The sequence below is a fragment of the Mesocricetus auratus genome, unplaced genomic scaffold (genome assembly GCF_017639785.1).
Source record: "Mesocricetus auratus isolate SY011 unplaced genomic scaffold, BCM_Maur_2.0 Super-Scaffold_100023, whole genome shotgun sequence".
NCBI lineage: Eukaryota > Metazoa > Chordata > Mammalia > Rodentia > Cricetidae > Mesocricetus > Mesocricetus auratus.
The window spans coordinates 3,467,143-3,528,090 of record NW_024429204.1 but is presented as its reverse complement, the minus strand read 5'-3'; the positions used below and the strand labels follow the sequence as shown (position 1 = coordinate 3,528,090).

The 60,948-nt window shown below is 49.4% G+C and overlaps 2 long non-coding RNA genes across 2 annotated transcripts; one reads left to right on the top strand and one right to left on the bottom strand.

Moving 5' to 3' along the window:
* Nucleotides 1-326: 326 nt before the first annotated feature.
* Nucleotides 327-8,489, bottom strand: LOC121133682. The gene is made up of 3 exons (XR_005870639.1): nucleotides 8,251-8,489; nucleotides 6,630-6,687; nucleotides 327-655 (listed from the first exon to the last, which is right to left on the bottom strand). It is a non-coding gene; the product is annotated as an uncharacterized LOC121133682 (long non-coding RNA).
* Nucleotides 8,490-11,762: 3,273 nt separating this feature from the next.
* LOC121133717 lies at nucleotides 11,763-15,310 on the top strand. The gene is made up of 3 exons (XR_005870687.1): nucleotides 11,763-13,579; nucleotides 14,304-14,555; nucleotides 14,812-15,310. It is a non-coding gene; the product is annotated as an uncharacterized LOC121133717 (long non-coding RNA).
* Nucleotides 15,311-60,948: the final 45,638 nt, after the last annotated feature.

Below are 60,948 nucleotides of genomic sequence, written 5' to 3'. Positions count from 1 at the left end.
GGTGCCCTCTTCTGGCCTGCAGGCATGCATGCAGGCAGAAAGAACACTGTATACATAAAAAATGAATAAATCTTTTTTTTTTTTCGTTTTTCGAGACAGGGTTTCTCTGTGGCTTTGGAGGCTGTCCTGGAACTCACTTTGTAGACCAGGCTGGCCTCGAACTCACAGAGATCCGCCTGCCTCTGCCTCCCGAGTGCTGGGATTAAAGGCGTGCGCCACCAACGCCCGGCAAAATGAATAAATCTTAAAACACACACACACACACACACACACACACACAAATATGATCCAGTCAAGAAAATGTCAAGATAAAATTCCTCAATACATTTTCCTTTTATTCTAAACGTCACCAGTGGGTCAATTTAAGCAGCTAATTTGGCTTTGATCGTTACAGCAAGGAAGAGCATGTTTGAGACAAGTGGGCAGTGAGCTTTGACTTAAAATACGAAGACTTAAAATGCTACACCCAGAGTTATTCCCTAATTTGCAACTGTCAAAGTTGCCTCGTTTTGCTAAATGGTGTAGTTCAGTAAGCATGTTTGCTCAGTGGAGAGAGGTTACCTTACCTTTGTAGGTCCACTGTTTGCTTTTGTAGCATGTCTGTACTTGCCATATTTTAACACTCACCGCCCCTGTTCTGAAATGTCATGACACTCTGAAAAAAAGAGAGAAAAAACTTAAATCATTCATTCCAGGCCCAAATCTGACTGGCTGGCTGATTTCATAGATCCTGCATACTAGGAATGGCTTCTCTGGTCTTAAGTAGTTGCCAGGGGAAGGTTTTGTTTTTATTTTTGTTTTTTTTATGCGAGTTGCAAAGTACACGGAACATAAATCTCCATGCCTGCAACTGGGGTTGCGTCAGAGCCCAGCAGCTCTAGATTTGCACGGCCTCTGCATTGCCCTTGGTGCTGCAGCAGCAGTATTGAAGAGCTGACGAACAGCGGGTGGCTTGCAAGCTACGGGGTCCTTTGCAGTGACAGACCGCTGGCCACTGATCTGGTCCAGTTCCTCAATGAACATTCAGAATGAACTGATTTGGCCGAGGTCCAGGTTTACAAAGCAGAGTTACAGCATGAAAGACGCCAACGCCTGTTTATAAGCATCCAAAGCTGGGCACGCAACGTGGAGCAATCGCGTTGGTGCTGACCAGGGAAAGCTTCCTTCGTGCTGGCTGGCTTTCCTAGCGCTGGGAGGTGTAATGCAAGCTGCTTCACGGGTCGGGGTGGGGATAAACACTCCTGCCCAGCTGAGAACACTGGGAGCTACCGTAATGACCACCATGGCAAGATACGCCTTACAGGTGCCATAGTAGCTCCTGCTATACGGGTAACTGGTAGGTTTCTGACGGGATCTGAAGCCAGCTTCGTAGGAGACAACCGACACTTGGTACTGTAAGTCTAGCTAAGAACTAGGAGTTAGACAGCTTGCAGGCTCCAGGGGTGACACTGCTGTTATTATTTTTCTAAACAGATGTAATATTGAATTGCCTCTCCCTGGGGCTCCCTGGCCATGCACAGTAAACATTTCAAGCCCAGGCACAGATTAGACAGAGACCAAACCACTCCAAGATCCAAATCACCGAAGATCTTGTCATGTGCCAAACACTACTCTTTTGGAAAGGTCCTTGTCTTACTTAGGGTTACTTTTGCTCCGATGAAACGCCGTAACTAAAAGAACTTGGGGAAAAAATGGTTCCTTTCACTCAAAGTGCATCATCAAAAAACAGTGAGGACAGGATCTCACACAGGGCAGGATCCTGGAGGCAGGAGCTGATGCAGAGGCCATGGAGGGGAGCTGCTTACTGGCTTGCTCCCCATGGCTTGCTCAGCCTGCTTTATTACAGAACCCAGGACCACCAGCCCAGGACTGGCTCCACTCATAACAGGCTGGGCCCTCCCCCATCAGTCACTAATTAAGGAAATGCCGTACAGGCTTGCCCGATCTTTTTTGTTGGTTTTGTTTTGCTTTGTTGTTGTTTGGAGTCTGTCCTGGAACTCGCTCTGTAGACCAGGATGGCCTCGAACTCACAGAGATCCGCCTGCCTCTGCCTCCTGAGTGCTGGGATTAAAGGTGTGCGCCACCAACGTCCAGCTCGTGCTTGCCTGACATTATGGAAGCACTTTCTTAATTGAGGTTCCCTCCCCTCCGATGACGTCACTTGTGTCAAACTGACAGAAAACTGTCCTTAAGGACTTACAGCATGACACTGATGTTAACACGGGGTTCTGGGTTAAGTGCTTTGCTGGGTCAGAGAGAGGTAGAAAATCTGAGTGTAGCTCAACAGTCATCCGCGGAGCTTGTGCGTCTGACTGCCCACATCGATCCAAAAGATGGATTATTTGAACTCCCGTGTAGCCTTCGACAGGGTATAGAACACAAGACTCTTTGTCTCTTTTTGTAATAATATGGGCACTTAAGAGCTGACTCAGTGGTTGAGAATGCTTGCTAATCTTGCAGAGGACTACAGTTTGGTTCCCAGAGCCCATACTGGGTGGCTCACAACTGTCTACGTCTCTGGCAGGGAATCTGACATCTTTTACCGCCTTACACACACACACACACACACACACACACACACACACACACACACACACACACAATCTTTAAAGCCATAAGAACTGATATTGGGATATTGCAGATAGCTGACATACCTATTACGGTTTTTTTTAATTATTCTTTGTGCGCATACATGACGCATGTGGCCCTGTGGGTCACAGTGCATGTATGAAGATTAGAAGACAACTCTGTGGCATGGGTTCCCTCCTGGGGATCCAACTAGGGTTGCCAGGCTTATACAGCAAGCGACTTTACCCACCAAACCGTCTGACCGTCCCAATAACAGTAATCTGCAGCTGTCAACACTTAGCGACTATTGTTATTACAACTGATACCTTCTGCTTAACTGTGGTTTGAGATGGTTAAGCAGTCACTAACGATCCCATCACCATGGTCTGCAGGCTTAGCTGTTATCATGGATCTGAGCACAAGTCCTCCAAGTAGAGCCCACTTCACTGATGAGCCACAAAACCATGAGCAGATAACTTCAACTCTAGCTTCACGGACAATGCTTCTCTATGTAGCCCTGGCTGTCCTAGAATTCTAGACCAGGCTGGCTTTGAACTCAGAGATCCCCCTGCCTCTGCCTCCTGAGTGCTGGGGTCAAAGATGTGCGCCATCACTGCCCAGCTCATCTGGCAGTTTCCTAATGGCCAGGTACATCTCCAAGATAGCCAGAAGTACAGAAGCTGTCTCTGGTGGTCCCTAACCTGCCCACTGTCCTCCAGGCTGGCTCCTGTCCATGGCCCTCTAGGCTGGTCCCTGAGCTGTCCACCAACATCCAGGCTGGCCTCTGACCTGCCCACGGCCCTCCAGGCTGGCCCCTGACCTGTCCACGACCCTCTAGGCTGGTCTCCAACCTACCCACAGCCCTCCAGGCTGGCGCCTGACCTGCCCATGGCCCTCAGGCTGGTCCCTGGTCTGCCCACTGCCCTCCATGACCCTCCAGGCTGGACCCTGACCTACCCACAGCCCTCCAGGCTGGTTCCTGGGTTTCCTTCAGACTCACTGGCCCTGGCTTCTTGCTCCCTCCCCCCTGTCTGCCATTTCCTGGGGAGTGTTTCCTGGCAGGGTTTCCAGTACTTGGATACAGGCTGCCACCTGGCCCCCGGGTCCTGTCTTCTTCATCAGGGATAAGGAAGAAACAGTGGCCTCAGAGGGGAGAAGGTGATTCAATATCTAGCCCAATCTCTCTTCTCATTTCCCGCCGGCTCTGTTTCCCACCATTAGCAGCTCTATTTGATTACCCGGCATTCCTCAGATTAGACGATCTGACTTGCACAGTAAGGAGGCATGACAAAACCTCTCCCCTGTTGCTTGACCCGCACCCCGCCATCCTTTCCTCTCGGCCTGATCCCTCCCAAAGAAACGCAAGGTAGCTAGCATGTTAGATCAAGGGATCGCCAGACCACATGCTACGGGTATCAGGCGTCTCTGCACTATGGAGACTGAGTCCAGGGCATGGATCCCAGCAGATATCTTAAAAGCTAAGGGTCTCTTTCCCAAGACGAACAAGATGAAAAGGTCTGGCTTTCCGTTCAAACTCCGATGCGTCCACCCCTGTCCACTAATTCCTGGATGCAGTGATGGCTTTATCCAACCTCCTCTCCATACAGACGAGTCAACGCAGAGCATGGAGACACGCTCGGGGGTCTCCCTCTTGGATGCTCGCCATGCCTAGACGGGACTCCAGGTGCGTCAGCCCTGCTTCCCATAACTATAATGAAATACTGCAGGCGGGCTACGTTTTATAAAGAAAGATGTTCTCACAGCTCTGGAGGCACGGCACTGGGGGATGAGCTCAGCTCGGCCCTGCTGAGAACTTCCTGGCAATGGTATGGGTGTATTTGCGAGGAAGAGTACATACCATCGAAGAGGAAGCTGCTGGTGTTTGGATCCACCTATAACAACGGGCTCTCATGAGAACTCACTCCAGGAGACCGGATTTCCCTCCAGTGACCCCCCCCCCCTTGGCCCTGTCTCATCATGGTTTAATCAACTCCATTTATTTACACCAGGGGCCAAGCTGTCAGCACAGAAGCCTTTGGGGGACAAGCCACATGCAAAGGTCTCCTTGTAGCCTGCTTTGCCTTCCACATGGGCGGAAGGACTAGATTCAGCCACACTCACTCAGGGTATGCCTCATCTGTTTGTTGTCGACCCTCAGACTTGCTGTTTGGTCTTCACTGGGCATGGTGCTCTCTTCAGGCCCAAGGTTCCCCACGGCTGGTGTCTAGGATGGATGCAAACCAGACTTCTTGCATGGGTCCACGGTAGAAGGTGGAGTGACTGAGTTCCCTCAGACTGGGGTCAGGCTCAGAACCAAAGTCTCAGTTAGAAAATTGATGTCTCTCTCTCTCTCTCTCTCTCTCTCTCTCTCTCTCTCTCTCTCATCTATCTCTATCTCTATCTCTATCTCTCTCTCTCTCATACACACACATATACATACATACACACACATCAACACACACATACACACACACAGACATACACAGACACACACACTCACAGACACATATACACACAGACACAAAACTAACAACAGAGGAAGGAAAGAAGGAGGGAGGAAGGAAGGAAAGAAGGGAAGGAAGGAGAGGAGGGTACCACACTTAAAGGACTAAAAGACAGCCTAAAGTTACAGCTAGGATGGATGGGGCATGATCGAGCTTTTTGGTGGAGACGCTATTTAAACAATCAGCTGTCGTGACTTCTTGTTAACACCAGCTCAGCGAGCGGCCTCTGGGATGCATTCCCTTTTATCTGGAATTTTCACATTCGCCTCTCCTTTCCAGGGACAACCTCAGGTGTTGTTTGTTGGTAAGCAAGCTAACACCTTGAGGCTGACACCAGCTGAAACAGTCTCAGGACTGCCTGTTATTCGGGCTCTAGAGGATCTGATGCTCTCCTTTGACCTCCTGGAGGCATGGTGCACTTACATGCAAAACACTCATGTGCATAAAAGAAAACAAAACTCTTAAAGTTTTGAAATTGGAAGTAAAATCTTAAATAAAAATCGCTCGACTAAGACAACTAATAAGTTTGTCAGGCTAACATAGGCAGGATACCTCGCACCAAGAGCAGACAGACATTTTGTTTGTTTGTTTGTTTTACGAGACAGGGTTTCTCTGTATTGTTTTGGAGGCTGTCGGTCCAGCCCAGCCTCGAACTCACAGACATCCGCCTGCCTCTGCCTCCCCAGTGCTGGGATTAAAGGCGTGCGCCACCACTGCCCGGCCAGATGGACATTTTTAAAGTACAGTTAGAGTTAAACTGAAAGGGTTCATGTGCTGTCGGAGAGATATGAGACTAAGCATTATCTTCAGTGGAGAACTGCACTACAAATCTTTTTATTTTTAAATGTTAGCTAGAAATCCTATGTATGCGTGAAACTTTAACACACCTGAGTCAGGCCCGAGAAAGAAATCACAACTGAAATCAGGAAATACTTTGAGTGGTACCTGGGCTGGAGAGACGACTCAGAGGTTAACAGCACCGGCTGCTCTTCCAGAGGACCTGAGTTCAATCCCCAGCAACCACGTGGTGGCTCATAACCACCTGTAATGAGCTCTGGCGCCCTCTTCTGGCCTGAAGGCGTGCATGCAGGCAGAACACTGTAAACAAATAAATCTTGAAAAAAGAAAGTGGTACTCACCAAAACTTCCGGATACAGTTAAAGCCATGATTAAAAAGCAGAAGAGGACCTTAGCTACACACATTGGGAATGAAGGAATTTGGATACTACTCTCCTAAGGGTTCGCCTCAGAAAGACAATAACACAATACATTAAAGCTGAAGAAAAGGCAGGTGGATCTCTGTGAGTTCAAGGTCAGCCTGATTGACAAAGCAAGTTCCAGGAACAGCCGGAGCTGTTACACAGAGGAAAATAAAAAGCCCTGTCTCAAAAAACAAAGCAGGAAAAAAAAATTCACCATTGCATTTAAATTTCAAGTCAAATTCCCAACAAGTAGTAAGAACTAGCTCTGACAAATGTCTTTATTCAACAGAGTATTTGCTGTGAAATTCATTTGCACATTGAACTTGACAGGAATTGAGAGGATCAAACTTTTTACCTTCCTGACAGCAGTAACGTCTTTGTTCTGGTGTTTCTTTGCCCGTTTATCATATTTCCTGCAGAGAGAAGACAGACACCTAATGCTCATAAAGGCATGTCATTCACCCAGACAATGCATGCTTATTGAGCTATCTCTGTGCTGGGCCCTGTACCAAAGAATGAGTTGTGCAATAGATTGATCCACTCTGCAGTTGTGATGCTTGAGATCCGGGGTCACTCCCGGCACACCTCACACTGGGCAATCCGTCCTTCAAGCCGGAATGGCCGGCTCCCACTGGAAGCCACACCCAACACCCCAGAGCCCCTTACTGTTGTGAGATTTCTCAACATGAGCTTGTAAGTCGCCCTGTGAAACGGAGACTCTCTTACTGAAAAAGCAAAACAACGTTTTCAAGTACTTCTCAAACTAAAACTTAACTATTCAGAGTCCTGTTTCAACACGGCTATCTTTTTTTTTTTTTTTTTTTTTTTTTTTTTTTTTGAGACAGGGTTTCTCTGTATTGTTTTGGAGGCTGTCCTGGAACTCACTCTGTAGACCAGGCTGGCCTCGAACTCACAGAGATCCACCTGCCTCTGCCTCCCGAGTGCTGGGATTAAAGGCGTGCGCCACCAACGCCCGGCCCCAACACGGCTATCTTTAACAGGCAACAAACGGGCAACACCAAGAACAAATCATGGGTCAGCAATATGGCTCTGGAGCCAAAGTGCCTGCCTCGCCTGTAGACCTTGGTTTGATTCCTCAGAGACGGTGGAAGGAGAACTCACTCCACAAGATGTCTTCAGACCTCAACTCTTGTGTGCTCTCTCTCCCTCCCTCCTTCCTTCCCTCTCTCCTTCTCTCCTCTTTCTCTCTCTCTTCTCTCCTCTCTCTCTGTCTCTCCTCTCTCTCCCCTCGGTCTCTCTCTCCTCTGTCTCTCTCCCTCTCTCTTCCTCCCTCCCTCCCCCCTCTCTCTCTCCTCTGTCTCTCTCCTCTCTCTCTCTCTCTCTCCTCTCTCTCCCTCTCTCTTCCTCCCTCCCTCCCTCCCTCTCTCTCTCTCCTCTGTCTCTCTCCTCTCTGTCCTCTCTCTCTCTCTCTCTCTGTCTCTCCTCTCTCTCCCCTCTGTCTCTCTCTCCTCTGTCTCTCTCCCTCTCTCTTCCTCCCTCCCTCTCTCTCTCTCTCTCTCTCTCCTCTGTCTCTCTCCTCTCTCTCTCCCTCCCTCTCTCTCTCTCTCCTCTCTCTGTCTCCTCTCTCTCCCTCTCCCCCCCCCCACACACCTCCAAACAAATACATGAATGAAACTTAACAGAAACCCTTGCCCTGCAGGATAGGAGGGAGATTCGAGCCAGACAACAGAAAGCATGAAGGCCAGGGAGACGGCTCAGCAATTAAGAGTTCCTACTGCTCTCGACCCCAAATTTCTCCCCCCAGAACCCATGTTTGGCAACTTATAACCGACTGCAACTCCATTGCTAAGGAATAGGAGGCCTCTGGCCTGGGCAGGCAGCTCACTCATGTGCACATGCCCACATGTAAACACACACACACACACACACACACACACACACACACACACACACACACACACGAGAGAGAGGAGAGAGAGAGAGAACTGAGGATGAAACCAATCATATAACCATACCAGGAAGAGTACAAAGAGGTGTGTGGGGGTGTGTGTCTGTGGTCCTGTGGTCCGGCACAAGGTCCAAGGCCGTGGGAAGTCACTTCCCGGTGTAATGACCAGCACGATGACAGCTCCAATCCAGGCCTGGGATGACGGAGGAGTCACTGCGCCCTTGAGCAGCAGACAGGAGCACCATTTCTGCACCCAGTTCTCTTCCGATTCTAACCCAGAGAGTTGAAGTGTCTCTCCGTCCAGAACCTGATAGTCAGGTTTGAGCGAGACTAGATCAACAGATGTTGGTGACAGAGGACAGACACACGGAACCTGAGGCTGTCACAGTACAGATGACCTGACCTGGCCTGGGGTATGCAGATTTTAGTAAAGAAGGGATGAAGGGATTTTTTTAAAGGATGTATTTATTTATTATGTGTACAACATTCTGCCTGCATGTGTGCCTGCAGGCCAGAAGAGGGCACCAAATCTCATTATAGACTGTTGGGAGCCACCATGTGGTTGCTGGGAATTGAACTCTGGAAGAGCAGCCAGTGCTCTTAACCTCTGAGCCAGCTCTCCAGGCCCAGATGAAGTGATTTTTTTGTTTGTTTGTTTGCTTTTTCTCTCGTGATTACACACCACAAAACTTAGCAATTTAAGACAAATGCAATGTGTACTGGTTTGTCATAAATCTGAGGGTTGAGTAGGCTCAGCTGGGAGGTTCCCTTACTGCAGCTAGAAACACATGACTGAGACACCAGGAGTTGGAACTGATACACCAGCATGGCCCCTCTCCAACCCAGGTATCTCCAGCCCCCCCCCTTCTCCTGGAAGCCCCATCACTACGTAGGCATCTATCCATTGCAGATGGCTTCTAGAATGCAAGACTTAATGTTTCCACACGAGGGTGTCTACTACTTGGTCCCATTTTCCTATGGCCAAAGCAAGACACATGGCCAATCCCAGGGGGAGACACCAACCACAGAGCTCTATTTGGAGGGGTATCTGGTAGCAGGCACCCACTTAACAATCTTTTAAAGGGACCAGGGCTAGAATGTAGGGGGACCATGTAAACAAGAGATGACAGCTGTATATGGCTGTCTAGAAGTCTTTCCCAAAATGTCTACTTGGCTTCTTCAGGTCCTTCAGAACTGTTACTGATTGGCATTAAGCCGCAGTCATTTTCTTAGCTGTCTTCTGACACTATTTAAATTGCGACTACTCTTTCCTCACAGGCATCATTTTTCTCTGTTCTCTCTAGACAGCCTATGGCCACATAAGGGTTCGAGAACTTATGGCCACATAAGGTCAGAGAGCCTACGACCACATAAGGGTTAGACATACCTATTTCATTGGTTTTTGTAGTTGCTGTCGATTGTGTGATTTATTTCACAGGTCCCAAGATTCCAGGATACGAACCTAACAATCAGACGGTTAGCTCACGGGGAGCATGGGGGTTACCCTCTTGCCACGTTCCAGCCTCCCTTGCAGCTGAGAAGCCCCGTGACCTTGGGCAGTTCCCTCACACTTGCAAAGCCCCCCCCGTCTGCAAAAGGCAAGTCACACATGTCACTCCTATCTCCAGTGTCCCCGTGAAGACTGGATGAGCTACAGAAGCTCGGGGCTCAAGGTCACGCTGGGCAGTGTGCAGCTCGTGGCGAAAAGCCAACAAGCCAGGAAGCAAGGACACGGCTCCCTGCCCTGCGCTGCTAGTGTAAACCCTTGTAAGAGCAGTGAGCCTGGTTAGCAGCTGCCTGGACCTCTCCTGGTGGAAACTGTTGGGATCGCCTAGCCAATGAGCTTCCTGTCCTTGAGAACCCAGTCTCTGGGGGTGCTAATAATGTCCTCGTTACTCACAAGTCTACACCGATTTCCCAGAGAAGATGAAGCACCTGGAAACCGTGGGTGAAAATAAACAGGGCATTTTTTTTTCCTTTTGAAGACTGGAACATACACATTGGTTCCATTCAGATTTTTTTCATTCAAAGGACACTTATCATACATACTCTTTTCTTTTCTTTCTTTCTTTCTTTTTTTTGTTTTTGTTTTTGTTTTTTGTTTTTCGAGACAGGGTTTCTCTGTGGCTTTGGAGGCTGTCCTGAAACTAGCTCTTGTAGACCAGGCTGGCCTCGAACTCACAGAGATCTGCCTGCCTCTGCCTCCTGAGTGCTGAGATTAAAGGCATATGCCACCAACGCCTGGGCTTTTTTCTTTTTTTTTTTTAAGTTACACTTAAAATTTTTATTTTGTGTGTAGATGTCTATGTGGGTGTGTGCATGTCTGGTGGTAAACTTACTCTTCCCCCTGGAAGTTTGACAGTTCTAGTCTACACAATAAACTAACAGCAGGTAAGAGGAAAAAGGACAGAGGGAATGCATTAAATGCCTAAGGGGTGGGAAGATTCTAATCAAACTCTGCCTTTGGAAGCCAGCAATGCGATAGAGATGCAGGCATATGAATTCAGCTGTCCCACAGGCCCCAAGGAATTCACAGATCGGCTGTGGACCTAAATTCCAAGCCCTGGGCTACTGTGAGCCAGAGGAGCCTCGTGGGTCTCCTAGAAGAAGCATTCATGCTTTATATCCCTGGCGGAATAAAGGCCATGATGTGCCGATGTCTGTTTCATGGGGTGCTTTGATCCTAAAATAAAATGTGGGGGGGGGAATGTGAATGGTGCTTTGGACTCTTCGGGCTTCACCCTCTCTAGGATTATGGTCCAGCACAAACGTTGCAAAAAACGGGAATTCTCCATTTCAGTTCCATCAAGATTCCCATACAAGACTAAGGGGGGGCCTGGCATTGGTGGCGCACGCCTTTAATCCCAGCACTCGGGAGGCAGAGGCAGGCGGATCTCTGTGAGTTCGAGGCCAGCCTGGTCTACAGAGCGAGTTCCAGGACAGCCTCCAAAGCCACAGAGAAACCCTGTCTCGAAAAACCAAAAAAAAAAAAAAAAAAAAAAAAAAGACTAAGGGGGATGTAAATGGGTCATGGTCCCTGTTAGTGGTGTCTAGTATGTACAGGTGAATGTTTGCACAGACCTTTCTCTCCAGTGCACCTACCCAAGGAGATGCAAAGGTGTGTTCACCACAGGACAACCCCTACAGCCTACACAAGAGCTCGAAATTGCACATTACCCAGAGCACCACCCACCATAGACTGTGCCCCCAGGAGACTGCCGTACAATCCATGCCTTTCTCAAGCATGAGTGTGAATGGAAAGACGCCACATCAAAAGAAGTATTATATCTATGTACAGTATGTAACTCGCAAGATTACGGCTATGCTGGGGTGGGGGGGGCTAGTGGATGGGGAATACTTGAGGGATGCTGGTAAAGTCTCCTTCTGTACCAGGGTGATGTTTGCATAAGAGAGTCTCAACGGCAGAGTTGAGTTAGATGTTTATGATACATGGATTGTCAGTCATGGTGGTCCAGGATTTTAATTCCAGTGCTCGGAAGGCAGAAGCAGGAGTTCAAGGCTGGCCTGGTCTATTTAGTAAGTCCCAGGCCAGTCAGGGCTACATTGTAAGACCCTAGCTAAAAAACAAAACAAAACAAAACACATTGTTGAAATCAACCCTGCTAATATATATCTAATGTGTACCTGATGACGCTCTCCATGGGAAAGCAGAAAATTCTAGAAGCACCATTTTCCTTTTAAAGATGCTGGAAGGAACCTACTCTGCAACCACTAGAGTCTTTTCCTGCCTGAGACCTAAATGGTACCTAAAAAGCAAAGCCCACTAGGTGATTTACACAAGAGCTTTGTGAGCGAATAATACATTTCCGTCTTCTGAGATGGCAAATGCTGTCTCCCTGCCCAGAGGAACTCCATCTTCACTTCTAAACATGCCTTGCAGGGGCTCACAATAAAATGCTGCCCCTCCGTGTGCGAGCTGCATTGCTCTGCTCCTGGAGGGTTATGGAAACGGAGACGAGAAACGCGGTGTAAGGTTACAGCATCTGGATAAAGCCCAGCAAGCTCTTGACGGTTTATTTTCAGGTCACTGTGTGCGCCTCTTAATGATTTATTTTCATTTTACCTGTGTGTGCCGAGGGGTTGCCCAGTGAGATGGACATTTGCAGGTGGTAGGGGCCACCCAGTGTGGGTGCTGGGAACTGTGCTTGGTCCCTGTGTAGCAGCAGCCAACGTTAACTGCTGAGCCATTTCTCCGGCCTCCCCTTCCGTGTGTGCTTTTAAAAAACATTGTTTTTGAAATAGCTTTAGTTTGGGACGAGGGTTGTAGCCATTTATCTGGCACGTACGAGGCCCTGAGTTCCAGCCCCCTTCACTGGAGCGAGGAAGGTGCATGTTCACTTTTTTAGTTAATCAACTCAGAGGAAGATGGAGAAGAAATCAATATAAAGGTTACCCTCCTGCCACCCTCGGTGAATACCATTCCAGCTCTCCCCGGGATAGAAAGGAACTATTTTGTAAACCTGGACATCAACTGAAACAAGAAAACAAATTGTAAAGGGAACCACAGGGTTACCCCACCCCAATCTGTTAGAGAAAAGAGGAACTTAGGGGGCTGTAAATGGCCTTTCTGGTCCCCGCCTTTGATGCGATGAGTGACCTGATAAGGACATAGTTGGGATTCTAAGGCAGAGGCTCTGCTGATGCTGGTCCTACCTGACTCTGGGGTGGAAGGCAGATGGAGGAGCAGTTTGCTTGCCCCGGGGACTTTTCGACAGAGGGGTTCACAGAATGAGAACAGAGGCCATCACATGATCTGGACACTAGTCTCAGCCTTGATGGGGGGGGGGCGAGGTAGGGGACAGAAGGAAGCAGTGTGCCATTGGCCTGCGAGCTCTTAAATAACCTCACAGCTTCTCCAGGACTTTAAGGGTTCTGCCCTTGGAAGCTGAGCCTAGAGATGGAATCCTGCTTGTTGTGCAAACCCCGGGGGCCTTTCACCAGGCGGTGATGCTGCCGTGCCGACCAGGGTAGCTGGTTTATCACTCATCATCCAGGGGGGTCAAGGATGCTCTGAGACCAGGCAGGATGCAGGGCCATATCTCCCCGTACATGGCGCCTTTTTAAGTGTGAGGGTGTTTAGACTTCTACCATCCAAAGAGAAAGCGCTCAGAGGCAGGCCAAGCGTCTCCTTAGAGACGGTGCTGTATCAAGGGCTCTAGCCAAGGCAGAGGTTAACGTTTACCGTCGCTGGCTAAGAGCAAACCAAGCCATTGGTAGTTCATAGTTTCGAACACGTGTGTCCCACTAGTCCATCGGTTTCACACACAACCGTCTGTGTAGCACTCACGACTCGACAAGGCTTGCATCAGTACCACCGTCACACTACTCCGAGCCAGCGTGCATGGCTCCAAAGGCTGATCTGTGAAAAGCGCCTGGTGAGAAATACCTGACCATGAATACCTCGGTGGGGGGGGGTAGGGGGATGAATACCGCGGGTGTGTGTGTGGGGGGGGCAATTAAAGTTAGAGCAGGGAGCCAGGTTTCTTTACAGGAGGTCTCCGGTCCTCACTGTAAGGAGTAGGATTAGTCCAGGCGACTTCAGAAAGTCAGAGGCTCACCACGGTTCACCCTCAGTTCACGGATGCTGGGTGCTGACTTCCTGACCTTGCACCAGGGTGCGACACTCACTTTCAGAAAGCGCAGGAAAGAGAAAAGACTGAGGGCGTCATACGTGTGTGCAAATGCAAGGGTGTGTGTAAAGGGGTGTGTGAGCACGGACGTGTGAGTTTCCTGAGAGTGGGGACATTTGTGATCACAAGGGTGCATGTACACATGTGCGAAGCATGTACACATGTGCGAAGCATGGACGCAAGCACGAGTGTGTGCGTGAATCTGCGGAGGGTGGATGCGTGGGAGTGTATGGGGTGGGTGTGTGGATACGAGTTCATGTGAAAACACGAGTATGCATGTATGTATAGGGGTACATACATACATATGCATTATACGTGTGTGCATATATACAGAGGCATGGGCATGCATGGCGGAAGTATGTGTCTGTGCAGGCAAATGCACCTGTCTGTGTCACGGGTGAGTGGGAGCGCGTGTGCACGTTGCTATGCGTGTGCACGTTGCTATGCGTGTGCAATGTCCTGCTCCCAGCTTCCTTCACTTGCCACAGGATCAGGTGGCAGGTGAGTCCCACCCTCTAAAAAGCTTGAAGGAGTTGTCCAAGGGCAGTTGTGGCCACAGAGAAGAGAGACCATCATTCCGCGCGCACGCGCGCTGTTACGAGAAGCCTCCAAGGTGACTGTGGCAGCACACCAACCCTCAGGACCACGGCTCCATCCACCACGTCACTCCGTGGGCTGACGCCTGACTCGGGTCTGGTGGCGTTTCCTTCTCTCCAAGCTGGTGAGTGTTCAGTCACACGGAGAGCTGAGGCGTGGCCCGGTTTGGATCGGATGGACTTGGCCTCTAATTCATGCTCTGCCTGCAGTCGATTGGGGGGGGCTCACTAAGTCACATGACCTCTCTAACCCTCCCTCTCCCTGTCTATCAAAGTACAGTGATAGCACTGGAGGGGGGGTTGGAAACATAATAACCGGTAATTTCGTCAGGATGAACAAGGAATATCTTTTCTCAGTGTTTCTTTCTTTTCTTTTTCCAGGTTGCCACTTTGAGCTGAATCCACAGCGAAGCCAGGCTCCCTGGGAGGTTGGTAGGTGGTCTGAGGCTCATCTTAATGACCCATTCATTGAGCTTCTTTGGAAGCCATTGGCAAATAAAGCCCCGGGGTCACAAAGAGTTAACGCACTAGGGCCAGGACAGCACAGCTTGCAGAGGTCAGCCTTGCGTTCATCAAGAGGGACCAGGAAAAAAGCACCTGTTATGCAACAAACCCCACCGCTGGCTGGAAATCCGGACTGGAGCGAATGACGCCTGTTTAAGAACGAAATACTACACCTGTGCCAGTTGATTGCCTGACTCTTCAAGGACCCCCCCCACGCCCCCAAATGAAATAAAGAAAGGCCACCTTCATCAGGGAGGCCTCGGTGACCCTGGGAGGGGTGGGGGGCGGGGGAGCCAGGCGGAACAATGACGGAGAGGCCGCCAGGCCACCTGCCCAGGAGGCGGGACCCGAGTCAATAAAGCCACTTAAGCAAACAGTCGAGCTCAGTTTGTACAGTGGTAAAGGTTTGTGGGCCGAGGAGCCCTGGAAGCCGGTACACATCCTCCGTTAAATGCGAGCCAAGCTCCCAGCCCAGAGCTTTGTTTACACGACTCCTCTCCTGGGAAGATGACCGCCCGCGGGGTGCGGGGCAGACGTGGGCGAGCCGGGCCAGGGAGGGGGGTTGCTGCACCCCGGGATGGCTCCCCGGCCTGCAACCTCTCACCGTGGGGCTGGGTCCCGTTATTCTGATGAAACAGAGGCTGCATGTGGAAGGAGTCAGAGGGGACCTCCGTAGCCTCTGTCACTTAGCACAACGTGGGGAAATCTCTTCTAAGGCGGCCAGGGGGCCTTGAGAAGAAGAGGGTGGCTTGCACGTCTGGGACCAAGATCCCTGTCAATCATCTTCAAAGCAGGCCTCTTGGTTCTCCAGCAGCGACACAACGTCCCCTGAGAACATGCCTCCACCCCCAGCAACAGTTCTGAATGGAAACACTTGAGGGGTGTCTGTGGCTATCCTTTTATTGTCTGTTTTCAGAGGCAGGGCTTCCCTGTGTAGCCCTGGCTGTCCTGGAACTCGCTCTGTAGACCAGGCTGACCTCCAACTCACAGAGATCCGCCTGCCTCTGCCTCTGGAGTGCTGGGATTAAAGGCGTGCGCCACCACCGTCCGGTGTCTGTGCTATCTGAAGCGTGGTGAACGGTGCGATGCTTTAGTGCACGAGCTGTGCTTATGACTGGGTACCACGAACATACCTTTGCCAGGGGAGGAGGAGGAGACTCTCAGGATAGCCTGCCCTGCTTCATACTTTGGAAGCAGTAAGCGCTGAGAAGAAAGTAGGCTAATGCCCAGGCGCACAGCTCCCACGGAGAGCTCGGGGATGCTTCGTGCGCGCCTGCTGTTCCGCTGAAGCATGTCTCTCACTGCCGGGAATGTTTGCTGGGTCCAGCATGTTGGCTCCTGCCTGAAATTCTGGCCCTCAAGAGGCTGAGGCAGGAGGATGGTCATGAATTCAAGGTCTGCCTGGGTTACATAGTGAGACCTTATCTCTAAAAAAAAAATTGTTAAGGGGAGAGAGGTGGTTGTGCTTCTGGGACAGAGAAGCAAATGCATTCTGGGAGTTACAAAGACATCAGCCTTATCCAGGCCTAAGAGCCTTGGTGTTTTCTGCTTTAAAATTTCTCTCCTAAGCCAGGCAGTGGTGGCACACGCCTTTAATCCCAGCACTCCGGGGGACAGAGGCAGGTGGATTTCTGAATTGGAGGCCAGCCTGGTCTACAGAGGGCATTCAGGACAGCCAAGGCTACACAGAGAAACCCTGTCTCAAAAAAAAAAAAAAAAAGCAAAACAAAAACAAACACACAAACCAAAGAATTCTTTTCATTCCTGGAGATCCCCATTCCTTCTCAGCAGTGACTTTTTAGATGAGGGAGCTGGGTTGCCCTCATGTGACCTCTGTCAATACCTGGAGATGCAGCCAAGGCTGGAGTGCCACTGTCCTTGGGGACCAGAGATGTGGCTGAATATCCGAAAACGCACAGCTCCCCATATCCAAGAATTCTCCAGCTCCAAATGTCAACGGCACCAAGGTTGAACTCTGCCTTCCTGTCATGGTGTTGCTGAAAAGTATCTATTTAACTAGGTCACAATACAGTCTGATTGGCTGACAGTCCACACAGACACCTTCTAGGGCGAGCTGATTTTAAACGAGGTTTCTGTTTGGTAGAGAGTTTTAAATCAGTCTCTCTATCTCTTTTTCCCCACCTCCTTCCCCCCTCTGATACACACACACACACACACATTTTCCCACCTCCCTCCCCCCCCCCTCTCTCTCTCTCTCTCTCTCTCTCTCACACACACACACACACACACACACACACACACACACACACACACAGTTGTGGGAGAAATCCTTTGTACGTGTGTTCGGGAGACCCTCCCAGTTTTCCCTACTATGACACCCACCTACTCCGAGGCTGTACATAAACCCGCCCTGTCAAGCACTCCTGTCCGAGGCTGAAGTGAACACGGCTGGTGTGAAGTCTCCACTTACCCGCAGTCGCTGGAAACACAAACACTGGTGGACAAACCGCTGTAATCCACATGACCACGTGATAGGCGAGCCTGAAGCTTAGCCATACACCCACCAGGGGCTGCCCTGAACACTGTCCCTGCACAGCAACTTCCATCTATACAACGTACAACCGCCTGTGTTAGGTCACACCTCCTACGGACAAATACAAACCCACAGGAGCCATTACAGTGCCCAGTGCCCAGGTTGACCCTATACTCGTTAACAGGAGCCTTTAGTGACACCATCCATCAGTGTGTAAAGCTAATTTTTCTGAAGGGTTAGCATCCACATACAATGTGCATGCGTCTCTAGCGATCCCACATCCAGGAGTCTCATGCAGAACTGAAAGCAGGGTATGGAGAAGAATCTGGACATCCATGCTCATGACATCGGCCGCTGCAGCTGAAAACGCAGTGTCCACCAGCACAGGTACAAACAGGATGCGGTCCAGACACATACGAAAGAAGGGTGCTCAACCTGCGAGCTGCGGCAATCGCTAACACACAGGCGAAACGTGAATGCCAAGGAAAGCAAGCCAGTGACCAAGAGACAAGCGGTGCGTGGTTCTGTTCTCACAAAAATCCTAGTCAAATTCAGAGGCACAGAAAGAACAGGAGCTGCGGGAAGATGGGAACTGAGTGATTCATAAAGTGCCCGTTCTGCACAATAGTGTGGACTCACTCTGCCACTAACCTGGCCCCTCGGAATGGCGTGTCTGCTTGCTTGTTTATTTGTTTCTTCAGACAGGCTCTTACTATGTATGTGGCCCTGTCTGGCACAGAACTCACTAGGTATACCAGGATGGCTTCAAACTCACAGAGATCCACCTGCCTCTGCTCACTGAACGGTGGGATTAGCGGTGTGCCCCTCCACACGGCATGGGTGATGCTTGTTCAAAAGTATCTGTGGGGCTGGAGGGCTGGCTTAGCGGTTAAAACTTGGACAGCATTGTGGGCTCACCCCTACAGTTGTGCTTGCAAAGGACCTGGGTTTGTTGCCTACAGGGCACCTGATGCCCTCATACGGCCTGTGTAGGAACCAGGGATGCCCATGGCACACAGACATACATGTGGGTAAAACATGCATATACATAAAATAAAAATAAAGCTAAAAAAAAAAAAGAAACTCACTGGGCTATAGTGGTGCACGCCTTTAATCCCAGCACTTAGGAGGCAGAGGCAAGATGAGTCTCTGTGAGTTTTAGGCCAGCCTGGTCTACAGAGTGAGTTCCAGGAGAGCCAGGAAACCCTGTCTCAAAACAAAAGAACAAAAACCCCAAAACCAAAAACACAAAATAAAAGTACAGACCCAAAATGTTTTAAAAATTAAACATTTATGTGCATACATACAGAGACAATCAGTTGACCAATTTTTATATAAAATGAACACATGTAAATACGCAGTGCCCGGATGAACTATGCCTATGGTCAACTCCCCCGCCCAGTCATCCTGTCCTCAAGGTTATGATGTCCTAATTTTCTAACACCATAGATTAAGATTTAGAAGATTACCAATAACCTTTATCTGTGTATTAATCTATCTGTGTATCTGTCTGTCTGTCTATTATCTGTCACCTAGCTGTCTATCATCTACCTATCTATCATGTCTATCGTCTGTCTGTCTATCTGTCGTCATCTCCTGCTTTATGTAACAACCATTCACAATCCCAGCAGGCTTGGAGCTGCTCTGACGCATGTACTGTGTTGTCTGTTGAGAGACAGGGTCTCCTGTGAGATTTGGAAGCGCAGACTAACAACACTGTTCAGGAGCCGGGGAAACATTTGTTCATCGAGCATGGGGGTGGAGAGCAGATCCCCCGAGCTCACATAAAATCCAGGTAGGCATGGTGATTCCCTTACAACCTCAGACGATGCAGACGGGAAAGCCCAGAGCAAGCTGGCTGTGGAGACCACTGGAGACAGTGAGCTCCAGGTTCAACGAGGGACCCCCGCCTCAGTCTACACGGTGGAGGGCGACAGAAGACACGTGCTCAGTTGCAGACACCCCCACACGCCTGTGAACATGCACACACGCATACTACACACACACGCACACACACACACACTCACAAGCTGCTTATATTTTTGTTTGTTTTGTTTTGAGATGTGCCTATAAGTCTCAGAATACTTGGACCCCAGTAGGCGGCTGTTTGGGGAGGACTGGGAGGCGTGGCCTTGTTGGAGGAAGTACGTCACTGGGGGTGGGCTTTGAGGCTTCAGAAGACTCGGTTCTTTTTGAGCATGCTCTCCGCTGCCAATCTGTGGTCTGAGACGTGGCCTCTCGGCGTCTCTCCCAGCCGCATGCGCCAGCTGCTGCCGCTGCTTTGCCGGCACGGACTCTAACCCCCCCGGAACCATGGCCACAAACGAGCTCTTCCTTCTGTAAGTTGCCCTGGTCGTGATATTTTTTTACCCAGCCGTAGAGAAGTAACTGGGCTTTCTCCCCCTCAGTTTGCAAGCTTCAAGAACACAGCCCTACGTCTGTTCGGCTCCGGGTCTTCTAGATACGTTACAAAGTGGATGGAGGGGGCTGGAGAGATGGCTCGGAGGTTAAGAGCACTGACTGTTCTTCCAGAGGGTCCTGGGTTCAATTCCCAGCATCCACATGGTGGCTCACAAGGTGGACAGCATCGTGTGAGGCGTTGAACAAGACAGAGAGATTACATAGTGAGATAGGGGACGAGAAAACGCTGAGGGGGAGCCAGGTCACTTTAGAATAGCCTGTAGAAAGAGTCCACAATTGGTCTAGATAATAAAAGGCCGGGAGTCAGATACAGAGGGAAACGCTGAGAGATCAGAGAGAAGGAGCAAGCCACAGCACACCTTACCTCCTAAGCATATTAGCAGAGAAGAGAGCGATTTCCTGTTTCTCCCTGCTTATATCCTGTTTCTGCCCAGCTACATCACTTCCTGTCTGTCTGTGAAAACCTCTATGGTTAGCTAGTGGCAAGCTCCATTCCCTGACCCCCAGACAAGTTTTAATTTGTGCAAGCAAAGATATCACCACAACAGCCCATTTCCAGCACAACTCACTAGGGTCCCTTGAGAACTATGTTATTCTCTTCTGGACGGCACCCACAGAGACCTAACGACCCTGCACCATGTTCCAACGCTGATGCTAAACCTCCAAGACACGGCTTTTGAGGGACATGCTCAGTCTAGGTTCCAGCCACAAAGGCTTTCTCACAATGAGCAGAGGTAGCCAGCCGTGACTTTCACAAGAGCATTTCTCTCCTTGTGACGCTTCCCAGGCACAGATTCCTCCCATCGGGGCCACAAAGAGCCTTTGTGTTCTTGTTCCGTAGAATCAACAAAGTCTTCTCTGTGCCCAGCCAGGAAGAGGAGGAACCTTGTAGCTTAATTAGGATGGGCCTACTAAACGAGTCTTGGAGTTGTCCCATCTTCGAGAACACGAAAATGGCAGAAAGGAGGCAATTAACGTTGCTGTGAGAATGTCACAATCTCCTGGCATTTCAGAGTTGACATTTTTCAGCCTCAACCTTTTTATGGCAAGATATTTGCCATTTAATAAGTATGGGGTTAGGACTTTTCCCTCCCTTGAGATGAAGGTTATTTGTAGTCTGCGAAGATGGCTGTTGCCTGAATGTTGAGTAACCCTGGAATATTTCTCTCAGGCCCCAGGATGTATTGAGTTAAACGCTACTTTTATGCTTCCTACAGTTCGCACTCCAGACTCTGCTCTGTGTATGTCCACACACAAATAAAAAGTCCCCGTACACACCGGGCGTTGGTGGTGCATGCCTTTAATCCCAGCACTCGGGAGGCAGAGGCAGGCGGATCTCTGTGAGTTCGAGGCCAGCCTGGTCTACAGAGTGAGTTCCAGGACAGCCTCCAAAGCCACAGAGAAACCCTGTCTCGAAAAAAACAAAACAACAAAAAAAAAAACAAACAAAAAAAAGAAGTGGAAATGTTCACAAGTCAAAGGAGACCATGTGACTAGAAAATTAATGTGTGGGGCTGGAGAGATGGCTCAGTGGTTAAGAGCACTGGCTGCTCTTCCAGAGGACCCGGGTTCAATTCCCAGCACCCACATGGTGGCTCACAACTGTCTGTAACTCCAGTTCCAGGGGACCTGACAGCTTCACATAGACATAGATACAGGCAAAACATCAACGCACATAAAAGTAAATAAATAAAATAATTGATATGTGTGTGTGTATACACAGAGATGGTTTAGAGTGTGTAAATGTAAGAGGACAACCTTGGGTGTCATTCTTCAGATACCCCCCACCCTCTGTTTGAGACAAAAACAAAAGTCTCTTATCCCCAGAGCTTTGCCAAGCAGGCAAAGCCGGTCTGAGCTCCCAGAGACTCCCGTGTCTGCCTCCCTTGCCGTCATTGCTGGGGTCACATACAGCTGCGTTTTACCCTGGTTTGGGGGATCTGTGTCTGCTCCTTGCGTACCCAGAACACTGTGTCTGTTCTCCGTAGAACAGGCCCCTAGGCCAGCCCTTCTACTGGGTCGTTTTCTTACAACATGAACAGGCCAGTCAGGACCGATGGGATGTCAGGCCCTCCCAGAACCCGTCCCTGGGCATTTCCCACTGGACCCTGGTCTCAGCGCTCACGGTTTCCATCTGTGGTGCTTTGGCAAACATCTAACAACAGGCATTTCCAAAGGCGATGCTATCACCAGGCTCCTCAACGTGGAGATGGGAAGAGGTTCTGGCCGGACTGGCTCTGGAATCCTGTGTTAGAGCAAGACCCGGGCTCTGACTGCTGTGGTCCAGCCATGTCTTCTTTTCCTAGTGGGGGGGGGGGGGGGTCGTCACGGGCAGAATCGTTCCTGACTCGGGATAATCAGGAAAACGCTTGAGACAGATGAAATCCCGTGGGCTGTGGTGTCCTGTTTTACCATCCTGGTGACTCTTCATTCTTCCCTTCCCCCAGGGGAACCAGAACCAGGGTCGGGGAAACTGCAGCCTCTGAATGCTGCTAATTATGTCCACTGCCAGCAGTCGCCACAGCAACGATCCCAGCATGATGTCCAGGCTAAATGTGGGAGACAATGGTGTCAGAACCCACAGGACAACCGGCTTGACTATTTTTTTTTTTTAAATCTAAGTTAAGCTAAGGAGATGGAAAAGAAAAGCAAACCGTAGAGACCTATTCACACACAGCAGAGGAAAAGTCAGCCCAGCAAAGAGCACTGTTGTCAACCCTCACCGTAAGTCCACGGGCAGAGGATGCTGGGTGTATCATCAGGTAGTCATGTTTCCCACGTAAGCCACAGCCAGGTTAGCCGGGGATGCCAACACCTGTCATCCCAGAACTTGGGGGGTGGAGGCAGATGGATCAGAAGTTTAAGGACACCCTATGTTACTTAGCAAGTTCAAGGCCAGCCTGGACCACGGCTGCTGGCTTTTCTTTCCAGCCTGGTACTGCTGCTGCTTCAACCCCAAATAAACACACAGAGACTTACATTAATTTATAAACTGTTGGCCAATGACGAGGGCTTCTTACTGGCTGGCTCTGTTTTAATTATTAACCCATTTCTATTAATCTAAGTATTTCCATGTGGCCTTATCTTATCAGAGAAGGGTCCCAGACCTGATAATCTTTTCTCCACTACATGGTGTCTCTTGCCATTTCTCTCTGCCTACCTTTCCCAGAATTCTCCTCATGTCCTGGCTCCACCTATCTTCCTGCCTTTACTGGTAGGCAGAGAGGGATGGGCAAGAGACACCATGGAAGGACCAGGAGGATAGGATACACCAGGTATTCTCTGGTAAGATAAGGCCATGTAGAAATACATAGATTGGTAGTAATGGGCTAATAATTAAGACAGAGATAGCCAATAAGAAACCCTAAACATTGGCCAACTGATCTATCTATCTATCTATCTATCTATCTATCTATCTATCTATCTATTTTGGTTTTTTCCAGACAGGGTTTCTCTGCGGCTTTGGAGGCTGTCCTGGAACTCGCTCTGTAGACCAGGCTGGTCTTGAACTCACAGAGATTCACCTGCCTCTGCCTCATGAGTGCTGGGATTAAAGGCGTGCGCCACCATCGCCCAGCTGGCCAACAGATTTATAATTAATGCAGCATCTGTGTGTTTATTTGGGGCTGAAGCGGTGGCGGGACCTGGCAGGACAAGAAACCTCCGCCACAGAGTCTCTACAGGGCTCAGGCAAGATGAAAGCAAAACTTCTTCCGGGAGAAGCAGGAGAAATGTTAGCTAAATGCATTACGATAAAACCGCCCTTTTTTCCCTCCCATGTGTTTCATCTGATCACATCAATGCCCCATTACTATCAAGTTTCACTGGCAAAAACCCAAGACCCACATAGGTGTGGTGGGGTCGCTCATAAGATTAGTGTGGAAGAACATTAAAACAAAGTAGGACAGGCTTCTGCAAACACAGCACCACGTGACTCAAAGTCAGCCTTAAACTTGGAAGGCTCCTAAAGGCTTCTAAGTACCCCTCTGCGGGCAGAGTTTCTCCGTGTCTTGGCAGCCGCTCCCAAATAACCACATGGAAACATTGATTATAAATGCCGAGGACACGGCTCAGAGGCTAAGAGCACTGGCTGCTCTTCCAGAGGTCCACAGTTCAATTCCCAGCAACCACATGGTGGCTCACAACCATCTACAATAAGATCTGGCGCCCTCTTCTGGCATGCAGGCAGAACACTGTCTACATAATAAATCACATAATAAATAAACCTTTAAAAAATACTGAAAAAACAAATGCTCGGTAAATAGCTCAGGCTTGTCACTAGCTAACTCTTACAACTTGCATTAATCCATTTATTTTAACCTACATTCTGCCGCATAGTGTTACCTGTTTCATCCTGTACCCCCTGTTTCCTCTCTGTGTCTCCTTGGCCACTCCTCTGACTCCGCCCTTCTTCTTCCCAGTGTCCTTGGTCTGGTTCTCCACGCCTAACCTCATCCTGCCCAGCTATTGGCCAGTCAGCTTGTGTAGTAAACCAATCACAGCGACTCTACTCACATGGTGTAAAGGAATCTTCCACGTTCCTCCAAGCTACAGGTTACCTAATAAAAACTGAAAAGAACAGAGACCAAGTGGTCACCAAGGGTCGCCAGAGGTCACCCTAGGATTGCCTTACCTTCCAGGGGTGTTGCAAGCATTTGGGGCATTCAGCCCAATACGGCATATGGAATCAAAACAAAACTGCCAGGTCGTGGTGGCACATGCCTTTAAACCCAGCTCTCGGGAGGCAGAGACAGGTGGATCTTTGTGAGTTCGAGGCCAGCCTGTTCTACAGAGCGAGTTCCAGGACAACCTCCAAAACAATACAGAGAAACTCTGTCTAGAAAACAAACAAATAAACAAACCAAAATAAACACACAATTAAATTAAAGTAAAACAACAACAAAAACCATGTTAATATAAAATTGAAAAGAAAAACAATGTGCCACAAATGAAGTCTGTGTGTGTGTGTGCCTGCGCACATGCGTGCGTGCGTGTACTAGAAGCCAGTTGTTATTCAAAACAACCTATTTCCCTTGCAACCCCTGCAGCTCTCCCAGGCACTGCAGCCGAATTGAAATGGCACTGGACCTCGGCCCACTCCACCATGAAACTTGGACCACAAGTCCTCTTCGGAGACACTGAGACCTCATCTAAAGCCCTGCCTCAGGAGGCCAAAAGAAAACACACGGGTGTGACAGTGTGTGTTCCCGGAATCGGTGTGTCATAAGACGGAGGAGAACAGTATCAGGGGGCAGAAGAACCGCACTCTGGAATGTCGGGGGCGCCCTTCCGTGGCTTCCCGCAGAGCACCCTCGCTGTTTCTGTGACTGGCATTTTCCTTGATCGAATGGCAATCTTACACGGTCCACTTCCGGCCGTGCAGAGCTTAATAAATCGGTGTGTGGTTTAATAAGCACTGCAAACAATGAACATGCCGCCCTGGAAAAGGTAAATACAGTGAGTTAATGGCCTAGTGACTGCAGAGCAGCTTCCAACACTGAGGGGTCAGCTGGGGAGCCTCCAAGTTGGGAGCAGGTGGCTTTCTCCATCCTCCCTTCGCCCACCCATTCCCCAGGCACAGAGTTGCCCGTAAAAGATTCTAATTAGAGGCCAGGCGTTGGTGGTGCACGTCTTTAATCCCAGCACTCGGAGGCAGAGGCAGGTGGAGAGGCCAGCCTGGTCTACAGAGCGAGTTCCAGGACAGACTCCAAAACAATACAGAGAAACCTTGTCTGGAAAAACCAAAAAAAAAAAAAAAAGATTCTAATTATTGGTGAGACAGAGACACATACACATACAGGCATGTGGAAGGAAATGTCTGGAAGGCAAGACATCTGGGGACTCGAGAACTGGATCTCCTGGGATGTAGAGGAAATGCCCTGGGGGTCAGAAGGTCAGGGGGTCAGGGCCCTCGGGAAGATGACCCTTTTTAACAATTTATGTTTTTTATTTTTTGGTTTTTCGAGACAGGGTTTCTCTGTATTGTTTTGGAGGCTGTCGGTCCAGCCCGGCCTCAAACTCACGGAGATCCGCTTGTCTCTACCTCCCGAGTGCTGGGATTAAAGGCGTGCACCACCAACGCCTGGCTTCATTTTTAATTTCCTCATTTGAGACATGGATGATGCCAGCTAGGCGGTGACATACTTTGCATGGACTTTCTAGATGTCTGTGGGGTGACTTTTCGGGTCTTAAATCCTAGAATTGAATTGAAATAAATTGACCTTAAAGGGTTAAATAAATGAATCTATTCTACACAAAGAAAGACCAGGATGTGAAGTCAACTGATTTTAAACTTAGATAACACATTACTTAACAGTGCTTTAAAATAATATATATTTGACAGGGTGGTATTTACACACTGTGAAGATGTGTCTTTGCCAAGGGAGCCTTCTGATGGGTTTAATAAAGAGCTGAATGGCCAATAGCTAGGCAGGAGGTATAAGCGGGACTTCCGGGGAGAGAAAGGAGGAGGAGGAGGAGGAGGAGGAGGAGGAGGAGGAGGAGGAGGAGGAAGAACCTGGGAGCACAGAAGTAAGGAGACGGGGAGAGGAAATAGAGATGGAAAAATGGTAACACCACGTGATAGAACATAGATTAGTGACAGGGTTGACAATGGTCATGGTCAATATTAAGGCCTATAAGGGAGTAAAGTCTCACTTTTTAAAAAGAGATTATTTATTATGTATACAATATCTGTCTGCATGTATACCTGCAGGCCAGAAGAGGGCACCTGATATCCCTACAGATGGTTGTGAGCCACCCTGTGGTTGCTGGGAATTGAACTCAGGACCTCTGGAAGAGCAGCCAATACTCTCAACCTCTGAGCCATCTCTCCAGCCCTGTAACATCTCATTTTTCATGGAGGAAAAAAAATAGAAGGTGGACCCAGGAAGGTTTCAACAATGGTGTCTTTGGTTCCTGAAGAATGTGATATTCCAAACCCGCTTGACAAGTCAGATTAGGGAGAACGCTGTGGGAAACTGTTTGGAAAAGAAAGCAAACACCCCATAAAACTCAAGTCTTCCTCATTCCTCATACAAAATAAATACTAAATAGGACTCATGTCCAATTTTTGTTTTTTTGAACTATAGAAGTACAAAAATAAACTGGGTCATGGTGGCACACACCTTTAATCTCAGCGCTGGGGAGGCAGAGGCAGTCGGATCTCTGAGTTCGAGGCCAGCCTGGTCTACAGAGGGAGTTCCGGGACAGCTTGGGATACACAGAGAAACCCTGTTCTTGGGGGGGGGAGGAAAATAATGCAGAAGAAAAACCTGAGGCTGTAATGCTATTTTTTTCCAGCTTATTGTGACGCATAGCACTCTGTGCAGACACACGGGTGGTGGCCAATTGGTGTAGAGAAGGGAGAGGGAGTGCAGGGAGACATCCTCAGGGCAGCAAAGACCTTGAATGCCAAAATACAAAACCGCAAGTCAATATTGACCCAGCAGGAAAGGGCGGGACTCCTCCCTCCTTTCTAGATGTACTTCCTGCTTCAGGGTACGGCCTGATGGCTCAGAAAGCGGTCCCCTGGTGGCACGTTTCTGGAGTCCCCGGGTTACACCAAGGTGAAAATTCTAAAACCTTTCCAGAACTCCAAATAATACGCGCACGGAGCAGTGCAAGCATGCAGTTAGCTGCACGTAGGAGAGGCCATTGAACAAGGAGCTCAGCCCAGGTACCTTGGCCGGTGCAGTTTGGAAGAGTAGCCCAGGGATCGCCCCCTGCAGGCCGGGTGAATTCCGCTCCTCCAGATAGCTCAGAGGCGGCAGGTCCTCTGAAGGACTTGAAGGGCTGTTTTGCCCCTGGCCTCAGCAGACATACCCATTTGCATATAGCTAAATGTCCATGTCTAAGGCAGATCTTGATGGCTTTTACAGGATCAAAACTCTTTAAAGCTCATCAGTGTAGCCAGAGAATAGACATCAAGGTTTCCCGAAGAAAGCCAAGCTCTGAAGTCATTTTACTGCCAAGCAGCATTCTGAGAAATGGAATTTGGCATCGTTGGAGAAGTGTCACTCCCTGGGACTGGTGTCACTAGGGTGTGGTCAGGAGCAACGAGAAGAGTTTCCCTTTCCTACAGAGCTTTTATTGTTGTTGTTTTGTTTTTTTTTTTTTTCGAGACAGGGTTTCTCTGTATTGTTTTGGAGACTGTCCTGTAGACCAGGCTGGCCTCACAGCACTCTGCCTCCCGAGTGCTGGGATTAAAGGCGTGTGCCACCAACGCCCCCAGCCTCCTACAGAGCTTTTTCTGTTTGTATTTGATTAACCTACGTCAGTGTGCATGCTAACGGGGGTCAGCGTGACACTTCTGCGTGCGTATGCATATGCAACCCCGTTTTCCCTAACCCCCACCCCATACCCTTACCAAACTGCAGCGATCACTGTTTAACATGCAGACTAGTTCGCTTTGACACCTCTGTGTATGGGGAGGAACTTATGGTAATCGAGTTTCCTTATCCAACTTATTTGAAGTCACATAAGGTCCCCGGCTCTCAATTTGGAGGGCAGAAGAAGGCCGTGAACACCCTGGAGCTGGAGTTATGGGCAGCTGTGCACCACCTGATGTAGGTGCTGGGAACCAAACCCAAGTCTTCCAGAAGAACAGCTGCGCCCCACACCAAAATTCATCAACGCTGGGGCTTGAACCCAGGGCCCAACACGCATAAGCATTCTGCCAGCTAATATCTCCGTCTCAGTCACAGCACTTAGTTTTATCTGCATTAGTGTTTGGATGGGTTCTTAGTAGTCAAAGTGGCAGGCGGGGACTCCGATGAGTGTCTGCTCTCTGGCAGCAAGGAGGGCCCACGCAAGCAACTCTAATGCAGATCCCAGAGCTGACCTGAGGTCCGGGGAGAGCCACCTGACCTCTGACCATGACACGGATGCAGCATGAAGTACGGGTGATGCTGTCAGGCAGAGTCCCCCAGACGCTAACCAGAGTCTATCATTTCCTTTCGAAGCACAGAATGAAGGTAACAACCACCAAATCTCGCCGTTTGCCTCATCCCCTGCAACACAACATCGCCACCTGCTGGCCACCGAAAGTTTTGTTCACAACGTCAATCAGGCCTCGGTCTTTAAACTCACATTACAGCAAATTGTGTTCCCATCACGACCGGCTACCACATTCCTGCACTTCGTGTAGAAATGTGCTTTAAAACCAGAAATTACACAGTCATTTTACGTTTTTATTGCACCGTCTCCTCAATCTGGTGTATACTATAAGTTCTCAGGCCTGATATGTGTTGTAATTTTAAAAAGCGGCACATGAGAGAAAGATACCATGTTGACAGAGCCTGGGTGGAGGCTTTTTTTTTAATTTGAGAAAGTTGAATGGGAAAAGGGTGGAGGGGAGAGGGGAGACTGGCCTCTGGGGACAGGAGAGAAAGAGAGAGAGAGAGAGAGAGAGAGAGAGAGAGAGAGAGAGAGAGAGAGAGAGAGAGAGAGAGAGAGAGAGAGAGAGAGAGAGAGAGGCAGGCAGGCAGGCAGGCAGGCAGGCAGGCAGGCAGGCAGGCAGGCAGGCAGGCAGGCAGGCAGGCAGGCAGACAGACAGACAGACAGACAGAGAGGAGGTGGTCAGGGCCCTTTTTAAAAGGGAACGCAGTGAACATGCACAGGTGGTGCTCTTAGCGTCTGCAGCTGAGGGCGAGTCCTGTCAGGACCCCAAGGACAGGCCAGCGCAGACGCCTGAATGCTAACAATATGACTTTAATACACCCATGTTCTCCTACAGTTTCACAGTACAGACGCCTGCATGCTGACAGCATGTGGCAGCATGATTTTAATATACTCACGTTCCCCTGCAGTCTCACGCCACCCCAAGGAGTTTGCAGGGTGGCGCTTTTCCCGCGCCCAGGGATGCCACTTCTGTGCTGAGTTCACCAAGGTCCAATCATCCTCCATCCTTAAGATGCAGGGAAAAAGCTGCTCGCAGCGAAGGAAGGGAGAGAGGGAGGGAAAAAGGGGGAAAGGAGAAGGGAAAAGATGGGAGCAGGGCCTGGGGGTAAGGCTAGCCCGATGGCGCAGTGGTTGAGAGCATTGCCTTCGAACCCGGCGGTGGGGGACTGGCCGCCTCACCGGGCTGCGCATTTGTCACACGTGTCAGCCCCCAAGGTCCGAGGAGCCCTCGCTCCAGGCTAGTTAACCTCCGCCGTCCTGAGATTATTCTCAGTCTTTTCCACTTGTGGAGGGGGCGGGAGGAGGCAAGTGAGGGTGTTAAATGTGTTAAATCGTGCGGATGTGTGCGGGTATTCATGCACATGCGTGTGAAAGAGACAAGAGATGCCCAAAGAGCGAGAGGCGGCGCAGAGGTTTGTTTCTAAGGGCGAGGCTGCAGAAAAAAAAAAAAAAGCCATTCCCCAGATCGCCAGAAAGAAGCGTTTGGGAACTTGATTAAGTGCTTGGAAAAGCCCTTCTGACAGCTGAGTCCCCTGTCGTCCTAGATCTAGGAGACCGATCCAAGGCCACACGTCAGTCCTTAATGTGGTCACCTCACTTCGGGCCCCAAAGCAGCAGATGCTGAAAGACAGAGCAGCATCTCCCGCTGGCCTCATGCTCGCTGGAGTTACTTGAGGATTCTCAAGGCTGATTTCCCCGGCTCGGGCCCGGAGAATCTTCTCTGCTCTGATCTATCCTACAGCAGGCTTCGGTTTTACGTTTGGGAATCGGGCGAAATCTTGTGTTTTGTGTCATCCTGAAGGTGTCCACACAGACCCGCGTCTGCTCATACCCGATGCATGCCTCTGGTCAGTCTGTCTTTCCAGCCAATCCTTGGACTAGGTCCTTACTGGGAATTTTAGAATAAACCTGGCGTATCTTTGACCAGCAGGTGGCGCTGTGGACCGCGCTCTGCAAGGCAATGGGAGGGTAATTTTAGGGACTCTCCTGACTCCTGACGTTTCTCTCAAAGCCTGCAGTTAGTCTCCTTTGATACACCATCCTTCTCTCTGAAATCTTTAAAACATTATTCATTCACCACAAGCCTGTGAATGGATCGCAAAACACGCAAACTGTGTCAATTAAAAAAATGCAGGCGGTGTGTTTGGTTTCTCTGTGTATCCCTGGCTGTCCTGAACTCACTCTGTCAACCAGGCTGGCCTCGAACTCAAAGCTTTGCCTGCCTCTGCCTCACGGGTGCTGAGATTAAAGGTGTGTGCCACCAGTGCCCGGCTAATAACCAAGCTTTTCAGGGGCAGGTGGGCAAGCATTTTGGGGGAGTGACATGTGGCACAGAGGCTTGAACGGCCCCAGCTAAGTGACCCCAACCTGAATCATACCATCTGGGTGTGTGATTGGAACCATCTGGGGGAGCTTAGGAGGCTCTCATGCCGTCTAAGTCTGGCCTGCAAGTCTGGGTTCTGAGGGACTTGAGCTGTCCGGGGCTCATAGCTTGCTCAGGCCAGGGGTGAGGCCATCGGCTGAGAAGTTAAGGACACCCTGCTCCTTGCTGGTGATCTCAGAGCAAAGGCATCCAGGCCTTGCTTCCACTGCTGCTGTTACCGCTGATGCAACCCTGTAAACTGGTTAGCAGAGCTCGGTCAGCAGCTAGAAATGCCTTGTGGCCTGCCAGGCTGTGGCTGCTGAATCATCTCCTGGTTCCCTATTTGGATTCATTCCCAAGGCTCCAGCATCACTCAGAGAAGGAAAACTCGTGTTTTGTTAGCCGACAAATTCAGCAGAAAGCCTCAGACTCGGAACTGCTACCAACCCCTGCCTCCTTCCCGGACCGGAACACACTGCTTACTCATTAAGAGTGTTAAAGGGAACAGGAACCCTGGTCCTCGAGATGGGAATGAGCACCACCGTGGTTTCAGAGCCCGAAGGACTCCAGGCCTGGGCCAGTACATTCCGGAACTCTGTCTTCTTCTCCGGAGTACCCTCATCACTGGTGTCAGACAGACAGGTGACAGATTCGGCGGGGCTGCCTCAAGCATCTCTGCATTGCGTTGCTCTTTCAAGCAAGCTGGAGATGCCTGATTCTGGAATGCTGACCAGGGACAGGTGTCTGGCCGCATCCGTGTGCCTCGGATTCAAGAACGCTCAGAGGCTGACCTGACAACCCACACCAAGGACAGACACGCTTCCATAAAAGATCCTTTCCCCTTTAAGATTGACTCGCATTCCGTGTATGCATGCGTGTGTGTCTGTAAAGGGGTGAAGCCAGAAGAGGCATTGGATCCCCTGGACCTGGAGTTACAGGTGGTTGTGGGCCAGCTGGTGCTGGTTTGGGGAACCAGAGTGGTTCATCTGGGGGAGTGGTCAGTGCTCTTAACCGCTGAGCCTTCTCAGCCTCTGGGAGAAAGGACACTTCTTAGTGCCACCTTCTCATCTTTTGTCCTGGTCCCCAAGGCCACAGTTCCCTTCCACTTTACTCAGCCGCGGATAAACACGAAACACGGAAGACAGAGAAAGAACACTCAAGCCAAACCCAACATGTGGCGTCACCCAGGTCCCAAGATTGCCATCAGGCTGCCAATTGTCTGATATTGCCCTTCGTAACCTTGAGGCTACAGTCAAAGCACCAACTCCACTGTGCAGTCTGCTCCCCATCTCTGCTAGCTTCCAGAAGCTGCCCACGTACTCAGGCTGTGACCTTTCCCTCAAGTCACCCTGACCACTTCCTGCTTGTCCCTTCCCCTGCTACCCACACTCTAGCCTCTCTCTGCCTCCCGGGGCCACATCGTGCCTGCCCAGGTGTCTTAGGACAATATCCTTACTTTAACATCCTTAACTGGAACACATCCGAGGCATCGATTTGACTCTACAGAGCTACATTCGTGGGATTAGGAGGTAGAGATCTCTGTGGCCACTTCTGAGCATAGCACGGGGGAGGGAAGCTATCAGACACACAGACACAACCACCTCGCTGAGGTTCTTCCTGGGTGAACAGTTGCAAAACAGGCACTATGCTCCAGGAAATCTGTCGCTGGCCGTTAATTTGAGGGGAGGCATCTGGGAGCCAAAAGGCAGATGGTAGGTAGCTCTTTCCTCTCGTGCATATGGAAATTCCTTCAACCTGTGAGTGTCCATCCCAGGAGCATCCACGCAAACACTGGCCAGGTGGTTGGCATTCTCACATGAGGCCAATTGTGGCAGATGTTAAACTTGCTATTCTGCCTCGGTTAGGTGGGCTCTCTATCTATTCAGATCAGATGACAACCCTAAGACCCACTGATACTGGGATACTTGACTCTTCATATAAGAAGTTCAGCCAAGCCAGGTGGGGTGGTGGCACACACCTTTAATCCCAGCATTGGGGAGGCAGAGGCAGGCGGATCTCTGTGAGTTACAGGCCAGCCTGGTCTACAGAGAGAGTTCCAGGACAGCCTCCAAAGCTATAGAGAAACCCTGTTGGGGGGGGAGTTCAGCCGCCTTACTAGAAGGGAGCATTTGTACACCGTGTCTCGCACAGTTTCAGGGATTAACCTGACTGGGGTGGTAAGGGGAAGAAAGGACAAACACAAGAACAGAAAACCCTTGATCCAGTAGGGAATGCTCTGTCTGCTGGAGCAGCACCAGTGACTGCATAACAACCCGGAGCGTTAGCATTTTTATTATATTCAGCATGGTGGGAAGGGTTAGCTGGGCCACGTAAGTCTCTAAGGGGAGCAGTCTCAGGCTGTAGTCATCCAAGAGGAAGCAGCTGTCATTACTCATTTTTGCACACACTGCCATCATTCTCAGAGAAAAAGGAAGGCTTTGCTGGTCCTCAGAGGTTCACTGGGGGTGGGGGTGGGGTGGGGTGGGTTGCCACTACCTGTATGCCTGACGTTTTGGGGTCCTTGATGTGACCATGCTCATGTCAACAGTACACACTCACCCAGAGCCTCCTCTGCCCCCTGTAGATGGAGTTTCTGTCCCACCTGGTCCTGCAGTCGTTGGGTCCCAAATAAACACACAGAGACTTATATTAATTATAAACTGGTTGGTTGATGGCTCAGGCTTCTTGTTGGCTAGCTCTCTCTTAATTACTATCCCATTCCTATTAAACTAGGTATTGCTGCGAGGTTGTGGCTTACCTGTAATGTTCCGGCATGTTACTCACTTGGCCGCTACATGGCATCTCCCCTGTGAATCACTCTCTGCGTTCCTCTTCCCAGCCTTCTCCTTATCTGGTAGCCCCCCTGCTCCCCTATACTTCCTGCCGGGCTACTGGACAATCATCATTTTATTAAACCAATAAGAGAACATATATTAACAGCATCCAGAAGGACATCCCCTACCAGCTCCCCACAGGGAAAGATCGGCGTTACTGAGAAAAGGGCCAAGTCAAATGTAGTGAGCATCAGTTATTTTCTGTTGTTGTGATAAAACTCCACAACCAAAAGCACCTCACCAAGAAAGAGTTATGTTGGCTTACAGTCCCAGAGGAGAGAGTCCGCAATGGCGAGGGGGTCCTGGCGTCCGGCAGCCTGAGCATCATGCTGAGAGATCATGTCTCCATCTGCAAACACTTAGCAGAGAGTGGACTGGAAATGAAGCTAAGCTACAAACTCTCAAAGTCCTTAACCAGTGACAGACTTCCTCCACCAAGGCCTCATTTCCTGAAGAATCCATAACCCTTCTCAAACAACGCCACCAGCTGGGAACCAACTATTTAATTCTGTGAGCCTATGGTAGGAATTTCTCATTCTAACCTCTACCGTGTTCTCGCTGTCCCTACCAGGTGTGGGAGCAAGACCAGCTTGGCCAGACCAACTACCAGATGGCTAAATCTCCCAGTCCACATTGAGAGAGAGAGGAAAGCCACCCTGGCAAGTTCTCTCAGAATTCCTGATCCACAGAGAAGTGAGTTATAGGAAAGTCACTACCACATGAAGCCCTCTGGTTGGGGGTTTTTGTTACACAGCAATGGATAATGGGACTGACTGGAGATTATTGCATAGTGCACTACATGGTAGCTGCTTTCCGTAGGGTCTTGGGTAGAAATGGAGGTGTGTCCATCCAGCAGCAGGCCTGAATTCATCTCTAGATGGTGTTGGCTACGGACCTCTTCTCTCTACCTGTGGAAGGCTGACTTGCCTCCAATGCAGGGACCACGGACATGGGGGAGTCACAGAATTTCTCAGGGTGGCGAGCCTAAGACAAAGAGCTTTGTGTCTCAGAAAGCCTGTCTCAGCACTGTCGTTACAGGGGGTGAAAATGGAGAATAGAAACTCTCTGCTCGTTTTCACATTGTCCCTAAGTGTGGGTGTCATTACAGGTCTGAGATATTTGGATTTTGCATCCTAACTCTTTAGTGTTGAACAGAAGCAAAGGCCAGGGGATTATTCTTCATTCTCCCAGAGAGGTTGAGATCTAACCTATTCCTTGCTGATGTATCACACAGTTCGTGTGCTATGTAATTTTGTGGACAAGTTTATTTGCCTCCTGTCCTGAAATAACCCTCCTGTGTCACTTGTCTTTTCTGCTTTGCCGTACCTGACACATGCCTTGTCTACAGCGTGGTACAAACGTGTTTGTGGACTGTAGGTGAGCCTGTGACTGCTTGTTCTGAATGGTCGTCCTTCAGGAGCTTGACCAAGCCTAACTCGGACTGAAGAGTCTGGGAGGAGTGAGGCCACCTCTCTAGGGAAAGACAGTTCAGACTACCAAGGAGCAAAACTGGATCCAGAAAATGGCCAGCATGCTCAGGGCTAGACAGATGACTTTGAAAGACATTTCTGGTTAGTCTTCATCTGGTAAAAAGTGTAAGAGATTAGATGCTGTAATCCAAGGGTTGTCAGGACCCAAACAATAATCACTATATAAGGAGGTCTGTTCTTGAGCAACACACACACACACACACACACACACACACACATACACACAGACAGACAGACAGACAGACAGAGAACATGAAGTTGAGAAGGTAGGGAGAAGGAGGATTTAGGAGGAGTCCAGAGAGGGAATGAATTGATTAAAAAATATGTATTGTATGAAATTCTCAAAAAAATTAATAAAAATAGTATTTAAGCAAAACCTAACCAAAACAAAAAACAAAAACCACTGAAGCAAAGTGAGGCTGAATCAATTCCTTCTGTTTCCCCCTGACTTTCAAGACCCACTGCAAAATCCAAGATATAGGATCCATGGCTGCCCTGGGGAAGACTGACTTACAGACACCATACTGCCGAACAAAAATATGTTTTCTCCAGCGTTCCCTTCCTTGGCTTCTTAACATCTGCCATAGAACTTTATGCTGCACCCACAGGCCAATAAATAATGGATCCAAAGAATTCTGCAAACCCAGAAAGGTCACCATCTCAATCTCATCTGTCTTGCAAGTGAAATTTTTGGTTCCAAGCAAAAAAAGCAAATTTATTTGGAGGTCTTGTAGCTTGGACTAACAGTGGCAAAAAAAAAAAAAAAGAAAGAAAGAAAAAGAAAAATGTGCTTGGGGTAGAAACAGAGGTCCATCACTTAGAGCCCACATTTTATAACTAATGGGTAAAATGTCACCAGATGGGACTCGAAGCCTAGGAAAGCAACACGACCTGGAATTAAGTATTTCAGGATCTGCAGAGAGATCTGTTCAGAGTGGACAGTGTGCGTGGTCTCAAGAGAGTGTCTGCTACTGTTACCTGGGCTCCAAGCATGGCGCTCTCCGTTACCTGCGCAGCAGAGGTCAGCGATGCGAGAATCAGGCCTCTCTATCTATCTGGTCCACACTGAATTCTCAGGATCAGTGCAAGCCACCCACGTGGCATCCGCAGCCGACTTCAGGCACAAGGGAGTTGTGACTCCGTTCTCCAGGAAGGCGAGTCTAAGGACGCAGTCGGGGGGGCTGCCAAAGGTGAGCTATTATGGGTTGGCTAGTACATTAACACCCATGTGCTACTCCGGGTACCCTGTGGCACGCACACACACACACACACACACACACACACACAAATAATAAAAAACAAAATCCTAAAACAAGTCTAGAAAGGCAGATTCATTCATATCTCAGTGTCAGAGAGATCCTTGCAGCCTAGGTGTATGTCACAGCCAACAGTGTCAAAGGTTTAAGCATTGCAGCTGGGACGGAAAGGGATCCTGGCAGTCAGGAGCCAAGGAGTACTGCAGAGTCACCCAAGCGTAGCAGCTTATAGCCGAGCTCTAGGGAAAGGCTTCCCCAATGTAACGACTCTGATTGTCAGGGGAGGTTTCCCCAGTGAAGTTGTTACATTTCTGCTCAGATCCCCTGGAGTGTAACCACTAGGGGGGTGTTTCCCCAGTGAAGCTGTTATAGTTCTGGTCCCCTCCCTCTAGCGAAAGTTGTTACTTCTCTGTTCCCATTCCTGGGAAAGAAGGTCTACCCTCAAACCTCATTCAAGGGATTTACTCAGATGGAAAAATCCAGGAGGGTAACCGCCTGTGCCAGCCTGGGAAAGGCAGCCTCCAACTGAACAGGTACAGGGCTTGTACAGGGCTTCTTAGGGGTGGAATTTTTCCAGGGTGGGAATTGTTCTTCGGATTCAAAACCCTAAACTTGAACAAACTCAGAGAGTGACTGGATTTCATGTTCAGGGATTGGTTGGTTTTCCTGCTTAGAGAGTGGCTCTGTGTGTGTGTGTGTGTGTGTGTGTGTGTGTGTGTGTGTGTGTGTGTGTTGAGCTGGCCACGGATAAAGCGTGTTTCTTTCACTGGCCCTTTTTAACCTTTCGTTTCTGGTTTCAGGGCCAGTGAATTGGCTCTGGTCTCAGGGTCAGGGTGTGTTTCTTTGGCTGTCCCTTTTACCCTACAAAAGGCAGGTGGGAGCCCAGTCTTCGTTGATGAAAGTTGTGAAAATTACTTGTGGGTTAAAAGGAAGCTAAAATCAAGAGTAAAAACCATCCCTGTGGCTGCAGAGGTGGTGTCTTCAGTGGTGTAGGCACTAAGGTGCCTGTACTCCTTACTGTAAATAAAATCTTGCCCGTGCTTCTGTAAGCAACGCTAAGGAAACTCATTGGTTCACACAGCATAGAGGATGAGTTTGGAAGAGGGAGGGGATCAGCAGGAGTGGGAGGTGTCGAGAAGGTGATGGGGATGAATATGATCAAAATAGACAATACACATGTATGGACATGTCATAGTAAGGCCCATTAATACATGTAATTAATACGTACCAATAAAAACTTAAGCAAAGTTATCTTTTAGCATCAGCTTATTGTTTCCATAAGGGAAATTTGCAAAACAGAATTAAAGACTCCTCCAAGCCCCTATACACAGTGATCATGCAATAGCTGAACTGTGGCTTGCATCTGGCTAGTTCTGTGTACCTGCCTGTGTGGGATGAGCTGAACGAGGGACAGTTGTGGGCTGCAGGGACACTTCTGTGAATAAAGGCACTTGATGCTAAGCCTGATGACTTGACTTCAGTCCCCAAAAGCCACATGGGGATAGGAGAGAGCTGAGTCCCCCAAGTTGTTCTCTGACCTCCAAGTGTGCTTGCTGTGGTAAGCGCATACACACACAGACAAATGAATGCAATTTAACATTGTAAAAAGGGACTTGTCCACACTCCCTTCTTCTATGGCTGCTATTCAGTCTCAGGGACCAAGCAATCCTGTCTCTTCAAGTCGGTCCCTATAAACTGCAGCTGGCTCTCCTAGGATGGCCATTTTGTTTTGTTTTGTTTTTGTTTTTGTTTTTCAAGACAGGGTTTCTCTGTAGCTTTGGAGGCTGTCCTGGAACTTGCTCTGTAGACCAGGCTGGTCTTGAACTCACAGAGATCCACCTGCCTCTGCCTCCCGAGTGCTGGGATTAAAGGCGTGCACCACCAATACCCGGCCTCCTAGGATAACCATTAACAGCAGTTCACAGAGATGGGCTTCTCTGAATAAGGTCCTGATAAAAATGAAATGCAGGATGTGTCACAGTAAAGATGGTGTACCACCTTGCACACACCCCAAATAAGACAGCTTGGTTTCAAATCTTCCTTTTGACTTCAGATGTTTGTTGTGAAAGTTCGCAAATAACCACTTAAATAATCTAATGCATAGAGAACATCAATGAGTTACCCACGCCCAGTACCACCTCCAGCACCATTGCCATCACCACCACCATCACCACCATCACCAACATCACCACCAACACCACCATCACCAACATCACCACCAACACCACCATCACCACCATCATCAACGTCACCAACATCAACACTGTCACCAACATCACCACCATCACCACAATCACCACCATCATCAACATCACCACCCTCACCACCAACACCACCATCATCAACATCACCAATATCATCACTATCACCACCATCACCACCATCACCACAATCACCAACATTACCACCATCACCACCATCATCATCACCACCACCATTGTCACCATCACCAACATCACCACCATCACCACCATCATCATCACCACCACCATCACCACCACCACCACCATTGTCACCATCATCACCACCATCACCGCCATCACCAACATCAACACCATCACCACCATTATCACCACCATCATCACCACCACCATTGTCATCATCACCAACATCACCAACATCAACACCATCACCAACATCACCAACATCACCACCACCATGGTCACCACCATTGTCACTACCACTACCCTATCATCATCAGCAATTACCTCTCTAGCCTTGAGGGGGTTAAGAAATGGGCAATGGCAGAAGAAACCTAAAGTTAGGGAGAGGTTTCTCAGATCAAAGTTGAGGAATATCCAGGCCCGTAGTATTATGGCAGTGACAGCTCATATTGGAGCTTGGCTCAGCCCACTCCTGCCTATCCATTTAGGGATGGCTGGCCCTATCCATTTAGGGGTGCCCTGGCCCTATCCATTTAGGGGTGCCCTGGCCCTATCCATTTAGGGGTGCCCTGGCCAGGCAGGGCTGTGGAGTTCAGTGTTACAAATCACAGTTTTGAGAATAAGAGAATCACAAATAATTAAATTCTTTTATACAATAGAAAAATTAGCAACGGCCTAGCCTTTCACCTTTGGTAGGACTTTACGAGGCTGTGTCTAAGCACGTGTCAAGTTTCTCCTATTTCTCTGCATGACCCACAGTGGTTAGTCGTGCACATGCACAGTGGTCAGCCGTGCAGATGTACAGTGGTCAGCCGTGCACATGCACAGTGGTCAGCTGTGCAGATGTACAGTGGTCAGCCGTGCAGATGAACAGTGGTTAGCCGTGCACATGTACAGTGGTCAGTCGTGCACATGTACAGTGGTCAGTCGTGCACATGTACAGTGGTTAGTCGTGCACATGTACACTGGTCAGTCGTGCACATGTACAGTGGTCAGCCGTGCACATGTACAGTGGTCAGCCGTGCACATGTACAGTGGTCAGCCATGCACATGTACAGTGGTCAGCCATGCAGATGTACAGTGGTCAGCCATGCACATGCACAGTGGTCAGCCGTGCAGATGTACAGTGGTTAGCCGTGCACATGCACAGTGGTCAGCCGTGCACATGTACAGTGGTCAGCCATGCACATGTACAGTGGTCAGCCATGCAGATGTACAGTGGTCAGCCGTGCACATGCACAGTGGTCAGCCGTGCACATGTACAGTGGTCAGCCGTGCACATGCACAGTGGTCAGCCGTGCACATGCACAGTGGTCAGCCGTGCACATGTACAGTGGTCAGCCGTGCACATGTACAGTGGTCAGCTGTGCACATGTACAGTGGTCAGCCGTGCAGATGCACAGTGGTCAGCCGTGCAGATGCACAGTGGTCAGCCGTGCAGATGCACAGTGGTCAGCCGTGCACATGCACAGTGGTTAGCTGTGCACATGTACAGTGGTCAGCCGTGCACATGTACAGTGGTTAGCTGTGCAGATGCACAGTGGTCAGCCGTGCACATGTACAGTGGTCAGCCGTGCACATGCACAGTGGTCAGCCGTGCACATGTACAGTGGTCAGCCATGCACATGTACAGTGGTCAGCCGTGCAGATGCACAGTGGTCAGCCGTGCAGATGTACAGTGGTCAGCCGTGCACATGCACAGTGGTCAGCCGTGCAGATGTACAGTGGTCAGCCGTGCACATGCACAGTGGTCAGCCGTGCACATGCACAGTGGTCAGCCGTGCACATGCACAGTGGTCAGCCGTGCAGATGCACAGTGGTCAGCCGTGCACATGTACAGTGGTCAGCCGTGCAGATGCACAGTGGTCAGCCGTGCAGATGTACAGTGGTTAGCCGTGCACATGTACAGTGGTTAGCCGTGCACATGTACAGTGGTTAGCCGTGCAGATGTACAGTGGTCAGCCGTGCACATGTACAGTGGTCAGCCGTGCAGATGCACAGTGGTCAGCCGTGCAGATGTACAGTGGTCAGTCGTGCACATGTACAGTGGTCAGCCGTGCAGATGCACAGTGGTTAGCCGTGCACATGTACAGTGGTCAGCCGTGCACATGTACAGTGGTCAGCCGTGCAGATGCACAGTGGTTAGCCGTGCAGATGTACAGTGGTCAGCCGTGCACATGTACAGTGGTCAGCCGTGCAGATGCACAGTGGTCAGCCGTGCACATGTACAGTGGTCAGCCGTGCAGATGTACAGTGGTTAGTCGTGCACATGTACAGTGGTCAGCCGTGCAGATGCACAGTGGTCAGCCGTGCAGATGCACAGTGGTCAGCCGTGCACATGCACAGTGGTCAGCCGTGCACATGTACAGTGGTCAGCCGTGCACATGTACAGTGGTTAGTCGTGCACATGTACAGTGGTCAGCCATGCAGATGCACAGTGGTCAGCCGTGCAGATGTACAGTGGTCAGCCGTGCACATGCACAGTGGTCAGTCGTGCAGATGTACAGTGGTCAGCCGTGCAGATGTACAGTGGTCAGCCGTGCACATGTACAGTGGTTAGCCCTGCAGATGTACAGTGGTCAGCCGTGCACATGCACAGTGGTCAGCCGTGCACATGTACAGTGGTCAGCCGTGCAGATGCACAGTGGTCAGCCGTGCAGATGCACAGTGGTCAGCCGTGCAATGTACAGTGGTCAGCCGTGCAGATGCACAGTGGTTAGCCCTGCAGATGTACAGTGGTTAGCCCTGCACATGCACAGTGGTTAGCCGTGCAGATGCACAGTGGTCAGCCGTGCAGATGCACAGTGTTTAGCCGTGCAGATGCGCACCGAATGACTGTGCAGATCATGGTAGCATCACAGATGGCACAGTGCTCTATCTGGGCTCGTGTGACAGCCCTGTGTCTTCCAGTGTTGTGAGTTAGGTATGGCTAACAACTCACGGTTTCATTTTGTATCAGTCTGGATGCTTCTATGTCTGTCAGATTTCAATAGAAAAGCTGACTGAAAATAATAGCTTGACTGGTAAGAAAAACTGACTTCCTCACCTAAGCAGAAGCAGGAGGGAGTCCTAGGATTGTCAGATAGGGGTTCACTTTGCATTCAACAGCTTTCCCAGGAAAACAAAAACAAAAACCTTTCCTCAAGACTTTACCTTATGTCTCTTTGGTCCACGTAGGGCCATGTGACCAGATCAGACCCAGTTGCTGACAAGAAGAGTGGAGTTGGCAGGATCAACTTAGTGTTCACTTGAAGATTGCTCCAAATGGGTGGACCTGGGAGAACAGGGAGGAGGATACCCTGCTGTGACTAATTCATTTCCCTTTTTTATTCCCAGTTGGATTCTTCAATGGACACATCCAACTGTACTACACAACATTCAACAGAATTAAGTGAGTGGGTTGAAACAAGGAAAAGACAAAAAAATGTGAAATTAAGGTTGACAAGAATTAAGGTTGTGATGGGAGACGTCCTTCTCTGACTTAAGTCCTATCTCTGACTTAAGTATTTAACCCATCTAAGTATTTCTCTTACTGGAGAAAGGGTCCAGACCTCTTAATTCTATGGTGGCTACATGATGTCTCCCTGTGTTTCTCTCTCCCAGAATCCTCCTTGACTCCTAGTCCCACCTATCTTGCTTCCCTATTGGCCAACAGTGCTTTATTGACATATACACAGGATTTCCCCATCAGGAAGTGAAAACAGGAGGGACAGAAGTTCAGTGTCATCATCAGCTATCAGTGAGTTCAAACCCACTCTGGGCTATGTGAGGCTTGCGACCTTGTCAATATATGCTATGCTATGCTATGCTATGCTATGCTATGATATGATATGATATGATACGATACGATACGATATATTCCCACAGTCCTCTTGCAGCCTGGGCTCAGGTCCTGAGACAGGGAAGTGGTGTTGGTATGAAGAAATGAAGGGTCAGACCACCAGATGAATTTCACACAAGTGACCCAAAACAGCTCAAGTCGTCTTTATTTACATTTTCCAAAACAAGCATGTTTTCCCCATCCTTCAGTATTAACCTCCAGCAAAAACAAATACATCAAATATGTTGTTGTTTTTGTTTGCTTGTTTTGCTTTGTTTTTCAAGCCAGGGTTTCTCTGTATTGTTTTGGAGGCTGCCCTGGAACTCACTCTGTAGACCAGGCTGGCCTCGATCTCACAGAGATCCGCCTGCCTCTGTTACCCGAGTGCTGGGATTGAAGGCATGTGCCACCACTGCCCAGCTCAATACAACTTTTAAACCAAAAGCAACACTCAGCATTTGGTAGCTAAACATCCTGCTTTTACAGGATGGACACAGGCACACATTCTCAAGAACAAAAATATTATCCCATTAGCAAAGCACATTTACAGAAACAGGGGTGATTCACCATAAACTGCTGCGAAAGGGTCTTGCACACCGGAGCCTCTCTATAAGAAACCTGAGAAGCATCAGCTCCCAAAGAATTTTAGGAGAAAAATATTGGAGAAAAGAACGGAGTCTCTGGGAACTATCACATCTGTCCCGTGCATGATTGACAATCATGAACATTATGAAGGATATGGGAGCGTGCAGGCTGCATTGTCCCAGCAGAATTCTACGCTGTCCTGGGGTCCACTGGTCTCTGCCAAGTGAGAGATGGAAACGGGCCACGCAAAGGATCCTGGAAAAAGGGGGTCGTACTATACTTGGAGAAGTCACTTACATGAGAAGCCGAGAAACGGGGTCAGCACACTCTGATCTGGACCACGATGGGGGTTCCCAAGAGAGCAACGCATCTCCCTTTCCCCAAGCTCTTATCTTCCCCTAGTGGGCATGGCCAGGGGAGCAGGTGCCTAAGATCTCTCCCTACAGATCTTCTCCACGCATCTTGCCTCATGGAGACTGGTTGGACAAGGGTTCATATGCTGACCCAAAACTAAGCCACAGGGCTCCCAACACCTCATCAAGTCATGTCATGTCCGCCGGCAGGGGAAAGTGGCTGTCTTCTCTGAGCTGTGCCTGGGCTGTCCATCTCTCCACAAGACCCTCACCCACTTTCTCCGTCTGTCGCCTGCCTTCTCACCTTCACAGCGTGGCCTGAGTCAGAGAGCCTCCGGGCTGTGGGACAGAACCTAACCTGCTCATCAGGGGAACATGGGTGTTCTCACTGCCACAAAGCCAGACGCACCCTCAGCCTCTCCCTCCCTACAGACCTCAGCAGAGTTCCTCGGAACTGCTTTTATGGCGGTTTCTGCACAGCATGCAGGGCACAGGTCCACGGGGAGTGAGTTGTCTGTGACAGGGGACGGATCACCGAGCATCCACAGTCGCTTCTGTTCCGGCAGACCTAGTGCCGATGGAGGGTCTGACCCACGGTAGTGGGACTCAAGGGAACAGGAAACATGCTGGGATGAAGACTAGATTTAGAGAAAAAGTCTCACTCAGAGAACAATGTTACAATCTGTTGCTATTTTGAACTCTGACTTTTTTTTTAACACAACACTTTAAGAAGGCTTTCAGCTGTCTCTCTTGGCAGCCATATGTCTTCTGGTCCAAAAATGTTCACGGACTCCTGCAAAGGACTAAGAAATATAGAGGAGAGATTTTTCAGTTGTGTTACTTTAACTGCGGGAATTGCTCTTTGGGATCAGGTAAGAGGGCCCCAAGCAGTTGTCCACCCAGACAGGATTTACCTGGATTCCCATCCATCTGAACGCACAGGTATGCACACGTGCACACACGCTCATGCACACACACACACACACACACACACACACACACACACACACATACAGCTGACTCTTAGAAAAGGTTAAATAGTAGCAGTCACATAAGAGGTCAAGCTCTGGAATTATGTGATCCAGCCTGATCTAGCGCATTTAACATCATTGTTCAACCCACCCTAGCATGCCTGAAAATGAGACACTGTCTTGCTAGAAAAGGGGGAGGGTTGCAACATTTTGGGTTTGCAAAGAGACATCACCTATTTGCTGGACAGTGACGGGGAGACAGAGGCAGAGGTTTGGAACAACTGGCAGACTTGTTCCCGGATGCAGCAGCCTGCCCGACAGCCCATGCTGCATTTCCATTCAGTGGCAGTCTCTCAGTCTCCACACACGGCTATGGTGGAGAGCAGAAAACCAATTTAGGAATAGTCCATGACCCCATTTCCTGCTTCGCCGGGCTCTTCCTGCTGCATAACTGTGAGCACACGGCCGTCTCCTTGTGCTCCGTGTTCAGGCAGCCGGCTCTATAGAGCAACCTCCCTTCCTGGACCCAGAGGTTCAGAGATGACCCAAGAGTCGTTGAGGTTGAGGTGACCAAGAAAAAGTCCCTTTCCCACCCTGTAGTTGACTGCCAGGGGGCCACGCCCATCGCCACCGCTCACCTTGGTATGTGTCTAAGGGGCACAACGACAAGATCTCAGAGTGGAAATCCCAAGGAGGAAGAAAGCAGTCCAGGATGTGGCGAGCCAGGGGCAACGAAGGAAGCAGCCTGGCTTCAAAACTTGGCTCTGCTCTGTGATACCTTGGATGTGTGTGAAACCTCTCTTTGCCTCAGTTTTCATACATGTCGAATGGGTACAATAATAACCCGTTAGGAAGATAGCAAAGGATTGCTGTCAAGGCAAAGTGAGATAGTATGGACAAATCCGGGCACACTCCTGGAGGAAAAGTACTCTGCCCATGCTAGGGCTTTCTCATTTCTAGTCTAGATGTCTCACCCCTGGAGTGGACATGGCACAAAACCATGACCAAGGAGAATGTGAAAAACACAGTTCTGTGACTGCCATCACAGAGAATGCGAGGAGTGGGAATTGGGAGCTGGAAGGGTGGCTCAGTGGTTAAGAGCACTGGCTGTTCTTGCCCAGGACCCTGGGTTCAGTTTTTAGCACACATGTGGTGGTCCCCCAACTGTCTGTAACTCCAATTCTAGGAGATACAACGCCCTCTTCTGGCCTCCCCGGGCATTGCATGCATGAGGTGCACATACAGACATGCCGGTAAACACTCGTAAACAAAAATTAAAACTAAGTGTATACATGTTGGATGGGGGTTGTCGTCGTTTGGTTTTGGTCTTAGTTTTTAGTTTTTCTATATCCCTCTGTGAAGTCCTGGCTGTTCTGGAACTCGATCTATAAACCAGGCTGGTCTGGAACTCACAGAGATCCGCCAGCCTCTGCCTCCCGAGTGCTGGGATTAAGGACTTGCGCTGCTGCCGACACCACCACCACCACCTCCAGGAACTATGTGTGTTTTTTTTTTTTTGAGAAAAGAAACAAATGGCAAGTCTGGCAAATTGCAACAAAGTCTAAAATAAAAGGGGGGGGGCAGATTTTAGAATCCTCTACAACTTCCCAGTAGGAATCTAGCTAAACATTTTTAAACATTCACAGTACTTGTTAGCACAGGAAAGATATTGAGTCAGAAGGTATCCATGGCTACCACATGCCTGTCTAGAGAGAACATTATAATTATTTGCAGATTGGTGCAATTTTCGTGCCAAGTACTGTCAATAAGAATCTTTATCTTTCTGATCCTCAAAGCCAGGCATTTCCTCAGGTGCACAGCAGAAACTCAACAAGTTGGCCACGTTCACTCAGTCAAGAAATGACCTAGCCAGGGCCTGTCTAATATCCACAGTGAAGATGTAAGCATTAACCAACTGCTTACACCTGTTTCTTTTTTCTGACAGGGACTCATGTAGCCCCGGGCTGGCTATGCAGTCAAGGATGACTCTGAGTTTCTGAGTCTCCTGCCTCATCTCCCCGGTGCTAGAATTGTAGGTAGGTACACCATGCCTACTTTATGAGGTGCCCAGGAGGGGAGCCAGGGCTGCAGACATGCCAGGTAAGCACTCCAGTGACTGAAGGATACCCTCAGCCCCGAGTACCTTCTGGATGCCGAGTGATGTGTTTCCCTCTTGTCTACACTGCTCCCTGGAACCTCCCCAAACCAGTGCTAGGAACTGTTATTCTGACCATTTTTGTGGCTGCTGAAACAGACCTACAATCTCACAGTCACAGAGAGGAAGAGCCAGGCATCCATGCAAGGATGACTTGGAGCCCAGGGGACAGGACGCTGTCTACAGTGTCAGGGCCCTCCCATCCACACGGCCAGCCTGATATCACCCTGTTTGCAGGACAGGTTTTGATTTCTTTCTCTGAGCTGCAAATGGTTGTTCAGGAACATTCCTTCCTAGGAAGATGTGTTTAGCATTCTCCAATGGTCACTGCTCTTAACTCTCACGGCAACTTAACAAAGCTGAGGGCACGAGAAATGTCCCCAAGGACACGTGACTGAACCAGGAACCAGAGGCATTAAACCAGCTTGCATCCCGAAGGAATTTATCAAGAGAAGACTGGCATGATTTTATTTGATCTAACACAAGACCTGCAAGCATCCTACGTGGTACCAGCTTCAGATTACTGGAGATCTGTCAGTCATTTGCTAGTATCACCCCTCCCCCACCTTGAGATTATAAGGACAACATCTGCCTTAGGGAAATCATGATCTTTCGACTACACATTTTCCTTCTGGAAGAACAGGTGAAACAGGAACCGCCCAAAGCTGGTCTTCTCCCTACCCACCACCCCACCCCATCCAGCCTTTTCTTTTTACAGATCAAATAGCCCTGCTTCTACAAGGATGGGTGGGGAGCAAAAGGTGGGTCTGTAGGCATCGCTCTGTGATGAGACATCCATACGCTACAGAGGCATCGCTCTGTGACACGACAGCCATACGCCACAGAGGCGTACTTCCGTAGCAATCCATTAAAATCCCGGTAAAGTGTAGACTGAAGCGTTTCAGTCCTATCAGTCACAGAACTTGCACCCTGCAGACACCGTGCCTAGTGGGTGGCAAAGATCTGGAATATTCCGCCACCCCCAGCAGGCCCTTCTGCGGCCTGTTTGAGTTTGGATCTCACCAGAAGCAGAGCTGGGGAAGGGATTCGAGAGTGTGTAGCTTACACAGGACGAGTGAGGAGGAGGAGGAGGATGGAAGGACAGGCAACGGGGAGAAATACAGATGGTGTAGAGCAGAATGCACGCCCCAGAAGGGCAGCTGAGGTCTACTGTCAGGGTTGTAAATGCTAGCTTCCACCAATCCAAAGCCTAGGAATGCCATCAGATAACATCTGAGGCCAAGGAGCATGGCGGCATGTAGACAGACATGATGCGGGAGAAGAGCTGAGAGTCCTACATCTTGCCCACACTGGGCAGTATCTTGACCATAGGAAACCACAAAGCCTGCCCCTGCAGTAACACACTTCCTCCAACAAGGCTGCAACTACTCCAATAAGCCTTACCTCCTGATGGGGCCACTCCCCATGAGGTTATGGAGGCCAATTACATTCAAACTTCTACAGGGAGGGAGGAGGGGTGGGAGAGAGAGCTGTGATTGACATGCGAATCATACATGTTTGTAATTTGAATAAAAACATATATTGAGAAAAAAACAACTTCTACAGGGGCCTTAGAGAGTACGAATGGGTGGTATCCGATCATGAGCTGGATAGGTACCCTCACTGCATGACCCACATTGATTCACCAAGACAGACACTGTCCAAATTAAGGCAGACCATAGACAAAGGCATCAGAGTCATGAGGGAGGTGCCTACTTTGCTCAGTGGTGTATTTTTTCTTAAATAATGTATTTATTTGTATTTTATGTACATTGGTGTTTTGGCCAGTTGTTTGTCTGCGTAAGGTTATCGGATCCCCCTGGAAAAGATCACAATTGTGATCTGCCTTGTGGGTGCTGGGAATTGAACCTGAGTCCTCTGGAAGAGCAGCCAGTGCTCTTAACCACTGAGCCATCTCTCCAGCCCCCAGTGGTGTGTCAACTATCTGGATCTCATTGCACCTGTCCCATATCCCTTTTACCAGGTCTCTGACCCCTAGATAGCACAGTTACACACCTGACATTTCTTTTTTTTTTTTTTTTTTTGGTTTTATGAGACAGGGTTTCTCTGTTTTGGAGGCTGTTGGTCCAGCCTGGCCTCGAACTCACAGAGATCGGCCTGCCTCTGCCTCCCGAGTGCTGGGATTAAAGGCGTGCGCCACCAACGCCCGGCCACACCTCACATTTCTTATCTCCACTCCCAAATCCTAATGCGACCCTCCTCAGGTTCCACCCATCCAAATTGATATTGTAGAAGCCACTATACATTGATGGAGATGCAGTTCATCTTCCAGGGGACAGGATAGAGAGCACTATATACATCAGTACACTCCCTGTACTGATGACGTTTAGATCTGGGGCAATGTTTAAGCTGTCTTTGAAACTATGCTCTCTATAAAATGTTGGGATCAACAGCTAAGACAGTTCTCTCTGACTGATGCAGAAGAAAATCCATGGAAAGATAACCGGCCTTAAAGGGTGTAAGCAGGGGCAGATAATGCCAGTGGGTTATGTCATGGGTCACAGACATAATGGAGACATCTAGAACTCAATGGCATTAGCTGCTCTGGGTTGTCTGTGGAAGGAGAGGGTCATTTTTTCCCAGTCCCTGGGGTAGAGGCATCATCCGATGCATGTGATGGCTCAGAACTCCTCCCATTCAGGGTATCCACTCAACCTGATCTCTGAAGACCAGGACTTCCTTGCCTGTCCCTTCTCAGCCTCCCTGAGGATCCCTCCTGTCTGTTGTCCACTGCCACGGGTTTCTGACTAGCCCCGGGGAAATCAGCAGAAACATAGTGTCCACTTGAAGCTGGAGTCAAACCACGTGGGAACAGGGGAAGCTGGATGAAGTAAGTCCCAGGCCCTGAGACCAGACCTCTGGGAGCACACAGATCTGGGCTGGAGAAGAGAGAGACGGCCGCTTGAGGGAAAGATCAGAAAAGGAGGCATGTGCTCATTCATTCATATAGCAAAGTGTTCTCAGCTGCAGAGGTGGTAAGCACACCTGAGTTTGTCAGACAGCTGGAGACACGGCCTGGGGAGTTCCATGTGCTATCATGCACACAGAGACACAGCCTGGGTGTGAGCCTGAGGAGTTCTGGGAGCCACCCTGCACACAGCTGTGGCTCAGAGTCTTACACTGCAGAAAAGAATTTCAAGACTAGTCAGTATGAAGCCGAGTTGGGGTTTATTAAGAAAAGCACTCAGTAGTCATGTGAGCACAGGTGTTGGAGCTTAAGAAAAGACAATTGTACACACCCCCATGTGATGTACAGAGAGGTTCAGAGAGAGAGAGAGGGGGGGGAGGCAGAGGGAGAGAGGAGTTTTAAGTGTTTTGACTCTAAATAAGATTTTGGTGTTTCTGAATTTACACTGTTTATAGGATTTGAAATATTAAGTAAAACATTTTCCTAGACTTATTGTTATTTGAAGAATGATTCTAAGTGGTCTATGAGGTGTGCTGTACGAACTTAATGAAACTTTGTACAGTTTGCCATGAGTGAGATTAAAAATAAAAAAAAAGCAGGTCAAAAAGCCAAAAGACAGCTCAGTTGGTAGCCTGGAATGCACAAAGCCCTGGGTCTCTCTCTCTCTCTCTCTCTCCTCTCTCTCTCTCTCTCTCTCTCTCTCTCTCTCTCTCTCTCTCTCTCTCTCTCTCTCTCTCAAAAAGTAGGGATCTTGTTTCTATGCAAGCTAGCCTCATGGTGAAGAGTTATTTTGTTGTTACCATTGTCACTATTAGTTGAAATTCTTGCCTCTCCACTGGTGAGAGGCTTAAGCCAGATTCCAGGTCGACGACCACTCCCCTCTCCCTCATCTTCTTGACCCCCCCCACGCCTTTATCTTGCCTCACATTCTCTGTCACAACTAAGAGACCCAGAGCTGTGTCTTCTATTCCACCCGTTGGGCATTTCTGCTTTACCCAAGGGAATCGCTCTGTCCCTGTGCAGTGGCTGAGGTAACAACTTTCCAGGTGTTGTGCGGCAGCTGCAGGCAGGCCAGCCCTCCAGCCTAGGAACCTCAGGGGTTAGGCTTCTGCAAGCCATGAGAAGATAGACACACCAACCGCGTGCTTCTGGCTAAACTTCAAATACAACAGGGCTTTTTTTCACCCTGTTACCATAGTAACCAGCACACGGGAGCATCGGACTCCCCAGGGAGCAGAGGGTGACAGCCCACAGAGCCTTAGCTTCAGAGTGAAGCTCTGGCAGAGAGGAGCAGGCAGGGTAGGTTGGCCACGGAGTGGGGAGTGGGCCCATTGGTGGTGTCTCTCACCGCACACACGGCTTGCTGCGGAGGTGCAGGAGGCGATGTCCCTGTCATTGGTGGGGCGCGAAGACTTTCAGGAGGCATTGTCCTGGTTTCGTTAGGATGGCGTGAGGACTTTCTAAACCCCTATGCTTGCTCTCTTCCCTGCCTTTCCAGGCGGTCTAGGGGAAGATACCTTTGTTTGCAGGTGGTGTCATTCCGTTTAAAAGGGGCCGGATGCAGACAAAGCCAGATGGGATGCAGGGACAGCAGAAAGGACATCTGCTGAGCCCTCGGCTGATGGGGCTCTGTCCCCTTTGGCCCTGCGGGCAGTCCTTGAGTCTCTTCGTCCCATCCAGGTCAGAGCACAAAAGCCTCTTTTCAGAGACAGCGGTGATTTAAAACAAAGGGCAGTGGAATCTGAGCTAGGGGTGGGTGTGTTGACACACCAGCCTTCCAGTCAGGACGCTCGGGCTGTGAGAACTGACACCACAGCCTGCGCTCAGCAGGGCACCAACAGAGCCACGTGGTTTAGTGCCCTCGGTGCCCGTGGCAGGGCCTCCGCCTGCAGCTGGAAGGGCTGCTGTCACACGTTTCCCTGAGCTCCCACCTCATGGCGCAGTAACTGGCTTCCTGTTTCTTTTCTTTTTTATTTATTTATTTTTATTTTTCGAGACAGGGTTTCTCTGCGGCTTTGGAGGCTGTCCTGGAACTCGCTCTTGTAGACCAGGTTGGCCTCGAACTCTAAGAGATGAGCCTGCCTCTGCCTCCCGAGTGCCGGAATCAAAGGTGTGCGCCACCACCGCCACCACCCGGCTAGCTTCCTGTTTTCGGTGTTTGCACACAGACTCTGACTGGCAAGGCTTGGGAAGGTCACCCAACTCACGAAGATCTGCCCTAAAGGAATCGTGTTCAACCGTGTGCACACACGGGCTTTCAGAACACATGTTCAGGCATCTGAGACAGTGACACCTCCTACTTATCCTATTGGGCTTTTTTGTTTCTTTGATTGATGGTTTATTGTCCTACATGCATTCTTTGGCCGCCAAAGCCAAGCATCTTCTTCTAAGGGACTTGACTTTGTGCAACAGATGGTGCATGCTAAGAGCAAGTCTTGCCTCCCTCCAGGCCTCTGCATAAGCTGGGATCCGTCTCCACACTCGCTTCTCTTCTTAACTCTGTGTTTTCACCAACACACCTCTGAAATGTCCTCTGCTATAAGAAGCCTCTCCGGTGCCCCCGAAACTCCTGCAAGAAAGCAACTTAGAAGCTGTGGCGATTCCTGTCCGTGGTTTGGACTACACGGCCAGTGGTGGAGGGAGACGGGCATGCCAGGTAGTGGCATTCGCCAGCTGGAAGAGCAGTGCGACAGTCTTTGCTGACACTGACCCGGTAGGTACTCAAGTGTTAAGGGATCTCACTCTACCTCAACCAAATTCTGACATAGGTAGGCGTACATGTCCTGAAAGACCCCTACCCAGGACCCCCCTAGGAAAAGAAAAGCAAGGCCAGGCCGTTGCCTAATGAAAGAAACCCAGACCAGGTGTCTCACCCTCAAAACAGGATGTCTGTGATCACTATAGCAGTCATGGGACCCGGATAATAATTGCTGAAGCGTGCCGGGATCTTTCATAAAGTAATACCAGGAAACTTAGTCCGTGGGAACTACCCCTGCCCCCAAGATGAGCCAATGAAATGCCTGTTACTTATGTAACCATTAAAACTCTATAAATATTGTACTCCCTGAAAGCCCGGTATGCTCTGCACCCGAGTTGCAGTAGCATCCGCAGGTGCCTGTGTACTCAATAAATCACCTCTTGCATTTGCAGCCAGTGGTCTGGCCCCGGTTCTTGGACAGAGGGTTCAGTTCAGTGCCCGGCGCTTTGGTGCCGAGGTCTTTCAGTCCAAGCGCACAGATATACTTCGATAAGGCAAACACTCAGCCATAGAGGATAAACGTCTCCTACCCCTCACGTGTTCCCCAGGGCCTCCACAAGCGTCTTCTCAGTCCCCACAAGCGACAAGGCGGTGTGGACATTTTATATCCACGGCTTTCTGTGTTCTTTGAAAATCTGGGTCAAATTCTGGCAGGAACAAATCAAGCCTCGTGGATGAGGGACCGGAAAAGATCAGCACATCATTGGTCCTGCGAAGACGGAGGGGCGGGCCCAGGAGAGACCTGTCAGGGGTCCTGTCTCATGCACTGCTAGTTCCTGTCAAGACGTCGACGAGCCTGAATGCTTCCGGAAGCTGTGCCTTGGGTCTAAGCCAGCACAGCCTCTCTCGCTGACTTCTGGAGGTCTGACTCCACACTACACTCTTCCAGTGAAGGTGTGTAAAGGCGGCTCTAACGTGTTGCCAGTCACCGGTGGTGGGGACAATGTGCCAGCTGTGGGTGGCTGGGGACTCCGGGACAGCTCCCTCCTTAGTCCCGATGGGGAGAAGCGAGGAAGGAGCCACCCACCACACACAGCTACAGGCAGTGCGTGCGCGCAGCTGTGACCAAGGCCTTCGGGCGTCTTTGCTCCGTCAACAGAACAGCTGGGCCCGCAGCTGTGTGGCGTGAACCCCACCAATGCCTACGTGAAATTGGAAGGGATCTGAATTTCAGGTGAGGCCGTAGCCCTGGCGAACGTGATGGTCACAACCCTGGAAGACCTTGTAGGGAACCAAACTGGCCGTGAAAATAGGAATATTCTCTCTCTCCCCCCCCCCTCTCGTGTGGTGTGTGTGTGTGTGTGTGTGTGTGTGTGTGCGCGCGCGCGTGTACTTTCTATTCTCATGCTTTTGCATGTATGTGACAATGAGTTTCATTAGGGATACTTAAAGAAGAGGAAGAAAACTGGGCATTGGCTGTGCACGCCTTTAATCCCAGCACTCGGGAGGCAGAGGCAGGCGGATCTCTGTGAGTTCCAGGCCAGCCTGGACTACAGAGTGAGTTCTGGGACAGGCAGGACTGTTAGAGAGTGGAAACCTCTAAAATCTAAAACAAATAATCATCTTCAAAACAAAAAAGGAGCTAACTATGGTTCTAGCCGTACATCGGGACAGCAGAGTGTGAGGCAAGAGCCCAGGCAAGGGAAGCCAGAAACACAACGTTTGAGCTGCTAATTTCATCTGCGGATGATTTCAGTTAAGCCCAGGAAAGCGACTCAACTCTCTTCTCCCTTTCACCCTATTCTAAAAGCAAAGGCTGGGGCTCACTGAGTGAGTCAGGAGCCAGGAAGAGGTCTGCTGGTGCGCCCGATGGGGGAGGAAGGCAAAAACAGGAAACTCTGCTGCCTGTGCAGGCACAGCAGAACAAAGGTGGGGCTGTCTGTGGGGTCACCTACCCAAAGACAAAACGAGGATGAGGAAAAGGATCCCTGGGTGCAGCGCCCCCAGATCTGCCGACCTCTGCAACGCTGGCCGTGCCTCTGACCCATTTTCACCGTGGCTGGTGGAGAACGCAATAGACGCAAACCTACACAAAATCTGGTGGCTGGTTCTGGAGCCCAGTTCATCCTGGTTGCATCCCAGCAGGTTCCAGGCTGTGTGGCTTCCCCGGTTTAATTACGGAGGCTCCGGGTTCCAGAAAAGATGGGTTTAATGACCTAGATCTAGCACCTGTCAGATGCAGAGGAGGATGGAAATGTCTATTTGCCCCACGACCTTCAAAGTATTTACAGAGATAAATGTGGGGAGATACTTGAGATCTTAGAGCCCGGGATACTCTGATTTTGGTGTGTGTGTATGTGTGTGTGTGTGTGTGTGTGTGTGTGTGTGTGTGTGTGTGTATTTGCAGTGTTATGGATCAGGCAGATTTTTTTGTGTATGCTAGGCAAATGCACAGTGTTATAGCTTTAAAAGTTAAGTAAAAGATATGCAGAGCCGGTGAGAAGGTTCAGCAGGTGAATGTGCTTTCCATCAAGCCCAGGGACCTGGGTTCGAGCCCCAGGTTCATAGGGTGAAAAGAAAGAACCAACTCTTGGAAGCTTATCCTTCGATGCCCACATATGTGCCTTGGCATGCACACCCAACCAATGAATTCTAAAATGCAATGAAAATACACATTTAAGGAGATATGCTGTGAGGGCTTAAATTCCTGGAATAGTTCTTCCAGTTGTAAGTTTTCGTTTGTTTAAAAAAAACAATAGAAATCCATTTTTTAGTAGTTTTACTATACTTTTTTTTTTTTTTTGGTTTTTCGAAACAGGGTTCCTCTGTATTGTTTTGGAGGCTGTCCTGGAACTCACTCTGTAGACCAGACTGGCCTCGAACTCACAGAGATCTGCCTGCCTCTGCCTCCCGAGTGCTGGGATTAAAGGCGTGCGCCACCAACGCCCGGCTTTACTATACTTTTTTATTTAAGTAAGAGTGATATTCCATGGTTTGGGTGTACCCTGGCATATAGAAATCAATTTTTTAAAAATATTTTATTTATTTATTGTGTATACAGCCTTCTGCCTGCAGGCCAGCAGAGGGCACCAGATCTCATTCAGGGTCATTGTGAGCCACCATGTGGTTGCTGGGAATTGAACTCAGGACTTCTGGAGGAACAGTTAGTGCTCTTAACCACTGAGCCACCTCTCCAGCCCCCTAGAAATCCATTTTTTTAAAGAACAAAAGAGTCATAGGATCTGAAGGGAAGCAAGGGTGTGCAAACCCATTCTGGACAAGCGTAACGTGTGACTTCCCACATGCAGGTGTTTTTGTTTGTCTGTTCATTTTAAAATTTTGTTTTGTTGAGGCAGAATCTTACTCCACAGCCCAGGCTGAGCTGCAGCCCAGGTTGGCCTAGAACTTGATGTAATCCTCGTGCCTCAGCATCCCAAGTGCCTAGAATATGGATTCAAGTTGCCACACCTGACTCAACCCTGCGTATCACAAATCTACAAAGCATTTAATCAAATCGCAAGAGTATTTTCTTGAAGCCTATCTTTGTTGTTCTTTCCTTTGTTTTTTAGAAACAAAGTTCCATGCTGTAGAGTGCAGCCTTCCCACCAGCCTGGTTCCAGAGCCGCATCAGTCCCAAATAAACACACAGGCGGCTATATTAATTATGAAGCTGTTGGCCATTTGCTTGTTTCTTAATGGCTATCTCTGACTTAAGTATTTAACCCATAATTGTTAATCTAAGTATTTCTCTTACCGGAGAAAGGGTCTGGACCTTTTACTCCTCTGTAGGCTACATCATGACTCCCTGTGTTTCTCTTTCCCAGAATCCTCCTCAACTCCTAGTCCCACCTATCTTGCTTCCCTATTGGCCAACAGTGCTTTATTCAACAACCAATAAGAGACAGATTTACAGAATGGCATTTCCCATCACCATGTAACACAGGCTGGCTTTAAACTTCATCTGAGGATGACCTTGAGTCTTGCTTTTCCTGCCTCCAGACCCCAAGGGCCAGCATTACAGGTGTGCACAGCTGCATCTGGTTTTCTTTTAGACAAAGCATGGGGTGGGGTAATTTTGTTACTGCTGTGAAATAAGCAACTTAAAAGTGTGTGGTGCTGTTGTCTGGGGATCCACTGTCTCCACAAGATAAGACAACCTGAGTAGCAGAAATGTTTTCTTGTATTCGCACAATTATAACTTTATAAGCAATGTAAAAAATGCAAGTCACACAATTAAAGTTTATTAACTTAAAAGCCTGCAGGAATGGTACAGCTGCCGTGCTGCCCAGGTTTTCAAAGTGCAGCTTGATCAAATTGCTACCAAAACTCACCATTTCTGATTCTTCTGCAACAAAACTCTAGGCACAGTAACATCACATTTCTTCCTAAGATAGTTGTACTGCAAAGAATTCATTGTCTAATTCTTTAAAAATTTCAGAATTTGCTGGGTCCGAATGTTTATCAAACCCATCTGAGATGTCCTTGGAAGGAAACCTGAAAAGGAAAAAGAAATCCTGGAAAGTAGGATAAAATTTCCTTTAAAAAAATAGATCATAGAGTCTGGGGAGATAGCTCCGTGGTTAAGAGCTATTGCTGTTCTTCCAGAGGTCTTGGCTAACCGGAGAATGCCCGGACCTGTTACTCCTTTGTGGTCTACATGGCGTCTCTCCGAGGTCTCTCTCTGCCTGCCTTTCCCAGAATTCTCCTCCTCTCCTAGTCCTGCCTATCTTCCTGCATCTATTTGCCAAGCAGAGTTTTATTCATCAACCAGTTAAAGAAGCACATATACAAAGGACCCCCCCCATCAATTGCTGCTCTTCCAAGGTCCCAGGATTCATTCCCAGCACCCTCATGACTGCATAGTGCTCCTCAAGGCCCGAGGAAGAGTCAGATCCCCTGAAACATGAGTTGTGGACAGTTGTGAACCATCATGAAGGTGCTGGACAACACAAGTGCCAAGTAATCTGGCACCCTCTCCTGGCTCCTAAGGGCACTGCACACACATGGTACACATACATGCAGAGAACACACTTATATGCATAAAGTAAATCAATCTAAATTTTTAATGGATCATGACTTACAAATGATCACATTTATTTTTTTGAAGTTGGAACTGTTGGCTTTACCAGCCTACTACTCTGGACTTAATAATTAGAATTCGTAATATTCTTTCTGTCAGGTTTTGTGATCAGTTTCTGTTGACATTGGTATCAATATTTACAAAAGAATTAGTAAAAGAAAATTGCTTTTTATTTTATTTATTTATTTATTTTGGTTTTTCGAGACAGGGTTTCTCTGTGGCTTTGGAGGCTGTCCTGGAACTCTCTTGGTAGTCCAGGCTGGTCTCGAACTCACAGAGATCCACCTGCCTCTGCCTCCCGAGTGCTGGGATTAAAGGCGTGCGCCACCAACGCCCGGCTTTTTTATTTTAAAGAAAAGAGAATGTAAATAAAAATGAGTTTCTACCGCATGGTATCACTCACATACTATAAACTTCCTGGGAGAACCTGGGTCCCATTTAAGTTATTTTCTTTTTTTCTGCTGGTGACAATTGGTTAAATGCATGACCGAGTAAGTGGTCCTTGTGATATTTATTTTCCATAAAACCAAATTTAAGGATTAGAAAGACTCTTGAGGGGGCAGCAAGATGGCTCAGTGGATAACGGCGCTTGCCACCCCACCGTGGGAAGATAGAACCGATTCTACCAAGCTGCTCTCCATCTCCCAGAATGCACTGTGGCATGCCAAATCCGGGCCCCACCCCCTGCCCAGCACTCCATAAACAAGTTTAATAAAGAAGCACGTTGACTTAAGATTTATTTTGTTCGCTTGTTTTTTAGAGTCTTTGACCACTCGCGGTTTTTTAGATTGGGAAGTATTGTCACGACGACTTTGAACCTTTCTTTTACAAAGTGGTTTGGAGCTCATGGGATCATTTTAATGTCGTGAGCAAACCCAAGCAGAAAGATATGAAAACCCTTTTCCAGCGAGAGGCCACTTGCCTTGGGTGGGGCCCCCTGCTCCCGAGGTTGCAGGAAGTCTGTCCTGAGCACCTCGCTTTGATCAGTCTTTAGCATGACATGAGATGCCCGAGTGATTTTTCTAGAAAACATTCACGGCCTGATGAACCTGTGTGACTAAGCTGGGCTGAGACGTGACGGCCAGAGAGGGTCGCCCGGGGTCTGCACATTGTAAATATGGGAGGTTCGCTCCCTCGTCTTGCTTTGTAAATCCATCCCTTCCCTCTCTCTGCCAGCCTCTTCCTCTCCCCTTCATCCATAGCCCATTTCCCTTAGTCCTGGGGGGCGGGGTGGGACAAGGAAGGCGAGCTGCTCCTGCTGATCCCCGGAGGTCACAGAGAGACACGGAAATGGGAACCCGATGTCCCTTTACACTCCAGAGCTCTAGTTGTACTGATGAAGGAGGTCCCAGATTCGGCACTGCCACCTGTAAACAATTAAAACCTCCGGCTCAACCGATTGGACCCGCAGCATATGCCCACGCGCACAAGCCGGCAGCTGTCTGAACACACACCGTAACCTTGGATACCAGGAAACCCAACTTTCTCAGTCTTGTTGCTAAGGCAACAGGACAGAGGCGGGTGTGGGGGAGCCCGACAGAGCTAGCTACCCACAGGCTCTGCAGCCTTAGGGTGCAGGGAAGGGGAGTGTCTTTAGGCTGTCTGTCTGTCTGTCTGTCCAAAGCCTTGGCTTAGAAGGCTGCAGAACAAATGCGGTGACACTCTATGTCACTAGCCTCCAGGAAACCTCTAAGTAGAAGCCCCACAAAGCAAACAAGGTAGTCTGGCACGCTGCTGGGCCGAAGGAGGGGGAAGGATGGGTGGTAGGGGGTGGAAACCGGGGTCACAGCACTGCTGGCCTTCAGGCAAACAGGAGGGAATCCAGAAGGTAACCCCCCGCCACAAAATTCCCACCCATACCCGGTGAGCTCCAGCCTGGTTGGTCCCACAGGGGACCGCTGTGTACGGTCGGAAGGCAAAGCTGAAGGTTCTTACAATAAAGACGGGAACCTAGAGGACGCTGCACAGATCTGTCCTTTCTCTACTTGTTCCCAGCTCTTTCTTCAAATGATTTATTTATTCTTATTTATGGGCATCGGTGTTTTCCCCTGCGCGTACATCTGTGTGAGGGTCCCAGATCCCCCTGGAACTGGAGTGACACAGTCGTGAGCTGCTGTGTGGGTTCTAGGGATTGAACTCAGGTCCTCTCGGAAGAACTCCGGGTGCTCTTAACCGCTGAGCACTCAGCCCATTCCCTGCCCCTGATGAGCAGGCTCTGAACACTATCCGCGCCTAGCGTGGAGATAAGAGTTTAGTATAATGATGTCTCATTGTGTTAGACACTGGAACACAACACCTGAAATCAAGAACTGAAGCATGAAAAGGTTTATTCAGGTTCGTGGTTTTGGGAGATTCTGTCCCAGGTGGCTTTGGCCTGAGGCAAAGCACACATTGCAGCAATAGGAGGCGGCTCAGTTCACGACAGCCGAGGAACAGACGGAAAAACCAAAGGTTCACAGACGGGCCTGGATTTACACTCCAGGGGCCAGCCTCCTCTAAGTAGACCACGCCCCTCAGCTCCCACCACCTCACAATGAGGCCATAGGACTATGAATGCATCAGTGGATTAAGTCAGAGCCCTTACGATCCAGGCATTTCCCCCAAGCCCGTTAGTTGGCACCAAGCCTTGAACACAGGACACTTGGGAAAATATCTCGTATCCAAACCACCACAGCCCTTCCCAGTTCCAGACGAGGGACCCAACGCTAACCTAAGGTCACAGGTCTGGCAAGCTGCTTGGGTTCCCATACCCTGTCACCAGACCGCTACCAAGTGTCACATCATCTCACTCTACCGTGTCCCCAAAGGGTGTCATGGGAGTACGGCAGGTGTGCCCAAGGCCTTGGGCCCACAGTCCAAGAAGGCTGGGCTTTCCTTAAGCGGTGGCCGCAGCTCGCAGCCCGGGCGCCTGTGCTCTGGGCTGGGAGGACATTGGAAGCTGGCTGGCTGTCACTTGTGTTGTGTGCTGTTTTCGCAGTATCCTAATGTCCCATGGATGCTGTGAGGAGTGAATAATATTTGTCCTGATGAGGTCAAGCTCAAATTTTTTGAGTTGCTACTTATTTTGTTGTTTATTTTTGCCCCCCCCCCAAGCCTAGGATCAAATAATATTGATGGTTTTTACACTTTATTATTATTATTATTATTATTATTAATTATTCTGTGTGTGCGCTGTTGTGTCTGAGTGAAAGCACGCGTGTCACAGAGCGCATGTGGGGGTCAGAGGACAACTTTCAGGAGTTGGTTCGCTTTCAGCAGGGGGAATCAAACTCAAACTGCTA